The sequence below is a fragment of the Hemitrygon akajei genome, chromosome 9 (assembly GCF_048418815.1).
Source record: "Hemitrygon akajei chromosome 9, sHemAka1.3, whole genome shotgun sequence".
Lineage (NCBI taxonomy): Eukaryota > Metazoa > Chordata > Chondrichthyes > Myliobatiformes > Dasyatidae > Hemitrygon > Hemitrygon akajei.
Window position 1 is genome coordinate 29,874,501 of NC_133132.1, and position 63,152 is coordinate 29,937,652.

Here is a 63,152-nt window from a genome sequence, read left to right on the forward strand (position 1 = left end):
ATAGAAGGGGCCATGAGGAGGTCTTGGCGGGCAGTATTAAGGAAAACCCCAAGTCATTCTACAAGTATGAGGAAAGAGGATGAGACGTGAAAGAATAGGACCTATCAGATATGACTATGGGGAAGTGTGTATGGAACTAAATGAAATAGCAAAGTACTTAATGACTACTTTACTTCAGTATTCACTATAGAAAAGGATCTCGGTGATTGCAATGATGACTTGCAGCAGACTGAAAAGCTTGAGCATGTAGATATTAAGAAAGAGGATGTACTGGAGCTTTTGGAAAGCATCAAGTTGGATCAGTCGCCTGATCCGGACGAAATGTAACCCATGCTACTGTAGGAGGTGAGGGAGAAGATTGCTTAGCGTCTGGCGATGATCTTTGCATCATCAGTAGGCAAGGGGGAGGTTCTGTAGGAATGGAGGTTTGCGGATGTTGTTCTTTTATTCAAGAAAGAGAGTTCCGATAACCATGGAAATTACAGGCCATTGAGTCTTACCTCAGTGGTTGATAAGCTGATTGTGAAGATCCGGAGAGACAGGATTTAAAAACATTTGGAGAGGTATAATATTATTAGGAGTAGTTAGCATGTCTTTGTCAAGGGCAGGTCGTGCCTTATGATCTTGATTGATTATTTTTTTGAGAATGTGACTAAACGCATTGATGAATGAAGAGCAGCAGATATAGTGAAAATGGATTTCAGCAAGGCATTTGATAAGGTACCCTATGCAAGGGTTATAGAGAAAGTAAGGCGGCATGTGATCGAAGGGGACATCACTTTGTGGATCCAGGACTGGCTTGCCCACAGAAGGCAAAGAGTGGTTGTAGACGGGTAATATTCTGCATGGATGTCGGCTACCAGTGGAGTGCCTCAAGGATCTGTTCTGGGACCCTTACTCTTCGTGATTTTTATAAATGACCTGGATGAGGAATCGGAGGGATGGGATAGGAAGTTTGCTGATGACACAGAAGTTGGAGGTGTTGTGGATAGTGTGGAGAATTGTCAGAGGTTACACCGGGACATTGATAGGATGCAAAACTGGGCTGAGAAGTGACAGATGGAGTTCTATCCAGAAAGGTGTGAAGTGGTTCAGTTTGGTAGGTCAAATGCGATGACAGAATATAATATTAATGGTAAGATTCTTGGCAGTGTGGAGGATTAGAGGGAACCTGGGGTCCGAGTCCAAAGGACGCTCAAAGCAGTTGCTCATGTCGTAGACTTCTATGATTTACAGACTGTAAGCTTCTGAAAACATCTACTAATTCCACCTCTCATCTGTGCACTCTGTCATCTGATCAACTTTCATTGCAGTTCCATTGGCATGGTGATTGGACGCCTATGTATTTTGGCTATTCGTTAAGAAAGTCTTTCTCCTTTGATCATTTATTCTTTATACTTTTCTCTTTGACTTTTCATGGACAGTTATCAGTGAGATTGGAAGTTCTTGTCAACATAAGCGAACGTTGGGAGGGAAGAAAATTCCCAACTGATTCCCAGTGAAGTGTGGAAAATTATTTGCATTGGAAAGGTATGAGGTAAAATTCGATGATAACATGTATTTGTCTTTTTATTCTTGTAGGAAACGATGTCGTTCCCGATCCAAAATATAAACCAAAATATGGTTGTCACAAAGGCAGGAAAAGCTGCTGGATGTTCCCACGTTCAAATAACTCGAAAAGGGTCAGGGAGGGAGGTAATAGAGATGGAGGAGTGGTATTGCTAATCAGGGATAGTATCGCAGATACAGAAAGTGAGGAAGTCGTGGAGAGATCGTTTATTGAGTCGCCGTGGGTGGAATTCAGAAATAGGAGGAGTTGCAGTCTATCTAATGGGAGTATTGTACAGCGCACACCACCAACAGGAACATCGAGGAGTAGGTCGGCAGGTCGATTTTGGAAAGCTGCTAAAACACGCACTTCCCTAATAATGATTCCATTAGCTTACATGCAAAAGATTTAGACAGGGCAGAGTTTGTTAGGTCTGTTAATGAAGGATTCCTGAATATGTGGACAGGCTAACTAGAAGAGAGGCCTTACTGGATCTAGCGCTCGCCAATGGAACAGGGCAGGTGTCAGATTGCTCCTCCCTAATCACATTCACGACTCTCTAATTTACCATACACTTGGAGAGGGACAAGAGCAGTTTGTTTTGAAGGAGAGGAAATTATGATGCTATAATGCATGAGCTTGTGAGTAGAAATTGGGAATTAGTTTTATCAGGGAAATGAACAAGGAAATGTGGAAGTTGTGTAGCGAACACTAATGGGGTTCTGGGTAGGGTTCTCCCAGTTGAACATGGATGGTAGGGAGAAGGAAGCATGGTTGGCAAGAGATGTGAAGCATCCCACCAAGAGGAAAGAAGAAGTTCAATAAAGAGTTTTGAAGGAAATATCAGACAGAACTCTTGAGGGTTACGAAGCAGACAGGAAGGAGCTGACTAATGAACTTGGGAGATCTAGAAGGGGTAATGCGAAGAGCTTGGCGAGTATGATTAAGGAAATCTCCAAGACGTTCTACACTTAGGTGAAGAACAGAAGGATGACTAGAGTGAGTAAAAGAAGAGGAACCATGTGCCTGGTGTCGGAGGAGGTAGGGGAGTTCCTTAATGAATAGTTTTCTTCAGTATTCACCTCTGAGAGAGACCGTGACTTGTGTGTGGCAGCCTTAAACAGCATAAAACGTTAAGAAATAGGATATTGTCGAACTTTTTAAAAAAGACAAAAGGCCCCGAGGCCGAATGGGTTACACCCTGGTTGCTACGGGAAGCGAAGGCAGAGAATGTTCCCTCTTGGTGATAATCTTTGCGCCCTCATTGGACACAGGAGGAGTAGCAGAAGACTGGAGGGACTCAAATGTTATTACTTTGTTGAAGAAAGGGATTACGTACTTACTTATTTTCTTACTTTACTTTATTGTCACCAAACAATTAATACTAGAGCGTACAATCATCACAGTGTTTATTTGACTCTGCACTTCGCGCTCCCTGGAGTACAAATTGAAGTAAATATAATAAAAAAATTACATTATCAATCATAATTATAAAATAGAAAAGGGAAAGTAAAGTAGTGCAAAAAGAAACCGAGAGACAGGGATAATCCTGGGAATTATAGACCAGAGCTGCATGTCAGTGGTGGACAAACTTTGTATGTGATTCTTAAAAGCAGAATTTATGAGCATTTGGAGAAGAACAGTCTGATTACATACAGTACAGCTATCTGGGGGGCAGTTCATTTCTCACAAACCTGATTGACTTTTTCGAGAAAGTGACTAAGGAAATTGATAAAAGTAGAGCGGTGTATACGACGTAACTTGTGATGTAACTTGTGTGGAAAGATTGAAGAGGTTAGCACTTTCTTCCTTGGAGCATAGGAGAATGAGTAGAGATTGGATAGAGATATGCAAAATGATGTGGAGAATAGATAGTGTAAATGTAAGCAGGCTTTTCACACCAGGGTTGGCTGAGACTAGAAGTAAAGGTCATGGGCTGAGGGTGAAAGGTGAAATGTTTAGGGGGAACATGAAGACAAACTTCATCTCAGAGAGTAGCGAGAGTGTGGAACGAGTTGCCAGTGGAAGTAGAGCATGCGGTGTAAGTTCAATATTTAAAATAAGTTTGAAATATTAAGAGAATATGGATGGGAGGGGTACGGTGAGGTATGGTCTATGTACAGGGCAATGGGATAGTTGACACAGGTCTGTTGGTTCTGTGGATAAGATTGTCGTAGTTTACAACGGGATCATTGATGGGATGCGTAGCTGGGGTGTTATGTATCACATGGTTTTCAATGCGGAAGAATGTGAAATAATGGACTTTGGAAGAGCGAAATCAAAGAGAGAATATAAGTTTAAGGAGAAGATTCTTACAGTGTAGAGGACAAAGGGATCCTGGGGTCCACTCGCACAGATCTCTCAAAAATTGCCGCTCGTCAATAAGGTTATTTAGAAGGCATTTAGCCTGCATTAGTCGAGGGATCGAGTTCAAGGGCCGCCGGATAATGTATTTCCATAAAATTCTGTTTGGACTACACTGACATTGTTGTGTTTGATTCTGGTCAGAATAGGGAGGACGTGGAAGCTGTAGAGAGGGTTTAGAGGAGATTTTCCATGATGCCGCTCGGGTTAGAGAACATGTCTTATCAGGATAGGCTGAGCGAGCTAGGGCTTTTCGTTTTGGAATGAAGCCGGTTGAAAGACGACCTGACAGGGATGCATAAGATAAGAAGAGTAGATAGAAAGGATAACCAGTGCCTTTTGCCTAGGGTGGCAGTGGTATATTAGAGAGGGCAGACTTTTAAAGTGATTGGACGAAAATATGGAGGGTGTCAGAGGTATATTTTTTACACAGAGTGGTATGTTCGTGGAATGCCAGTGTGGTGGTAGAGGCAAATATATATCAGGGACATTTAAGAAACTCTTAGACCAATGGATGAAAGAAAAATGGAGGGCTCTGTGGAAGGGATGGTTAGATTGATCTTGGATTAGATTAAAAGTTGGGTACAACATCGTGGTCCAAAATGCCTGTACTATGGTTAACGTTTCTGTATGCGATTTTCAATAATGCTAACCGCGATTATTCACATATTTCTCTGTATACACCACCTCTCCGTTATGCGGGCAGCTCAATCTGTGAGCTGATCCACAGCTTGGAATGTATTGTTAATAAAAACATCCCTGTCATCGAGCCACAACATTTCTTTTGGATCAACTGTTATATTTACATGCAAATGCCAACATTTTTCGATATTGTTACTGGTGGAATTCAATCCATCTGCCCGATCTCCATCTACATTCTTCAACTTCCACTTCCCGACTCTCCAAGTATTCAGCAATGGAGTGGAACTCACTGCACTCTTTCACTTTGCCTTCGGACCGGACGCAGAAATTCCAGAGGTAATTTGCTTCAATGCGGATTGTGAAGATGTTCGAAAAGAAGGAAGCGGCGGATGCATTACATTTTATCCATTCGTGTGTACTTTCGTTACAAATCGTTTAGGTATTTAATTAGTATTTGATTTAATAATCATTAAATGTATTTTAAGATTTTAAACGTATCTCAATGTCAGAAAATGTGAGTGAGCTATGGCCTTTGACAAAATTTCCCATTTTACGGATTATAAACGTGTATGAATGCCAGAAAAGAATCAGAAGTGTTTAATGAATGCTTCCAAACTTTAATAGTTTGAAGTGAGCCACGCCCTTTGCCAAAATATCCCAGTGCAGTTCTGGTCATTTTATGGTCCTATCACAACACTGAATGCTCTGCCACACCAAGTACAACCGTGCACCTGCCGCGCAGGAACTGAATTGACCCCGCGGACACAGACTTTCTGGTGCGATACTGGAATTTACTTTTATATAATGTGATTTTAAAGTACTGCGCAGTTTGCAGCCGGTGTAAACATGTCCCGCTCAAAGCAATGGTTGGTCTGTGCAGCTGTAAAGTTACAGGGAGCTCCTTAGGCCTTCCATACTCAGAGAAGGCATGTCCAACGGCCTCAGTCCAGAGTGACAGATGAAGACCACGTGATATGAATGTCCCAGTTTCAATAACCCATGTATGAATTTCAATGATGAGCTGTAAACTTGCTCTTGCTATTCTTTTCTTATCGAGATAAAACAACTTGTATAACCAATTAGAAAGACGTGAGTACAATCCGTATTCTCATTCGCCAGAAAATGACCTTTTCTTTATCTATTGAACATATTTATCTTATTTTACGGTACAGTTCTCTCGAACTCTATACTATGGCCACGGTGTTTTACATTACACAGAGAAAGCTATCATTATATATATTCTACAAACTAATGTACAAATGTCGGTGCGCTATCCTCCGCGCTTCACTGTTTTGAAGCCCGATATAGCTTTAGATAATCAACCACCGTCAGACTGTATTTACTAGAAATGCTTTGGACTACCATTTGCAATGTTTGTTAGGTATTGTAAGCCGAAATCACCTCGAAGGAAACCTGAAGTTTTGAAGGATACGTGGGCAAATTTGTCATCAGTATGCACTTTAATAAGTGCTACTCTGCTTTGCGCCGCTGCTGACACAAGGTACACAAGCCCTTGTCTGCATGACGTGACCAGCTGTAGAAAAAACCATTTCCATGAATAATACAATGCTAAAATTGGAAATCGAATATACCCACGATGTTCAAATAAAGGCAGTATCAGGATTTCTTTTACTATGTATGTAAATTTCGCTGACAAGTAATTACACCACTTGACCTGATGTAGCCAATGTGATTATGATTTCTTCAGGGAGAAAATATACCCAATAACTAGCACAACGTGTAAGCGACGCTGTCTATTTTATTTTATGGAATGCCAAAGTTTGATCATCTTCACTATCTACGCAATCGTTTGAAAAATGATGCTCTTGTCGGACATATTGATCAAGGCAAAAACGCCATAGTAGATCGGGTAGATTTTAATTACTTCGTGATAAAATTACATGGACGATATCAATTTCAGAACGAATGCTGTTTAACAACGTCCAGCGGGACGCAATGCCTGTTTTCTCCCGGTTGAAAAATGTGTCAGCGACAATCGAAAATTTAACATCTGTGCATGAAATTCATTTGTTTCATTTTAAAGAAACAGTGTCTAAACATATTGTATTACATACAGCTGGATCGCGCGATGTTTGAAATGGGGTTGCTTGAGTCTCGTGTTTAACCACGCAGGAGTAAAGCTCGTGTGAGTTCCAGTCGGAGGCTGGCAGAGTTAGGTAACTGCTCGCACTGAACGTGTTGTCCGCGTCCTGCTGGATCCGGCTGGTTTCAACGCCATTCCTTCTCGTACTGCCGTCCACTGTCCACTCGATATTCACAGCGGCCGGATTAAACCCGTTCACTAAACACACCAGGGAGGCGGTGCCCTGTCCCCGAATTTCTTCCGCAGACGGTCGGAGGACGGATACGGCGGATTTTCGCGGACCTGTAAATAGAAAGAAGTGCAGGGAAATGAATTATTAATTGATGTAAACTGGAATCAAACTTTGCCTTTTTTCAACGATTTTACAGCCATAAAAGTCAGAACGTATGAGAACCCGATCACAACTGTGTTTCATTAGTGCATTTTGATCTTCAACAAACGCAACAAAGCCAATATACATCATGAACATTAGAAATAGCTACAAAGCAAAGGAAAGAGAGGGATTTTCATAACAGCAAAATTCAAAGCAATAAAATAACAAATTTCGATGGAATGGCAAAAGAAAATCCGACTGGAGAGGCTTCTGAACAATCGCTGACTGAACCCCTTTATTCGTGAAATACTCTCCAATATACATAAGATACACTTTATATAATCCCATGATACCCCGATCCAATCTGATGTAGCTATGCAATACTTAATTTCATGACAGATTATTGGCATGTTCCATGGTGTTAAATCGTAAAGACATGAATCACAGAACCAATAACAAACCCCGAAAGAGATATGGCAAAGCGCGTGGCAAAACTCCGAAATGTCGTTGCAGCTATTCACGTAAAAAGCAAGAGATGAGGCAGTGGATTTGAGTGACAGACTGTGCCTTTGTCTCTCCTCGGAGATGCTGCAATTCGCCGCAGTAAAGGAGGGATTATGAATGGCTAAAAATAATGGAAATATTTTAATGGGAATAGATAATACGTTAAAGTTTTATACTTGGATTTTTTAGTTTTTAGTCCCACAATTAATTCCGAAAGGGTTGTTTGGACCGGGGTGATACACACTGAAGGAAAACCCGATAAAAACTCTCAGAGGTCTATGAAATCCAGAAGATGTGGATATCTGGTTTAAGGTTTTTATAACCATTTCTTTTCATTAATTTGAAAAGTTGAACCCATTCACACAATAAGGTATCAAGACTACAAAACAGAATTTACAAAGAAATCGTTTTACAGTAGTATCTCGGAGGAAAACGGGACAAGTCAGAAAAGCTAAAGAGCAAATTTACCGTGTTTCAGACCTGAGAAATGTTATTCAAGGAGAAATCACTTAGTACGGTAATGATCAGGTATCCAAAAGTAGATACTCAGTGGCCTGCGGGCCTAGAGAGTTTGAAATGTAAACAAAACAGGTGGGCCGAGTGATAATTTGATATCAAAGCTGAGACATTCACACTGAGACGTTGCAGAAGGCCAGGCACACCGGTGAGGCCGAGGTGGGCTCTGGGGCGGCGTTTTGCTGAAGACAAATTGGGTAGAAGTTAGAACGGAGCACCAGAATCTTGATGACTTCAGGTTAATAGGTATAGAACAAGAGGAGCTGAAGTAACGCGAAAAGATCTAGTTGAGCAAACAAAGATTGAAATTAGGCATAAATGGAAATTAAATATAAGTGATAGTAGTTGCTATGACGAAGGAGAAGGAGCTTGGGATGCAGAAAGATCTGAAGTTGGATAAGTCGACAAACTAGATGGACTCCACTCCAGGATTCTGTAGGCGATATCTGGATAGATTAGAGAGGTACAGACATCTTCTAAACGGAGACCGAATTAAGAAGTCGGAGGAGCAAGGAGACATGGAAGTCATCCTGCAGGTACATCTGTTCCTTGGGCAACTACTAAGAAACACTCGCTAAAAGCACGAATCATCACGAATCACGAAGCTATTTTAAAAATGTTATGGCAATGAACTTAGGTTGTTTTGAAGATACTTTTCAGCTAAATGAAGCGACCCTACCAAGCAAAAGGGGTGCATATGCGCTAGTTTTCTGCCTGAGGTATTGTAAAGATACAATGAGAGGTGGACTGTAAATCAGATCGAAGCATCAGGATTGATAATATTATTCCAAGGTTCAAACGAAAAAAAAATCAAAAGGTGATTAGACCCCAACACATATTTACTTACTGTCGAAATTCAGTTTGGTTCCTCTCCCTAAGGTGAATATGAACGTGCTACCGTCCGCGACACCACAGTAATAATCGGCGGCGTCCTGCCATTGCACGTTGACGATGGTTAAATGCATTTGGTTGCTCGATGAGTCTGTGGAACCCGTGAATCGATCTGGAATTCCCGATCATCTCGTGGTGCTTCCATACCACACAAAAACTGCGGCGCTGCCGGGTTTCTGCATGTACCAGCTCGTGTAGTAGCTGCCGATGCTGCCCCCTGACATGGTACAAGTGATGTTCACGGTTCTACCCGGAGTCGCCGATACGGACGGAGACTGAGTCAAAGTCATCTCCGAGTTTGCAGCTGGCGAAAATAATAAATAATTATTTAATAGCCGTTAAGTAAAAACACAACATAAAGGACAGTATAAAGGATTAAGTATTCTACCTACTGAACAAACAGGAAACAAACGCGGAAAGAACCAGGACCCATTTAGTCATGGTGAAGCTGATAAGAAGAATCAGAAGTCAAAGGCTTTCGGACACAAGTCCTGTTCAGGGCTTTCGAAGCTGCTCCTTAAGAACTGTGGAAGACTGCGAAGTCACTGAAATATATATTCATGCAGATCTCTACTCACGAATGAATTGGATCCTGATTCAGGAAATGGGCGGGGCAACTACGTAAACGATGCTGAGGTCCAGAGGGTTGTGAAATTCAAGTTCAGTAGAGTGGACGTCACCAATAACCTCGTCCAACCACGTAGATGTCACTGCAAAGAGCGCTCATTGGCGCTCTATTTTTGACTCTCAGCAATTTTTATCGATGAATTGTGTCTGGATGCAGCACGGCTGGGTATGGTGTCTGCTCTGCTGGTAATTGAAATAAACTAAAGAGAGTTGCGCATAGAGCTCAGCACATCACGGAAGCCAACTCCTCTCGATGAATTCTGTGTACACTGTCGCTGCCTCGGCAAAGCAGCCAATATAGGCAAAGACGTCAACCATCGCGGACATTCTCTCTCCTCCCCCATCCCATCGGGCAGAAGATCCAAAAGCCTTAAAGACACTTACCACCATGCTGAAAGACAGTCTCTGTCTCGGTGTTATGTGACCTCTTAATGTTTACCTACTGTGATCAGATAGACACTTGACCTGACAATCTACGTCGTTATGCCCTTGCACCTTACTGCCTACCTGTCCTGCACTTTCTCTGTAACTGTAACACTTTATCCTGCTCGCTTGTGCTATTTCAATGCACTGATGAACTGATCTGCATGAATGACCTGCAAAACAGTTTGTTCTCTGCATCTCGGTACATGGGACAACAATTAAGCAATTTGAAAATTTACCAATTTACTGATTCACAGGTTCACTGTCACTGACATTTGCCACATTTCCACACAGCCCCAAACTCCAACCCCCACATACGATTTCACAGGGGGCATATAAACCATCAATGTATCAAAATGGGACGAAGCGGCTGAAGTACTGTAGGTTTGAGGTTGCCATAGGCGGGAATAGCTCAGGGGAAAGGGGTATATCTGACCAGAAATACGAAGCGATTAGGAGATAACAGGCGAACAGAAAGACGAGTTTACAACGAATTGATAATTGCGACTAAACAGAAATATTATAAGGAAAGCTGAGAAGGAATTTGAGTTGAGTCTCTGAGGCGTATCCACTTGTTATTTACCAAATATAACTCGGAAATTCACCCTCATGTTTCTGCTATTCTGCACATCCCGTCTCGGAAGTGGAAAGTATCATCAATATAATCCACAGAATATTGTGTTAAACTGTTCGGGTAAAAGTTTTCCCGTGTTACATGTTATACACTGATAACGTCAATGTAAAACGCCGTGATGATTAATTGCCACAATGCATTTAAAGTGTTGGCTGCACGGATGAGCTGAAGCGCTTGTGATGGTGGACAGACAATGCAACTGTTTAGCGTTTCACTCAGGGTGCCGGGAACGAAGGGAGTTCTGTAGTGAAACATGATACTTGGAATATCGTTGGAAAATGTTTCAGATTTTCAGCGGAAGTTTCTCCTTTGCAGTGTTTCAGTGAGACTCAATAATACGCCGTTGGTTTCAGGCTGATTTGTTTCTGTTTTTCTATGAAGTTGAGACGGGGAGGTTTGCTAAGGCTACTGGGGAGAGTTTAAACTATTGTTGTTGTGGGGTGGGAACCGAACTGAAGAGGTTGGGGAAGAGGAGGTTAGCTCACAAATAGAGAAAGCTTGTAGACAGTGCCAGAGGGAGGTTAGGCAGGTGATAGAGAAGGGAAGCGCTCAGACCGAAGGCTTGAGATGTGTCTATTTTAACGCAAGGAGTGTTGTGAACAAAGCGGATGAGCTTAGAGCGTGGATCAGTACTTGCAGATATGACGTAGTGGCCATTGCAGAGTCTTGGATGGCTCAGGGACAGGATTGGCTACTTCAAGTGCCGGATGTTTCAGCAAGGACAGGGAGGGAGGTAAAAGAGGTGGTTGCGTGGCACTGTTGATCAGAGATAGTGTCACAGCTGCAGAAAAGGTGGACGCCATGGAGGGATTGTCTACGGAGTCTCTGTGGGTGGACGTTAGGAACAGGAAGGGGTCAATAACTTTACTGGTCATGTTTATAGGCCGCCTAATAGTAATAGGGATATCGAGGAGCAGATAGGGAAACAGATCCTGTGAAGGTGTAATAATAACAGAGTTGTCGTGATGGGAGATTTTAATTTCCCAAATATCGATTGGCATCTCCCTAGAGCGAGGAGTTTAGATGGGGTGGAGTTTGTTCTGTGTGTTCAGGAAGGTTTCTTGACACAGTATGTAGATAGGCCTAGAAGAGGAGAGGCTGTACTTGATTTGGTATTGGGAAATTAACCTGGTCAGGTGTCAGATCTCTCAGTGGGAGAGCATTTTGGAGATAGTGATCATAATTCTACCTCCTTTACAATAGCATTGGAGAGAGATAGGAACAGACACGTTAGAATAGCGTTTAATTGGAGTAAGGGAATTATGAGGCTATAAGGCAGGAAATGGGAGGCTTGAATTGGAAACAGATGTTCTCAGGGAAATGTACGGAAGAAATGTGGCAAACATTCAGGGGATATTTGTGTAGAGCTCTATGTAGGTACGTTTCAATGAGACAGGGAAGTTATGGTAGGGTACAGGAACCGTGGTGTACAAAGCCTTTAATAAATCTAGTCAAGAAAAGAAAAGCTTACAAAATTTTCAGAGAGCTAGGTAAACATCGACATCTAGAAGAATATAAGGCTACTAGAAAAGAGCTTAAGATGGAAATTAGGAGAGCCAGAAGGGGCCATGAGAACGCCTTGGTGGCAGAATTAAGGAAAGCCCCAAGGCATTCTACAAATATGTGAAGAGCAAGAGGATAAGATGTAAAAGAATAGAAACTATCAAATGTGACAATGGGAAAGTGTGTTTGGAACCGAAGGTACTTAATGAATAATTTACTTCAGTATTCACTATAGAAAAGGATCTTAGTGATTGTAGTGATGACTTGCAGCGGACTGAAAAGCTTGAACAGGTAGCTATTAAGAAAGAGGATGTGCTGGAGGTTTTGGAAAGCATCGAGTTGGATAAGACGCCGGGACCGGACGAAATGTACCCCAGACTACTATGGGAGGCGAAGGAGGAGATTGCTGAGCTTCTGGCGATGATCTTTGCATCATCAACGGGGACGGGAGAGGTTTCGGAGGATTGTAGTGTTGCGAATGTTGTTCCTTTATTCACGAAAGGGAGTAAAGATAGCCCAGGATATTATAGACCAGTGAGTCTTACCTCAGTGGTTGGTAAGTTGGTGGAGAAGATCCTGAGAGGCAGGTGTTGTGGATAGTGTGGAGGGCTGTCAGAGGTTACAGCGGGAAATAAATAGGATGAAAACCTAGGCTGAGAAGTGGCAGATGGAGTTCAACCCAGATAAGTGTGAAGTGCTTCATTTTGGTAGGTCAAATATGATGGCAGAATATAGTATTAATGGTAAGACTCTTGGCAGTGTGGAGTATCAGACGGATCCTGGGGTCCTGGGGTCCGAGTCCATAGGACGCTCAAAGCAGCTGCACAGATTGACTCTGTGGTTAAGAAGGCGTATGGTGTATTGGCATTCATCAATCGTTGAAATGAATTGACGAGCCGAGAGGTAATGTTGCAGCTACATAGGACTCTATTCAGACCCCACTTGGAGTACTGTGCTCAGTTCTGGTCGCCTCACTACAGGAAGGATGTGGAAGCCATTGAAAGGGTTCAGAGGAGATTTACAAGGATGTTGCCAGGATTGGGGAGCATGACTTATGAGAATAGGTTGAGTGAACTCGGCCTTTTCTCCTTGGAGCGACGGAGGATGACAGGTGACCTGATAGAGGTGTATAAGATGATGCGAGGCATTGATCATGTGGATAGTCAGAGGCTTTTTCCCAGGACTGAAATGGTTGCCACAGGTGGACAGAGGTTTAAGGTGCTGAGGGGTAGTACAGAGGAGATGTCAGGGGTAAGTCTTTTACTCAGAAAGTGGTGAGTAGGTGGAATGGGCTGCCGGCAACGGTGGTTAAGGCGGATACGACAGGGTCTTCTAATAAACTTTTAGATAGGTACATGGAGCTTAGTAAGATAGAGGGTTATTGGTAAGCCTAGTAATTTCTAAGGTAGAAACGTGTTCGACACAACTTTGTTGGGCGAAGGGACCGTATTGTGCTGTAGGTTTTCTATGTTTCTATGCAAATTTTATTTAAAACATAGACAGCAGGAAAGGATTCCAAGTCCAAAGCCAAATGTCTGTTGCAATAATTATCGCCCATGTTCTCTCGGTAATATTTCCCGATATTTACATGATATCAGTTTGAAAAAGATAACATTCATTCTGGAGTAATGACTCCAATGAACCAAGTTTGGGAAATTGATGCAGAGCACAGTCGCTGTTATTCTATGAGTTTAGGGCCCGGTTCCTTCTTTCTCACAAGCAAGTATAGGTATCAAGTGATGCAACATTTCCACCTACTGGCGTAAATGACACACGAACCAATATAATGTTACATTCACTATGGGCTACACTGTAGACACCTGAATATAGAGACCATTTGCGATTTTGAATGGTCAATTCTCTTGACGCAAGCATAGAATCACCTGGCATTGAGGGTGACTGGGGCCAGGAATCAAATGGACCTTCATGAAAATAAAACCTGCTTGTTCAGTACTATCCTTCTGACATGTCACACTTAGGATACGAAGTAGGCCCCTCGGCCTCCTGCCTGATCTTCCGATAAATAGAATTGCGACTGAATCCAATGGAATCTCCGCCTCTAATTCCTTCTTCGTGTCCTTTGGTTGGCGCAAGAACACGTTATTCTAAAATATTCCAAAATATTTAACGAGCACCTCACACCCCATTCGTTTAGTTTGAAGTATAATTCCCAATAATCATGAACGTGCAATTATGGCAAACAACCTTTGTTTCGTCGGATGCACATTGCCCTAATATCTTGCCTGGATTCATATAACAGAGGAGAATTTTGCTTTATTATTTTTCAGACCACCTCTTCCTCTCCGTGCCCTGAAAATAGGCCATCCACCTTCATTTCTTTGTGTTCAGCATTCACTATGAACGAATCCTTGTGCATTTTCTCATCTTCCCGTCCTTCCTGAATGTGACGTTACCTTTAACATTCTAGTCCCAATCCAAATAGTCCAGCAGGCATACCTCGGTAATATCTGTCGGTCAATGCTTATTCACTTTCAGATAGCTGCTGTTTGTGAAATGTTCTGTACTCTTTCATATACAGTCAGTGGTCATTTTATTCGAGTTTAAGAGAATGATACTAAAGCAAACAAAAAAAAATTAAAGAGCGAGCTCTAAGGAGAATGGCCAAACTGGATGAAGCTGACAGGAAGGCGACAGTAGCTCAATTAACCACGCGTTACACCAGTTCTGTGCAGAAGAGCATCTCTGAACGCACAACACGTCGAACCTCGAAGTGAATAGGCTGTAGGAGGAGAAGACCACGAACATAAACTCATGAGGCACTTTATTGGGTGAAAATCGCAGGGAACCCACAATTTCTAAGATACTCTGGCACAAACACTCATTCCACGTTCAAAATAATTTAGATCACTTTTCATCCACTTTCGGATGTTTGGTCCGAACAATACCTGCTGCTCTTGTCTGCATGTTCATTAAGCTTCTGCTATATTACTGACTGATTAGATATTTGCATTGAGGAACCTGCAGGCGTACCTAATAAAGTGACCACCAATGCTAGCTCTTTGAATTTTTTAAGACAACGCTTGGTAATTGTGTGGCGCGGTCCAATTAGACGTATGAAAGAATGTAGATTGTGCATTACTGGTATGGACAAAGGTTATAAAGTAACAGATCAACGAATTGGAGGCTTGTCACGTAGTAGCCAATTAATACAACCAATAGTGTAAGCATCGGCACAGACTAGAAGGGCCGAGGTGGCCTGTTTCCGTGCTGTAATTGTGGCAGCTGGAGTCCAACCCAGATAAATGTGAAGTGGTTCATTTTGGTAGGTCAAATGTGATGGCAGAATATAGTATTAATGTTAATACTCTTGGCAGTGTGGAGTATCGGAGGGATCTTGGAGTCCGAGTTCAAAGGATGCTCAAAGCAGTTGCTCATGCCGTTGAGTTCTTTGAGACTTCTATGATTTCCAGATTGTAAGCTTTTGAAAACACCTACTAATTCCGCCTCTCATCTATGCACTCTGTCATCTGATCAACTTTCATTGCAGTTCCATTGGCATGGTGATTGGACGCCTCTCTATTTTGGCTATTCGTTAAGAAATATTTTCTCCTTTTATCATTTAATCTGTATTCTTTTCCCCGTGACTTTTCATGGATAGTTAAATGTCAAAATGGAAGCACTTGTCATCATAGCGCAATGCTGGCAGGGAAGAAAAATACTAACTGATTCTGAACGAAGTGTGGGAAATTATTTGCATCGTATGATATTATGTTGCCCGTTTTAATTAAGCAAGAATGAAGATTTTCTTACTTTTCTGAGAGATAACGACTAGAGTGTTTTGGTAAGTACATAAATAAAACAAAAGACAGACATAGCTCTAAACATTCCATTTAAGGTGATATTAGTATGAATTTGCAGCAATGAGACTAATGCCGAAGCGAGAAGAGAAGACGAACGCTCGGTTTAAAACTGTCGAATGATGGTGCATACTTTGAGTAAGGCGATAAAGGATTCCCGCCTCACAACGGATGTTTTGAGTTCTTCGCACCTGTGTAGGAAGTCTTAGAGCATTGGGCACCAAATTTTCTAAATAGCCTTTATTTGTGAATAGTTCTCTTAACGAGACTCGTTAAACCCTTGCGTTTTCTGTTTAAACTTATTAAAGTTTATTTTGATTGACATGGGGTTTCCGGGTACTGTAATTATTTAAGCAGTCTTCCAATTTTTAATTTCGCTGGCCCTAGCTTTGAGAATATTAGTTCTCTCGGTGTCGCTTTGCCGAGCCGCCGATTGTCAGTTGGAACTCTTATGAATAAGGCAAGATCGCTGACTCCATATGGCAGCCTGTCTTTTCTCGGCACTTGCGTTCAGTCTGCACGGTGACAAAAAAAAAAACGCAGCGATATAAGGGTCCAATGGAACTTGTAAAGTGGCGTCCGGAGTTCCTTCGGTTTCCGACTGTCTCGAGCCTTCATTCCGAGTTTATGGAGACCAAATTCCGAGTCCACGTTTAGAGCTTGCCTAGACCACATTAAAGGCTTTTATCGAGAATTTTAGTGTTGTTAAAGGTTCCTGGGTCTGCCATGGCCCTCCAGGCTTCCGAGTACTATTCGATTTTCCCGAGCTTTATTCTATATTCCCCAGATTTATTTCATATTTCCCAAATTTATTCAATGTCTATCTCGAGATGACCAGTCCTGTCTCGGGATCCCCAAGAGTATCTGGAGTTCGTCAGGTCTGTCTCCAGTTTATCAGGTCTATCTCGAGACGACCAACCTTGTTGGGAGATGAATCGCCAGTCTCGTATTCCCCAGATCTGTCTGTCTCGTGTTCAGACGTGTTACTCTCGGGTTCCCCAAGACGTCAGGTGCCGGACTTATTTTCATGAGCCCTTCGAGCCGTAGAGCTTCAGACTACAAGGTTTATGAAGCATACGTATTGTTACTAAGGACTACTAGATTTTAGTCAAGTCCCATAACTCTGATGAACTCCAGTCGATAGAAGTCGAGCCTATGCACAGTTAATCCTAGGATACCGAACCACCAACGAAATCGTTCTTGTAAGCTTCCTCTGAACTTCTAACACATTTAGATAATTTTTAAGTAAGAAGAATTCAGTACACAGTCCACATTTTGTTCTTTATTGCCCTGTCACATGAAGCATAACACCCCCAAATTTTGCACATAATTCCTTTAACATGTTCCCAGCCTTTTTAGTTACTTGCACCTGAATAATAGCATTTTGTGAATTACATACTACCGTGATCTAAATGCCCTTACCCCTCTTCAACTTGGAAGTTCCAATCTCCAAATGTTTGGAAAATATGCTGTTGAAGCATTTTTCATGCCAGCTCAGTCACTCTATTTCCCTCTTTTCCTCTTTTTTCCTCTTTTTCCTCTTTTTGCTTTGCCGGATCTTAGCTCACCCACGAGATTATCAATATCCCTCCCTAGCCTTTTGACTTTCTCTTCACAATGTAATTACCTATTTGTGTTTTTGTCATCAGCGAAGTGGAAGGATCTGAATTGTTTCACAGATTGTGAGATATATCATTCCAGAGACTCGGCCATTAATGTTTGAACTTCATTTTTTGTCAGTCAATCAATTTTCTATCCATGACAACATTTTATCACTTATTATTCTGCCCTCGTTCAAGGCAGATTCAAATATTGATTGAAATTCCTTCGACTTCTAACAAGTGCTTTCAACGAATGAATGAATATACAAGCGATTATATAATGGTCCATCCGATGAAGACAGGTAATGGCTTAGCAACGCAGAAACGATTAATCATCAGCTGTGACCGAACAATTAACCAATGAAATCTAGTAATAAATGGCAACCTAGATCAGGGAAGATATTACACCTCTACCATAAAGGTTTATTTTCCACGTTAGCCATTGATGTGACTCTTATCAATGTTTCAGCGCAGGAGTGCGCGGAAATGACATGTCTGAAGAAGTTACAACAGGAGAATCCTCGTCTGCTAAAACGTAGAGATACTGCGCATTCCAAGACTCTTAACCAAACTACGGCCTGTGTCTCTATGAAACAATTAGCGCGCACCCGTGTTGCTCGAAAATCAAGAAAGATATTGGAAAACCATGAGGTGAAGAACGATGATAACATGTATTTGCCTTTTTATTCTTGGAGGAACCATTCGCATTCCCGAAATAGGAAGGGTTGCAGTCACTCTATTGAGTCCTTACGAAGGGTCTCGGCCCGAAACGTTGACTGCTCATTTCAACGGATGTTGCCCGAGCTGCTGAGTCCATTCAGCCTGTTTGTATGTGTTGATTTGACCACAGCATCTGCAGTATACTTTGTGTGTACTCTATTGGTAGTATTGTACAGCGCACACCTCTCAACAGGAACATCGAAGAGTAGGTCGGCAGGTCGATTTTGGAAAGCTGCAAATACACGTATTTCCCTAATAATGATCGTCATAGCTTACATGCAAAAGAATTTAGACCGAGCAGAATTTGTTAGGTCTGTTAATGAAGGATTTTTGAATATGTGGACAGGCAAACTAGAAGAGAGGCCTTACTGGATCGAGTGCTAGCCAATGGAAGAGGCCAGGTTTCAGATTGCTCGTGGGTGATCACAACTCTCTAATTTACCAATCCCATGGAGAGGGATAAGAGCAGATGGTTTTGAAGGTGAGGGAATTATGATGTAACAATACATGAGATTGTGAGCAGAAATTGGGAATTAATGTTATCAGGGAAATGAACAAGGAAATGTGAATGTTGTGTAGGGAACACTAGTGGGGTTCTGGGTAGCATCTTCCAGTAGAACATGGATGGTAGGGAGAAGGAAGCATGGTTGACAAGAGATGTGAAGCATCCGACCCAGAGGATAAAAGAAGTTCACTAAAGGTTTTTGAAGGAAAGATTAGATAGAACTCTTGAGTGTTACGAAGCAGCCAGGAAGGAGCTGAATAATGAATTTAAGAGAGCTAGAGGAGGGGAATGAGAAGAGCTTGGCGAGTATGATTAAGGGAAACCTCAAGACGTTCTACACGTAGGTGAAGAACAGAAGGATGACTAGAGTGAGTAAAAGAAAAGGAACTATGTACTTGGAGTCGGAGGAGGTAGGGGAGTTCCTTAATGAATGAATGTCTTCAGTGTTCACCACTGAGAAGGACCTTGACTTGTTTGTGGCCAGCCTAAAACAGGCTGACATGCTAGAACATGTGACGTTAAGAAATAGGATATTGTCGGACTTTTGAAAAACGACATAAAGCTCCGGGGCCGAATGGGGTATACCCTGGTTACTACGGAGTTCCCTCTTGGTGATAATCTTTTCGCTGTTATTATACACAGGAGGAGTAGCAGAAGGTTGGAGGGTCTCAAATATTATTACTTTGTTTTAGAAATGGATTAGGGATAATCCTGGGAATTATAGACCGGAGCCTCTTGTCAGTGGTGGTCAAACTTTGGAACTGATTCTTAAAGGCAGAATGTATGTGCATTTGCAGAAGCATAGCCTGATTACATACAGTACAGCTTTTTGAGGGGCAGTTCCTGTCTCACGAACCTGATTGACTTTTTCGAGAAAGTGACTATAGAAGTTAATAAAAGTAGAGCGGTGTATATGACGTACATATCATGTTTGCTGTTGTGTGCTGGGACAGCAGGCTGAAGGTAGCAGACACCAACAGAATCAACAAACTCATTCGTAAGGCCAGTGAAGTTCGGGGGGGGGGGTGTGGTGGTGTTGGAACTGGACTCTCTGACGGTGGTGTCTGAAAAGAGGATGCTGTCCAAGTTGCATGCCATCTTGGACAATGTCTCCCATCCACTCCATAATGTACTGGTTAGGGACAGGAGTACATTCAGCCAGAGACTCATTCCACCGAGATGCAACACTGAGCGTCATAGGAAGTCATTCCTGCCTGTGGCCATCAAACTTTACAACTCCTCCCTCGGAGTGTCAGACACCCCGAGCCAATAGGCTGGTACTGGACTTATTTCCATTTGGCATAATTTATTTATTATTATTTAATTATTTATGGTTTTATATTGTTATATTTCTACACTATTCTTGGTTGGTGCGACTGTAACGAAACCCAATTTCCCTCGGGATCAATAAAGTATGTCTGTCTGTCTGTCGGACGTCTGTACATGGATGTTAGTAAGGCGTTCCTATATTGTGTGCTGCTCTGGATACCTTCCTACTTTCAGCGAAGATGTCAACAAAATTGAAAGAGGACCGAGGAAATTTATAAGGATGATTTCTTGACCTGAGGACCTAAGTTATGTGGAAAGGTTGAAGAGGTTGGCACTTTCTTACTTGGAGCATAAGAGAATGAGTAGAGATTGGATAGAGATATGCAAAATGATGTGGGGAATAGATAGGATAAATGTCAGCAGGCTTTTCACACTCTGGTTGGGTGAGACTAGAATTAAAGGTCAGGGGCTGAGGGTGAAAGGTGAAATGTTTAGGGGAAACATGAAGAGGAGCTTCTTCACAGAGAGTAGTGAGAGTGTGGAACGAGATGCCAGTGGAAGTAGTGCATGCGATTCGAGTTCAATGTTTAATACAAGTTTTAAATATCAAAAGAATATGGATGGGAGGGGTATGGAGAGCTATGGTCTAAGGATAGGGCGATGGGACAGTTGACACAAGGCTGTTGGTGCTGTGGTTAAGATTGTCGTAGTTTACAATGGGATCATTGATGGGATGCGTAGCTGGGCTGTCAAGTATCAGATGGCTTTCAATGCGGAAGAATGTGAAATAATGGACTTTGGAAGAGCGAAAACAAAGGCGGAGTACAAGGTTAAAGAGAAGATTCTTCGCAGTGTAGAGGACAAAGGGATCCTGGGGTCCACTTACATAGATCCCTCAAAAATGGCCGCGCATGTCAATAGGGTTGTTTAGAAGGCATATAGCCTGCATTAGTCGAGGGATCGAGCTTAAGGGCCGCCGGCTAATGTTGTATTTCCATAAAATTCTGGTTAGATCACACCTACATTGTTGTGTTTGATTCTGGTCAGAACAGGAAGCACGTGGAAGCTGTAGAGAGGGTTTAGAGGAGATTTACCATGATGCTGCTTGGATTAGAGAACATGTCTGATCAGGACAGGTTGAATGAACTAGGGCTTTTCGCTTTGGAATGAAGCCGGTTGAAAGACGACCTGACAGGGATGCATAAGATAAGAAGAGTAGATAGAAAGGATAACCAGTGCCTTTTGCCTAGGGTGGCAGTGGTATATTCGAGAGGGCAGACTTTTAAAGTGATTGGACGAAAATATAGAGGGTGTCAGAGGTATATTCTTTACACAGAGTGGTATGTTCGTGGAATGCCTTGCCAGTGTGGTGGTAGAGGCAAATATATATCAGGGACATTTAAGAAGCTCTTAGGCCAATGGATGAATAAAAAACTGGAGGGCTCTGTGGAAGGAAATGGTTAGATTGATCTTGGATTAAGTTAAAATGTGGGCAAAAGATCGTGGGCCAAAAGGTCTGTGCTATGGTTAACGTTTCGGTATACGCTTTTTAATCATACTAACCGCGATCATTCATTTCTTTCTCTGTATAGTTTAAAGTGAGCCACGCCCTTTGCCAGAATATCCCAGCGCAGTTCTGGTCATTTTATCGTCCTATCACAACACTGAATGGTCTGCCACACCAAGTACAACCGTGCATCTGCCGCGCAGTAACTGGAATGCCCCCGCGCCCACAGACTTTCTGTTGCGATACTGGAATTTACTTTTATATAATGTGGTTTTAAAGTACTGCGCAGTTTACAGGCCGTGTAAAAATGTCCTGCTCAGTGCAATGGTTGGCCTGTGCAGCTGGAAAGCCACAGGGAACTCCTTAGGCCTTCCATATTCAGAGAAGGCAAGTACAACGGCTTCAGTCCAGAGTGACTGATGAAGACCACGTGATATTAATGTCCCCGTTTCAATAACCCATGTATGAATTTCAATGATGAGCTGCAAACTTGCTCTTGCTATTCTTTTCTTATCGAGATAAAACAACTTGTATAACCAATTAGAGTGACGTGACTATAATCCGTATTCTCATTCGCCTGAAAATGAGCTTTTACGTTATTTATTGGAAATATTTATCTTATTTTTACGATACCGTTCTCTCGACTTCTATACTATGGCCACGGTGTTCTACATTACACACAGAAAGCTATCATTATATATATTGTACAAACTAATGTACAAATGTCGTTGCGCTATCCTCGGCGCTTCACTGTTTTGAAGCCCGATATAGCTTTAGATAATCAACCACCGTCTCACTGTATTTACTAGAAATGCTTTGGACTACCATTTGCAATGTTTGTTAGGTATCGTAAGCCCACATCACCTCGAATGAAACCTGTAGTTCTGAAGGACACTTGAGCAAGAATGTCGTTAGTTTGAACTCTAGTAAATGCTATTCTGCTCTGCGCTGCTGCTTACACAGGGTACAGAAGCCCTTGTCTCCCCGAATATGACGAGCTGTAGAAAAACCATATCCAAGAAGAATACAATGCTAAAACTGGAAATCGAATATGCCTACGATGTTCAAATAAAGGCAGTATCAGTATTTCTTTTGCTATGTATGTACATTTCGCTGACAAGTAATTACACCACTTGTCCTGATGTAGTCATAGTGATTATGATTTCTTCGGGAGGAAAACCTACCCAATAGCTAGCACAACGTGCAAGCGAAGTTGTCTATTTTATTTCATCGAATGTCAAAGTTTGATCATCTTCACTATCTATGCAAACTGTTGAAAAATAATGCTCTTGTCGGACATATTGAACAAGGCAAAAACGCCACAGTAGATTGGGTAGATTTTAATTACTTCGGGATAAAATTACATGGATGATATTAATTTCAGAACGAATGCTATTTAAGAACGTCCAGTAGGACGCAATACATTTTTTCTCCCGGTTGCGAAATGTGTCAGCTACAATCAAAAATTTAACATCTGTACATGAAATTCGTTTGTTTTATTTTAAAGAAAGAGCGTCTAAACATTTTGTATTACATACAGCTGGATCGCGCGATGTTTGTTTGAAATGGGGTTGCCTGAGTCTCGTGTTTAACCACGCAGGAGTAAAGCTCGTGTGAGTTCCAGTCTGAGGCTGGCAGAGTCAGGTAACTGCTCGCACTGAACGTGTTGTCCGCGTCCTGCTGGATCCGGCTGGTTTCAACGCCATTCCTTCTCGTACTGCCGTCCACAGTCCACTCGATATTCACAGCGGCCGGATTAAACCCGCTCACTAAACACACCAGGGTGGCGGTGCCTTGTCCATGAACTTCTTCCGCAGACGGTCGGAGGACGGATACGGCGGGTTTTCGCGGACCTGTAAATAGAAAGAATTGCAGGGAAATGAATTATTAATTGATATAAATTGGAATCAAACTTTCGTGACAGATTATTGGCATGTTCCATGATGTTAAACTCGTAAAGACATGAATCACAGAACCAATAAGAAACCCTGAAAGAGATATGGCAAAGCGCGTGGCAAAACTCCGAAATGTCGCCGCAGCTATTCACGTAAAAAACAAGAGATGAGGCAGTGGATTTGAGTGACATACTGTGCCTTTGTCTCTTCTCGGAGATGCCGCAATTCACCGCAGTAAAGGAGGGATTGTGAATGGCTAAAAATCATGGAAGTATTTTAATGGGAGTAAATAATACCAGTTAAGGTTTTATACTTGGATTTTCTAGTTTTTAGTCCCTCAATTAATTCCGAAAGTGTTGTTTGGACCGGGGTGATACACACTGAATAAAAGCCCGATAACAACTCTCAGAGGTCTACGAAATCCAGAAGATGTGGATATCTGGGTCATTGTTTTTATAATCAGTTTTTTCATTAATTTGAAAAGTTGAACCCATTCACACAATAAGATATCAAGACTACAAAACAGAATTTATAAAGAAATCGTTTTACGGTAGTATCTCGTAGGAAAACGCACCGACAAGGCACAAAGCTAAAGAGCGATTTTCCAGAGTTTCTGACCTCAGAGTTGTTATTCATGGAGAGATCACTTAGTACGGTAATGATCAGGTATCCAAAAGATAGATGCTCAGTGGCCTGCGGGTCTGGAGAGTTTGAAATGTAAACAAAACAGGTGGGCTGAGTGATAATTTGATATCAAAGCTGAGACATTTACACTGAAACGGTGCAGAAGGTCAAACACATTGGAGAGGCCGAGGCGGGCTCTGGGGTGGCGTCGTGCTGAAGGCAAATTGGGTAGAAGTTAGAACGGAGCACCAGAATCTTGATGACTTCAGGTTAATAGGTATAGAACAAGAGGAGCAGAAGTAACGTGAAAAGATCAAATTGAGGAAACAAAGATCGAAATTAAGCATTAATGGAAATTAAACATAAGTGATAGTAGTTGCTATGACGAAAGAGAAGGAGCTTGGGATGCTGAAAGATCTGAAGTTAGATAAGACGATAAACCAAATGGACTACACTCCAGGATTCTGAAGGCGGTAGCTGGATAGATTAGGGAGGCATTAGTAACGATCTTTCAAGAATGGGCCAATGGGTCCGCAGGACTGAAAACTCACAAATATTACCCCACATTCTGAGAAGAAATGGACGCAAAATGCAGGATATTATGGGCCAGTTAGCCTGACGTCAGTTAATTTCCTAGTAAACATGCTGATGTTTAATCGAAATTTAAATATATTGAGTTTGCTAGAATCCATTAGTAAGGACGAAATTTCTAGGTACTTGGTGGCATACGATAAAATCAGCCGTGATCAGCATGTTTCCCTTAAGGGGTAATTTAGTTGACAAATCTGTTGAGATTCCTTGAGAAAATACCAGGCAGGATAGACAAATAAGAGTCAGTGGATGTTATTGACTTGGATTTTCTGAAGACCATTGACAAAGTGTCACACATCAGGCTGCTTAACACGATAAGAGCATAAACTATCACAGGCATAGACGGAGCATTGGCTGACTGGCAGGAGAAAAGCGTGAGGATAATCTTTTCTGGTTGGCTACCGGTGACCAGTGGTGTTCTGCAAGGATCGGTGTTGAGTCTGCTACGTTTCATGCTGGAAGGTAATGATCTGAACGACGGGATTTATGGATTAGTGGCCAGGTTTGCGGATGATGCAAAGACAGGTGGAGGAGTAGACAGTGTTGAGGCAGTAGGAGTCTGCAGAATGATCTTGAGGGATCAGGTGAATGGGCAAAGATGTGACAGATGGAGTAAAGTGTAGGAAATTCTATGGTCATGGACAATGGTAGAAGGAATAAAGGTACAGACTTCTTCTAAACGGAGATCGAATTAAGAAGTCGGAGGAGCAAGGAGACATGGAAGTCATCCTGCAGGTACACCTGTTCCTTGGGCAATTCCTAGGAAACACTCGCTAACAGCACGAATACCAAGCACAGTATTTATTTCGAGATGAGTAGAATATAAAAGCAAGGATGTAATGCTGAGGTTTTAAAAGACAATAGCCAGAGCAGATTTAGAGTATTGTGAGCAGTTTTGGGCCACATATCAAAGAAAGGATGTGCTGGCATTGGAGAGGGACCAGAGGAGGTTTTACAGGAAAGATCGGGACAATGAAAGAGTTAAAGTATAAGGAGCATTTGATGGCCCTGGGCCTGTACACGCTGGATTTCAGAAGAATGGTGGGGGTTGGGTTGGGGGGGAGGTGTGGAGGTTGAAGTCTCATTTTAACCTACCGAATACTGAAAGAGCTAGATTGAGTGGAAGTGGGAGGATGCCCCCTTTAGTGCGAGAGGGTAGACCAGAGAGAAAATCCTTTGAATACAAGGATAGCCCTTTAGAACAGACATGAGGAGAATTTGATTTATCCGTAAAGTGGTGAACCTGTAGAATTTATTCCCAAAGGATGTTGTGGAGACCAAGTCTTTGGGTAAAATTAAAACTGAGTTTTATAGTCTCTTGATTAGCAACGACGTCAAAGGTTATGGAGAGAAGTCAGGAGAATGATCTTGAGAGAAAAATATACCAGCGATGATCAAATGACGGAGCAGATTCATGGGGCCGAATTCGCTAATTCTGTTCCTATATTTTACCGTCTTAAGGAAATAAAAGTTCTCTATCGCAGTTCGGTAACACTCACAGCTCGGCTCTGGTCCCCATTAAGCTTCAGGTTCAGGATAAATTGTATCGTCAGTCAACTGTTTACATGTACACGGTCAAACATAACAACGTTTTAGGAGACCAAGGTGCACAACACAATACACACAAAATAAAGTAATATTAGCAGAAATAAATTTTAAGAAACGAACAAAATATATTCCAGCCGATTGGCATTCAGATCATTTATACAATAATTTGTGGGCTCTAAACACTACTTCACCTCGGTTGTCTAATGCAAAACCTCACTGTTGTGAATATATTTTAATGCATCTGTTCCCTGGGACACTTTTAAGATACTCTCGGTAACAGCACGAAGCATCTATTCACGAAGCTATTTTAAAAATGTCATGGCAATGAACTCAGGTTGTTTTGCAGATACTTTTCAGCTAAATTAAGTAACCCGACCAAGCAAACAGGATGCATATGTGTTAGTTTTCTGCCTGCGGTATTGTAAAGATACAATGAGAGGCGACTGTAAATCAGATCGAAGCATCGGGATTGATAATATTATTCCAAGGTTCAAACGAAGTAAAAACCCAAACGAAAACAAAAGGTGATTAGACCCCAACAAATATTCACTTACTGTTGAAATTCAGTTTGGTTCCTCTCCCAAAGGTGAATGTGTACGGGCTACTCTTATACCGGACACCACAGTAATAATCGGCGGCGTCCTCCCTTTGAGCGTTGGTGATGGTTAAATGCATTTGGTTGCTCGATGAGTCTGTGGAACCCGTGAATCGATCTGGAATTCCCGATCCTCTCGTGGAGCTTCCATACCACACAAAAACTGGGGCGCTGCCCGGTTTCTGCATGTACCAGCTCTCGTAGTAGCTGCCGATGCTGCCCCCTGACATGGTACAAGTGATTTTCACGGTTCTACCCGGAGTCGCCGATACGGACGGAGACTGAGGAGTCAAAGTCATCTCCGCGTTTGCAGCTGGGGAAAGTAACAAATAATTATTTAAAACCCTTAAGTAAAAAAAAACGACATAAAGGACAGTATAAAGGAGTAAGTATTCTACTTACTGAACAAACAGGACACAAACGCGGCAAGAACCAGGACCCATTTAGTCATGGTGAAGCTGATAAGAAGAATCAGAAGTCAAAGGCTTTCGGACACAAGTTCTGTTCAGGGCTTTCGAAGCTGCTCCTTAAGAACTGTGGAAGACTGCAAAGCCACTGAAATATATATTCATCAGATCTCTACTCACGAATGCATTGGATCTTGATTTCAGGAAATGGGCGGGGCAACTATGTAAACGATGCTGAGATCGGGAGTGTTGAGAAATTCAAGTTCAGTGGAGTGGACGTCACCAACAACCTATCCTGGTCCAACCACGTAGATGTCACGGCAAAGAGCGCTCACTGGCGCTCTATCTTTGACTCTCAGCAATTTCTATCGATGAATTGTGTCTGGATGCAGGACGGCTGGGCATGGTGTCTGCTCTGCTGGTAATTGAAATAAACTAAAGAGTTGCGCTTAGAGCTCAGCACATCATGGAAGCCAACTCCTCTCCATGGATCCTGTGTACCCTGTTGCTGTCTCGGCAAAACAGCCAATATAGGCAAAGACCTCATCCATCACGGACATTCTCTCTCCTCCCCATCCCATCGGGCAGAAGATCCAAAAGCTTTAAAGGCACTTACCACCAAGCTCAAAGACAGCGTCTGTCTCGGTGTTACGTGACCACTAAATGTTTCCTTACTGCGATCAGATAGACTCTTGACCTCACATTCTATGTCGTTATGCCCTTGCACCTTACTGCCTAACTGTACTGCACTTTCTCTGTAACTGTAACACTTTATTCTGCTCGCTTGTGCTATCTCAATGCACTGATGAACTGATCGGCATGAATGGCCTATGAAACAGTTTGTTCTCTGCACCTCTGTACATGTGACAACATTTAAGCAATTTGAAAATTTACCAATTTATGACCTATTCACTGTCACTGACATTTGCACATTTCCACGCAGACCCAAAGTATAACTCGGAAATTCATCCTCATGTTTCATCAATATAATCCACAGAATATTGTGTTAAACTGCTGGGGTAAAAGCTTTCCCGTGTTACATGTTATACGCTTTTGACGTCGATGTAAAACGCCTTTACGATTAATTGCCACAATGCATTTAAAGTGTTGGCTGCACAGATGAGCTGAAGCGCTTGTGATGGTGGACAGACGATGCAACTGTTTAGCGTTTCACTCAGGGTGGCGGGAACGAAGGGAGTTCTGTAGTGAAACATGATACTTGGAATATCGATGGAAAATGTTTCAGATTTTCAGCGGAAGTTTCTCCTTTGCAGTGCTTCCGTGAGACTCAATAATACGCCCCTTATCTTAGGTCGATTTATTTGTGTTCTTTTTGTAATTCAAATTTTTATTATTATTTATTCTTAGTTTACAAAGCAGCACAGCATATCATAGAGCAGATACAGTACAGCATATTTATACAGACATCCCATGACAGGAAAACATATAAAATTACGAAACAGAAAAAAATCTTTTAATTTAAGTTTAAATTAACATACAACCAAAATTGATCCTACGCATCTTGCACTTTTCCCTCACTGTTAATTCTTCCCAACATGTGTTCATATGATCAAATCTTAACCATTCCCTAAGTTCATTCCCTCACAGTGGGACATCTGGTTTTTTTCCAGTTTTGCAATATAATTCTTGCAGCTGTGATGAGACCCGCCTTTAAAATAGTAAATTTGTCACGGTTTACATTATGTATCATTGTCCTATCACCCAAGAGACAAAGCCGTGGGCACAAGGGCAGTGTAGGACCCGACCAATTCCGCAACAAATCAAGAACTTTACACCAACATGGACGAACCATGGAACACCCCCAAATCATGTGAAAACATGTGCTCACCTCATTTTTACATTTCCAGCATAAACGATTATCAACAATCCCCATTTTGTAGAGTTTAGTTGGTGTCCAATAATATATGTGTACTATCGTATACTGAATCAATTTCCCTCTCGCTTCCCTAATATGTCTACCCACATTTGATAAAATATTTGACCACTCATTATTTTCAATATCACTTCCAAGATCCTTCTGCCATACTGCTTTAAGATTGTTACACGGTTCACCCACAGAGTGCCTGAACATTTTATATAACACTGATGCTTTATGAACTTCCTGTGGTAGTGTAAAGTATTCAGTTAAAGGGTTACTTTGTGGGCCACCATTGTTGAATATGCTGCTAACGCAATGTCTTATTTGTAAATACTTCCAGAAATTCCCTTTAGCTACAAAGTTATATTTCCTCTGCAAATCCACATACGACATAAAAATCCCAATCTCACAGAGATCACCTACTGTATTTTCACCTTTAATCTTCCATTCTTTCTAGTACACCATTCTTTTCCCAATGCGATTCACAGGGTCATTCCAGAGCGAGGAGTATAACTGATTTAAATGTGACATTTTTACAAGATTTATGAATTGTACTCCACACACCCCTTGCGTGAAATAGTATAGCATTTAGATTAGTGTTATTTTCCACATGTTGTGAGAGAATGTTAAGGGGAGAATGTGGTGCAGCCAAGCTCCGTTCTATAACTACACAATCTAAATCAACATCTGCCTGTCCCAAAGTTTAGCTAACTTGGTCATTTCAAAGGATAATTTATATGCCCTAACGTCTGGTAGACTGAGCCCACCCATGTCACTGGACAAACACATCTTACTCATTTTAATTCTGGGCTTCTTCTTATCCCATAGAAAGTCAATAATAATTTTGTTGTATTGCTTGTCGATCAAATCTGAAATATTTAAAGGAAGCATCATGGAAAGATAGTTAAACTGAGGTGCTCTGACCATTTTATCTACATTGACTTTATCCCAGAGTGACAGTCGCAGTACACCCCACTTAGCCAGATTATTTCTTATCCTACTCAATAATGGATTAGAATTTAAAGTAATTGCTTCATCCAAATTCTGACTGAGTTTGACCCCGAGATGCATCATTCCAACTGGCACCCATCTAAAATTAAAGTGAGATACTGAATTTGAATAACACAATTTTGACATTGGCATAGCCTCAAATTTACTACAGTTGATTTTATAACCAGACACTTCAGAATATAATTGAATTGTTTTCATTAGTGGGGGTAAGGAATAAGGAGAGTCACTAATCAGTAATAAAATATCGTCAGCATATAGCATCAACTTATGCTCCTTTCCGCCTCCCTTCACCCCTCTAATATCTGGATCTGCTCTAATCACGACCTACAACGGTTCCAAAAAATAAATCGTAAATAACAGTGGGGAGAGGGGGCAGCCTTGGAGTGTACCCCGTGAAATGTTGAAAAATGGGGATATGATGCCATTTGTAATAACTGCAGCCTTTGTGTTTTTATACAAAATTCTAATCCATGATTAAAGACAGAGTCAAACCCAAAGAATGACAAGACAGTGGTTCAAAATCTCCACTCAACCCTGTCAAAGGCCTTTTCAGCGTCCAGGGAGATGGCAGTAACTGGGATACTACTTGGGGAGTTCAGCCATGTTAAGTGCGGTAATCTCCTTAAATTGTCAGTTGGGGATCTGCCTTTAATGAAGCCAACCTGGTCAGAGTTAATTATAGATGGTAATACTTTCTCTAATCGCGAAGCCAGTATTTTAGTCAGTATCTTACAGTCCACATTAATTAAGCTTATAGGCCTATAATTGGAAGGGTCTATTGCATCCCTGTCTTTTTTTGGGATCAACGATATTAATGCTTCATTAAATGTATTAGGTGAAGATTTCAAATTAAATGCTTCTGAATAGATTTTTGTTAGAATAGGAGTCAATGCGTCCAGAAATTTCTTATAATATTCAACTGGGAAGCCATCCATACCTGGAGATTTCCCCACTTTCATAGCTGCAATAGCCCGTCCGACCTCATCCTCAGTAATTGGGGCATCCAAGGACTCAGCTTGTTGTGGGGATAATGTAGGCAATTTTATGTTAGCAAAGAACTGATTCAGCTCCTCCTGGTCATGATTAAACGGTGATGCATATATATGTTCATAGAACTGTTGAAAGACTTCGTTTATTTCTTTTGATGATGACACTAATGTGTCCCCTTTCTTAATCACAGGTATAACACTATTCGTCTTCTGCTGCTTTAAATATCGTGCCAGCAGCTTACCAGCTTTGTCACCACCTTCATAGAAACTTGTTTTTAATCTAAATAATGCATATTCTGCTTCTTTGTTATGTATGTTATTTAGCTGGAATTTCAAATTGCACAGATCTTTGTATAAGTCATCGGTATATTGTCTTGATAAGACCGTTTCCAATGTGGTTATTTCTGCCTCCAGATTTTTTATCCACTGCAAATGCTGCGCTTTCGAACAACTAAACAACCAACAGAACCTAAAAACATAGCGATAATATATTCCTGCCAGATTAACTAACAAATAAAAGCAAATAGGCAGGATAAACTCTACAAGAATCGGAAAAGAAAAAGACACATGATATGGTCCGCGAAGTACCGTGCCAGCTAGTAAGCCTAGCACTAATCAGACCGCTTTATCCATGTCCCCACCCACCCTGTTGTACCTAAAAAGTTATCTCCACCTATTACTGTCTCTCAGTCAGTGGCAGCGCCGTACCTTCCCTGAATGAATTTCACTGCTTCTGCAGCAGTAGTAAAGAACGTGTTCTTTCCTTTCCACGTGAATCGTAGAACTGCTGGATAAGCGAGTGTATACCTCACGTTGACTCTTTGCAGCATTTTCCGAGCAGTAGTAAATGCGCTCCGTTTCTCAGCCAATTCGCTGGACATATCCGGAAAGAAGGAGACTTTGTATCCCTCCCACTCAACTCCTCTTTTTGCTATGGCCGCTTGCAGCACTTTCTCTCTGGCCGAAGAGCGCAAGAATCGTATTAAGACCAACCTGGGGGGAGGGGGCGATCCTCGCCCGAACTCGGAGCCGGGACCCGGTGCGCCCTCTCAATCTCAAACTCTGCTTTCAGTTCGATGCCAAATCCCTCCGACATGATTCTTTGCACACACTTAATCAGACCGCCCGTTTCCGCACCCTCCTTTAGACCGACCAGCCTGACGTTGTTCCGTCCGCTCCTGTTCTCAAGCTCCTCGACACGGTTCCACAGCAGGTCCAAGCGTTTATTATTCTGCTCGCTAGCACCCACCAGCTGCACAGTGGTGTCCTCCACGCTGGAGAGGCGACCTCGGCTTCCGTCAGCCTCTCTTGAATGTCATTGACGAAGTTCTTCAACTCCGTTGTCGTTTCTTTAATAATTGTAGATAAATCAGTAGCCACCCCGAGCAGAATGGAACTTATACGACTAACCTAAACCAGTAAATTCTCCATGTTGGAGCCTTAGTCCGTCTGTGTCGTTAGCCTGCCTTGATCTTCGGATTGCGGGCCCTGTCTTGTAGCCACGTGGCTCGCTGTAGCGCTCTTCGAAGGTCTTGGCATCGTCCCGAATTATCTCGCAAAGTTGCTATTTTTCAGTACAAAAGCAGTTTGAACTCTAGAAAAGCTGTATCCGAAGAAGGCGGGATAAATATGCTCTAATTGATAGAATTTTATGTTGGGTCGTCGGAGCTCCACTAACATGCAGCTATTTTGCCCCGCACCCACGTGACGTCCATGTTATTTGTGTCTTTCTATGAAGTTGAGACGTATCCTGGAGGGGAGGTTTGCTAAGGCTACTGGGGAGATTTTAAACTAGGATTGTTGGGGGTGGGGTGGGAACCGAACTGAAGAGACTGGGGAAGAGGATGTTGGATCACAAATAGAGAAAGCTTGTACACAGTGCGAGAGGGAGGATAGGCAGGTGACACAGAAGGGACGCGCTCAGACCGGAGGCTTGAGTTGTGTCTACTTTAATGCAAGGAGAGTTGTGAACAAAGCAGATGAGTTTAGAGCGTGGATTGGTACTTGGAGATATGATGTGTTGGCAATTACAGAGACTTGGATGTCTCAGGGACAGGATTGGTTATTTCAAGTGCCGGGTTTTAGATGTTTCAGAAAGGACAGGGAGGGAGGCAGAAGAGGTGGGGGCGTGGCACTGTTGATCAGAGACAGTGTCACAGCTGCAGAATAGGCGGGCACCATGGAGGGATTTTCTACGCAGTCTCTGTGGGTGGAGGTTAGGAACAGGAAGGGCTTAATAACTTAACTGGGTGTTTTTATTGGCCGCCCAATAGTAACAGGAATATCGAGGAGCAGATAAGGAAACAGATTCTGGAAAGGTGTAATAATAACAGAGATGTCGTGATGGGAGATTTTAATTTTACAAATATGGATTGGCATCTCCCTAGAGCGAGGGGCTTAGATGGGTTGAAGTTTGTTAGGTTTGTTCAGAAAGGTTTCTTCATTCAGTATGTAGATAAGCCTACAAGAGGAGAGGCTGTACTTGGTTTGGTATGGGAAATGAACCTGGTCAGGTGTCAAATCTCTCAGCGGGAGGGCATTTTGGAGATAGTGATCATAGTTCCTATCTTTTTTACAATAGCATTGGAGAGAGATAGGACCAGACAAGTTAGAAAACATTTAATTGGAGTAAGGGGAATTATGAGGCTATCAGGGAAGAAATTGGAGACTTAAATTGGAAACAGATGTTCTCAGGGACAAGTACGGAAGAAATGTAGCAAATCTTCAGGGGATATATGTGTTGAGCTCTGTACAGGTACGTTACAATGAGACAGGGAATTTATGGTAGAGTACAGGAACCGTGGTGTACAGAGGCTGAAATAAATCTATTCAAGAAGAAAAGAAAACTTACAAAAGGTTCAGTGAGCTAGGTAATGTTAGAGATCTGGAAGATTGTAAGGCTACTAGGAAGGAGCTTAAGAAGGGAATTAGGAGAAATAGAAGGGGCCATGAGGAGGTCTTGGCGGACAGTATTAAGGAAAACCCCAAGGCATTCTACAAGTATGAGGAAAGAGGATGAGACGTGAAAGAATAGGACCTATCAGATATGACTATGGGGAAGTGTGTATGGAACTAAATGAAATAGCAAAGGTACTTAATGACTACTTTACTTCAGTATTCAGTATAGAAAAGGATCTCGGTGATTGCAGTGATGACTTGCAGCAGACTGAAAAGCTTGAGCATGTAGATATTAAGAAAGAGGATGTACTGGAGCTTTTGGAAAGCATCAAGTTGGATCAGTCGCCCGATCCGGACGAAATGTACCCCATGCTACTGTAGGAGGTGAGGGAGAAGATTGCTTAGCGTCTGGCGATGATCTTTGCATCATCAGTAGGCAAGGGGGAGGTTCTGTAGGAATGGAGGTTTGCGGATGTTGTTCCTTTATTCAAGAAAGAGAGTTCCGATAACCATGGAAATTACAGGCCATTGAGTCTTACCTCAGTGGTTGATAAGCTGATTGTGAAGATCCGGAGAGACAGGATTTAAAAACATTTGGAGAGGTATAATATTATTAGGAGTAGTTAGCATGTCTTTGTCAAGGGCAGGTCGTGCCTTATGATCCTGATTGATTATTTTTTTGAGAATGTGACTAAACGCATTGATGAATGAAGAGCAGCAGATATAGTGAAAATGGATTTCAGCAAGGCATTTGATAAGGTACCCTATGCAAGGGTTATAGAGAAAGTAAGGCGGCATGTGATCGAAGGGGACATCACTTTGTGGATCCAGGACTGGCTTGCCCACAGAAGGCAAAGAGTGGTTGTAGACGGGTAATATTCTGCATGGATGTCGGTTACCAGTGGAGTGCCTCAAGGATCTGTTCTGGGACCCTTACTCTTCGTTATTTTTATAAATGACCTGGATGAGGAATCGGAGGGATGGGATAGGAAGTTTGCTGATGACACAGAAGTTGGAGGTGTTGTGGATAGTGTGGAGAATTGTCAGAGGTTACACCGGGACATTGATAGGATGCAAAACTGGGCTGAGAAGTGACAGATGGAGTTCTATCCAGAAAGGTGTGAAGTGGTTCAGTTTGGTAGGTCAAATGTGATGACAGAATATAATATTAATGGTAAGATTCTTGGCAGTGTGGAGGATTAGAGGGAACCTGGGGTCCGAGTCCAAAGGACGCTCAACGCAGTTGCTCATGTCGTAGAGTTCTATGATTTACAGACTGTAAGCTTCTGAAAACATCTACTAATTCCACCTCTCATCTGTGCACTCTGTCATCTGATCAACTTTCATTGCAGTTCCATTGGCATGGTGATTGGACGCCTATGTATTTTGGCTATTCGTTAAGAAAGTCTTTCTCCTTTGATCATTTATTCTTTATACTTTTCTCTTTGACTTTTCATGGACAGTTATCAGTGAGATTGGAAGTTCTTGTCACCATAAGCGAACGTTGGGAGGGAAGAAAATTCCCAACTGATTCCCAGTGAAGTGTGGAAAATTATTTGCATTGGAAAGGTATGAGGTAAAATACGATGATAACATGTATTTGTCTTTTTATTCTTGTAGGAAACGATGTCGTTCCCGATCCAAAATATAAACCAAAATATGGTTGTCACAAAGGCAGGAAAAGCTGCTGGATGTTCCCACGTTCAAATAACTCGAAAAGGGTCAGGGAGGGAGGTAATAGAGATGGAGGAGTGGTATTCCTAATCAGGGATAGTATCGCAGATACAGAAAGTGAGGAAGTCGTGGAGAGATCGTTTATTGAGTCGCCGTGGGTGGAATTCAGAAATAGGAGGAGTTGCAGTCTATCTAATGGGAGTATTGTACAGCGCACACCACCAACAGGAACATCGAGGAGTAGGTCGGCAGGTCGATTTTGGAAAGCTGCTAAAACACGCACTTCCCTAATAATGATTCCGTTAGCTTACATGCAAAAGATTTAGACAGGGCGGAGTTTGTTAGGTCTGTTAATGAAGGATTCCTGAATATGTGGACAGGCTAACTAGAAGAGAGGCCTTACTGGATCTAGCGCTCGCCAATGGAACAGGGCAGGTGTCAGATTGCTCCTCCCTAATCAAATTCACGACTCTCTAATTTACCATACACTTGGAGAGGGACAAGAGCAGATTGTTTTGAAGGAGAGGAAATTATGATGCTATAATACATGAGCTTGTGAGTAGAAATTGGGAATTAGTTTTATCAGGGAAATGAACAAGGAAATGTGGAAGTTGTGTAGCGAACACTAATGGGGTTCTGGGTAGGGTTCTCCCAGTTGAACATGGATGGTAGGGAGAAGGAAGCATGGTTGGCAAGAGATGTGAAGCATCCAACCAAGAGGAAAGAAGAAGTTCAATAAAGAGTTTTGAAGGAAATATCAGACAGAACTCTTGAGGGTTACGAAGCAGACAGGAAGGAGCTGACTAATGAACTTGGGAGATCTAGAAGGGGTAATGCGAAGAGCTTGGCGAGTATGATTAAGGAAATCTCCAAGACGTTCTACACTTAGGTGAAGAACAGAAGGATGACTAGAGTGAGTAAAAGAAGAGGAACCATGTGCCTGGTGTCGGAGGAGGTAGGGGAGTTCCTTAATGAATAGTTTTCTTCAGTATTCACCTCTGAGAGAGACCGTGACTTGTGTGTGGACAGCCTTAAACAGCATAAAACGTTAAGAAATAGGATATTGTCGAACTTTTTAAAAAAGACAAAAGGCCGCGAGGCCGAATGGGTTACACCCTGGTTGCTACGGGAAGCGAAGGCAGAGAATGTTCCCTCTTGGTGATAATCTTTGCGCCCTCATTGGACACAGGAGGAGTAGCAGAAGACTGGAGGGACTCAAATGTTATTACTTTGTTGAAGAAAGGGATTACGTACTTACTTATTTTCTTACTTTACTTTATTGTCACCAAACAATTAATACTAGAGCGTACAATCATAACAGTGATATTTGACTCTGCACTTCGCGCTCCCTGGAGTACAAATTGAAGTAAATATAATAAAAAAAATTACATTATCAATCATAATTATAAAATAGAAAAGGGAAAGTAAAGTAGTGCAAAAAGAAACCGAGAGACAGGGATAATCCTGGGAATTATAGACCAGAGCTGCCTGTCAGTGGTGGACAAACTTTGTATGTGATTCTTAAAAGCAGAATTTATGAGCATTTGGAGAAGAACAGTCTGATTACATACAGTACAGCTATCTGGGGGGCAGTTCATTTCTTACAAACCTGATTGACTTTTTCGAGAAAGTGACTAAGGAAATTGATAAAAGTAGAGCGGTGTATACGACGTAACTTGTGATGTAACTTGTGTGGGAAGGTTGAAGAGGTTAGCACTTTCTTCCTTGGAGCATAGGAGAATGAGTAGAGATTGGATAGAGATATGCAAAATGATGTGGAGAATAAATAGTGTAAATGTAAGCAGGCTTTTCACACCAGGGTTGGCTGAGACTAGAAGTAAAGGTCATGGGCTGAGGGTGAAAGGTGAAATGTTTAGGGGGAACATGAAGACAAACTTCATCTCAGAGAGTAGCGAGAGTGTGGAACGAGTTGCCAGTGGAAGTAGAGCATGCGGTGTAAGTTCAATATTTAAAATAAGTTTGAAATATTAAGAGAATATGGATGGGAGGGGTACGGAGAGCTATGGTCTATGTACAGGGCAATGGGATAGTTGACACAGGTCTGTTGGTTCTGTGGATAAGATTGTCGTAGTTTACAACGGGATCATTGATGGGATGCGTAGCTGGGGTGTTATGTATCACATGGTTTTCAATGTGGAAGAATGTGAAATAATGGACTTTGGAAGAGCGAAATCAAAGAGAGAATATAAGGTTAAGGAGAAGATTCTTACAGTGTAGAGGACAAAGGGATCCTGGGGTCCACTCGCACAGATCTCTCAAAAATTGCCGCTCGTCAATAAGGTTATTTAGAAGGCATTTAGCCTGCATTAGTCGAGGGATCGAGTTCAAGAGCCGCCGGCTAATGTATTTCCATAAAATTCTGTTTGGACTACACTGACATTGTTGTGTTTGATTCTGGTCAGAATAGGGAGGACGTGGAAGCTGTAGAGAGGGTTTAGAGGAGATTTACCATGATGCCGCTCGGGTTAGAGAACATGTCTTACCAGGATAGGCTGAGCGAGCTAGGGCTTTTCGCTTTGGAATGAAGCCGGTTGAAAGACGACCTGACAGGGATGCATAAGATAAGAAGAGTAGATAGAAAGGATAACCAGTGCCTTTTGCCTAGGGTGGCAGTGGTATATTCGAGAGGGCAGACTTTTAAAGTGATTGGACGAAAATATGGAGGGTGTCAGAGGTATATTTTTTACACAGAGTGGTATGTTCGTGGAATGCCTTGCCAGTGTGGTGGTAGAGGAAAATATATATCAGGGACATTTAAGAAACTCTTAGACCAATGGATGAAAGAAAAATGGAGGGCTCTGTGGAAGGGAATGGTTAGATTGATCTTGGATTAGATTAAAAGTTGGGTACAACATCGTGGTCCAAAATGCCTGTACTATGGTTAACGCTTCTGTATGCGATTTTCAATAATGCTAACCGCGATCATTCACATATTTCTCTGTATACACCACCTCTCCGTTATGCGGGCAGCTCAATCTGTGAGCTGATCCACAGCTTGGAATGTATTGTTAATAAAAACATCCCTGTCATCGAGCCACAACATTTCTTTTGGATCAACTGTTATATTTACATGCAAATGCCAACATTTTTCGATATTGTTACTGGTGGAATTCAATCCATCTGCCCGATCTCCATCTACATTCTTCCACTTCCACTTCCCGACTCTCCAAGTATTCAGCAATGGAGTGGAACTCACTGCACTCTTTCACTTTGCCTTCGGACCGGACGCAGAAATTCCAGAGGTAATTTGCTTCAATGCGGATTGTGAAGATGTTCGAAAAGAAGGAAGCGGCGGATGCATTACATTTTATCCATTCGTGTGTACTTTCGTTACAAATCGTTTAGGTATTTAATTAGTATTTGATTTAATAATCATTAAATGTATTTTAAGATTTTAAACGTATCTCAATGTCAGAAAATGTGAGTGAGCTATGGCCTTTGACAAAATTTCCCATTTTACGGATTATAAACGTGTATGAATGCCAGAAAAGAATCAGAAATGTTTAATGAATGCTTCCAAACTTTAATAGTTTGAAGTGAGCCACGCCCTTTGCCAAAATATCCCAGTGCAGTTCTGGTCATTTTATCGTCCTATCACAACACTGAATGCTCTGCCACACCAAGTACAACCGTGCACCTGCCGCGCAGTAACTGGAATGCCCCCGCGCACACAGACTTTCTGGTGCGATACTGGAATTTACTTTTATATAATGTGATTTTAAAGTACTGCGCAGTTTGCAGCCGGTGTAAACATGTCCCGCTCAAAGCAATGGTTGGTCTGTGCAGCTGTAAAGTTACAGGGAACTCCTTAGGCCTTCCATATTCAGAGAAGGATAGTCCAACGTCCTCCGTCCAGAGTGACTGATGAAGACCACGTGATATTAATGTCCCAGTTTCAATAACCCATGTATGAATTTCAATGATGAGCTGCAAACTTGCTCTTGTGTCAGGAATGGACAGGAGGAGGAGTATAGGAAACTGATACAGGACTTTGTGATATGGTGCAACTCAAACTACCTGCGTCTCAATGTCACCAAGACCAAGGAGATGGTGGTGGACTTTAGGAGATCTAGGCCTCATATGGAGCCAGTGATCATTAATGGAGAATGTGTGGAGCAGGTTAAGACCTACAAGTATCTGGGAGTACAGTTGGACGAGAAGCTAGACTGGACTGCCAACACAGATGCCTTGTGCAGGAAGGCACAGAGTCGACTGTACTTCCTTAGAAGGTTGGCGTCATTCAATGTCTGCAGTGAGATGCTGATGATGTTCTATAGGTCAGTTGTTGAGAGCGCCCTCTTCTTTGTGGTGGCGTGTTGGGGAGGAAGCATTAAGAAGAAGGACGCCTCACGTCTTAATAAGCTGATAAGGAAGGCGGGCTCTGTCGTGGGCAAAGTACTGGAGAGTTTAACATCGGTAGCTGAGCGAAGGGCGCTGAGTAGGCTACGGTCAATTATGGAAAACCCTGAACATCCTCTACATAGCACCATCCAGAGACAGAGAAGACAGAGAAGCAGTTTCAGCGACAGGTTACTGTCGATGCAATGCTCCTCAGACAGGATGAAGAGGTCAATACTCCCCAATGCCATTAGGCTTTACAATTCAACTGCCAGGACTTAAGAACTTTTTTTTTTTTTTAAAGCTATTATTAATGCTTTTGAATTAGTGATTTAGATGCATATCATATTATTACTGAGTTAAGTATTGTATGTAATGAGTTTTTGCTACAACAAGTGTATGGGACATTGGAAAAAATGTTGAATTTCCCCATGGGGATGAATAAAGTATCTATCTATCTATCTATCTATCTATCTATTCTTTTCTTATCGAGATAAAACAACTTGTATAACCAATTAGAAAGACGTGAGTACAATCCGTATTCTCATTCGCCAGAAAATGATCTTTTCTTTATCTATTGAACATATTTATCTTATTTTACGGTACAGTTCTCTCGAACTCTATACTATGGCCACGGTGTTCTACATTACATAGAGAAGGCTATCATTATATATATATTCTACAAACTAATGTACAAATGTCGATGCGCTATCCTCGGCGCTTCACTGTTTTGAAGCCCGATATAGCTTTAGATAATCAACCACCGTCAGACTGTATTTACTAGAAATGCTTTGGACTACCATTTGCAATGTTTGTTAGGTATCGTAAGCCGAAATCACCTCGAAGGAAACCTGAAGTTTTGAAGGATACGTGGGCAAATTTGTCATCAGTATGCACTTTAATAAGTGCTACTCTGCTTTGCGCCGCTGTTGACACAAGGTACACAAGCCCTTGTCTGCATGACATGACCAGCTGTAGAAAAAACCATTTCCATGAATAATACAATGCTAAAATTGGAAATCGAATATACCCACGATGTTCAAATAAAGACAGTATCAGGATTTCTTTTACTATGTATGTAAATTTCGCTGACAAGTAATTACACCACTTGACCTGATGTAGCCAATGTGATTATGATTTCTTCAGGAAGAAAATATACCTAATAACTAGCACAACGTTTAAGCGACGCTGTCTATTTTATTTTATGGAATGCCAAAGTTTGATCATCTTCACTATCTACGCAAACGTTTGAAAAATGATGCTCTTGTCGGACATATTGATCAAGGCAAAAACGCCACAGTAGATCGGGTAGATTTTAATTACTTCGTGATAAAATTACATGGACGATATCAATTTCAGAACGAATGCTGTTTAACAACGTCCAGCGGGACGCAATACCTTTTTTCTCCCGGTTGAAAAATGTGTCAGCGACAATCGAAAATTTAACATCTGTGCATGAAATTCATTTGTTTCATTTTAAAGAAACAGTGTCTAAACATATTGTATTACATACAGCTGGATCGCGCGATGTTTGAAATGGGGTTGCTTGAGTCTCGTGTTTAACCACGCAGGAGTAAAGCTCGTGTGAGTTCCAGTCTGAGGCTGGCAGAGTCAGGTAACTGCTCGCACTGAACGTGTTGTCCGCATCCTGCTGGATCCGGCTGGTTTCAACGCCATTCCTTCTCGTACTGCCGCCCACTGTCCACTCGATATTCACAGCGGCCGGATTAAACCCGCTCACTAAACACACCAGGGAGGCGGTGCCCTGTCCCCGAATTTCTTCCGCAGACGGTCGGAGGACGGATTTTCGCGGACCTGTAAATAGAAAGAAGTGCAGGGAAATGAATTATTAATTAATGTAAACTGTAATCAAACCTTGCCTTTTTTTCAACGATTTTACAGCCATAAAAGTCAGAACGCATGAGAACCCGATCACCTGTATTTCATTAGTGCATTTTGATCTTCAACAAACGCAACAAAGCCAATATACATCATGAACATTAGAAATAGCTACAAAGCAAAGGAAAGAGAGGGATTTTCATAACAGCAAAATTCAAAGCAATAAAATAACAAATTTCGATGGAATGGCAAAAGAAAATCCGACTGGAGAGGCTTCTGAACAATCGCTGACTGAACCCCTTTATTCGTGAAATACTCTCCAATATACATAAGATACACTTTATATAATCCCATGATACCCCGATCCAATCTGATGTAGCTATGCAATACTTAATTTCATGACAGATTATTGGCATGTTCCATGGTGTTAAATCGTAAAGACATGAATGACAGAACCAATAACAAACCCCGAAAGAGATATGGCAAAGCGCGTGGCAAAACTCCGAAATGTCGTTGCAGCTATTCACGTAAAAAGCAAGAGATGAGGCAGTGGATTTGAGTGACAGACTGTGCCTTTGTCTCTCCTCGGAGATGCTGCAATTCGCCGCAGTAAAGGAGGGATTATGAATGGCTAAAAATAATAGAAATATTTTAATGGGAATAGATAATACGTTAAAGTTTTATACTTGGATTTTTTAGTTTTTAGTCCCACAATTAATTCCGAAAGGGTTGTTTGGACCGGGATGATACACACTGAAGGAAAACCTGATAAAAACTCTCAGAGGTCTATGAAATCCAGAAGATGTGGATATCTGGTTCAAGGTTTTTATAACCATTTCTTTTCATTAATTTGAAAAGTTGAACCCATTCACACAATAAGATATCAAGACTACAAAACAGAATTTACAAAGAAATCGTTTTACAGTAGTATCTCGGAGGAAAACGCGACAAGTCAGAAAAGCTAAAGAGCAAATTTACCGTGTTTCAGACCTGAGAAATGTTATTCAAGGAGAAATCACTTAGTACGGTAATGATCAGGTATCCAAAAGTAGATACTCAGTGGCCTGCGGGCCTAGAGAGTTTGAAATGTAAACAAAACAGGTGGGCCGAGTGATAATTTGATATCAAAGCTGAGACATTCACACTGAGACGTTGCAGAAGGCCAGGCACACCGGTGAGGCCGAGGTGGGCTCTGGGGCGGCGTTTTGCTGAAGACAAATTGGGTAGAAGTTAGAACGGAGCACCAGAATCTTGATGACTTCAGGTTAATAGGTATAGAACAAGAGGAGCTGAAGTAACGCGAAAAGATCTAGTTGAGCAAACGAAGATTGAAATTATGCATAAATGGAAATTAAATATAAGTGATAGTAGTTGCTATGACGAAGGAGAAGGAGCTTGGGATGCTGAAAGATCTGAAGTTGGATAAGTCGACAAAGTAGATGGACTCCACTCCAGGATTCTGTAGGCGGTATCTGGATAGATTAGAGAGGTACAGACATCTTCTAAACGGAGACCGAATTAAGAAGTCGGAGGAGCAAGGAGACATGGAAGTCATCCTGCAGGTACATCTGTTCCTTGGGCAACTCCTAAGAAACACTCGCTAAAAGCACGAATCATCACGAATCACGAAGCTATTTTAAAAATGTTATGGCAATGAACTTAGGTTGTTTTGAAGATACTTTTCAGCTAAATGAAGCGACCCTACCAAGCAAAAGGGGTGCATATGCGCTAGTTTTCTGCCTGAGGTATTGTAAAGATACAATGAGAGGTGGACTGTAAATCAGATCGAAGCATCAGGATTGATAATATTATTCCAAGGTTCAAACGAAAAAAAAATCAAAAGCTGATTAGACCCCAACACATATTTACTTACTGTCGAAATTCAGTTTGGTTCCTCTCCCTAAGGTGAATATGAACGTGCTACCATCCGCGACACCACAGTAATAATCGGCGGCGTCCTGCCATTGCACGTTGGCGATGGTTAAATGCATTTGGTTGCTCGATGAGTCTGTGGAACCCGTGAATCGATCTGGAATTCCCGATCATCTCGTGGTGCTTCCATACCACACAAAAACTGGGGCGCTGCCGGGTTTCTGCATGTACCAGCTCGTGTAGTAGCTGCCGATGCTGCCCCCTGACATGGTACAAGTGATGTTCACGGTTCTACCCGGAGTCGCCGATACGGACAGAGACTGTCAAAGTCATCTCCGAGTTTGCAGCTGGCGAAAATAATAAATAATTATTTAATAACCGTTAAGTAAAAACACAACATAAAGGACAGTATAAAGGATTAAGTATTCTACCTACTGAACAAACAGGACACAAACGCGGAAAGAACCAGGACCCATTTAGTCATGGTGAAGCTGATAAGAAGAATCAGAAGTCAAAGGCTTTCGGACACAAGTCCTGTTCAGGGCTTTCGAAGCTGCTCCTTAAGAACTGTGGAAGACTGCAAAGTCACTGAAATATATATTCATGCAGATCTCTACTCACGAATGAATTGGATCCTGATTCAGGAAATGGGTGGGGCAACTACGTAAACGATGCTGAGGTCCAGAGGGTTGTGAAATTCAAGTTCAGTAGAGTGGACGTCACCAATAACCTGGTCCAACCACGTAGATGTCACGGCAAAGAGCGCTCATTGGCGCTCTATCTTTGACTCTCAGCAATTTTTATCGATGAATTGCGTCTGGATGCAGCACGGCTGGGTATGGTGTCTGCTCTGCTGGTAATTGAAATAAACTAAAGAGAGTTGCGCATAGAGCTCAGCACATCACGGAAGCCAACTCCTCTCGATGAATTCTGTGTACACTGTCGCTGCCTCGGCAAAGCAGCCAATATAGGCAAAGACGTCAACCATCGCGGACATTCTCTCTCCTCCCCCATCCCATCGGGCAGAAGATCCAAAAGCCTTAAAGACACTTACCACCATGCTGAAAGACAGTCTCTGCCTCGGTGTTATGTGACCTCTTAATGTTTCCCTACTGTGATCAGATAGACTCTTGACCTGACAATCTACGTCGTTATGCCCTTGCACCTTACTGCCTACCTGTCCTGCACTTTCTCTGTAACTGTAACACTTTATCCTGCTCGCTTGTGCTATTTCAATGAACTGATGAACTGATCTGCATGAATGACCTGCAAAACAGTTTGTTCTCTGCACCTCGGTACATGGGACAACAATTAAGCAATTTGAAAATTTACCAATTTACTGATTCACAGGTTCACTGTCACTGACATTTGCCACATTTCCACACAGCCCCAAACTCCAACCCCCACATACGATTTCACAGGGGCATATAAACCATCAATGTATCAAAATGGGACGAAGCGGCTGAAGTACTGTAGGTTTGAGGTTGCCATAGGCGGGAATAGCTCAGGGGAAAGGGCTGCATCTGACCAGAAATACGAAGCGATTAGGAGATAACAGGCGAACAGAAAGACGAGTTTACAACGAATTGATAATTGCGAGTAAACAGAAATATTATAAGGAAAGCTGAGAAGGAATTTGAGTTGAGTCTCTGAGGCGTATCCACTTGTTATTTACCAAATATAACTCGGAAATTCACCCTCATGTTTCTGCTATTCTGCACCCCCGTCTCGGAAGTGGAAAGTATCATCAATATAATCCACAGAATATTGTGTTAAACTGTTCGGGTAAAAGTTTTCCCGTGTTACATGTTATACGCTGATAACGTCAATGTAAAACGCCGTGATGATTAATTGCCACAATGCATTTAAAGTGTTGGCTGCACGGATGAGCTGAAGCGCTTGTGATGGTGGACAGACAATGCAACTGTTTAGCGTTTCACTCAGGGTGCCGGGAACGAAGGGAGTTCTGTAGTGAAACATGATACTTGGAATATCGTTGGAAAATGTTTCAGATTTTCAGCGGAAGTTTCTCCTTTGCAGTGTTTCAGTGAGACTCAATAATACGCCGTTGGTTTCAGGCTGATTTGTTTCTGTTTTTCTATGAAGTTGAGACGGGGAGGTTTGCTAAGGCTACTGGGGAGAGTTTAAACTATTGTTGTTGTGGGGTGGGAACCGAACTGAAGAGGTTGGGGAAGAGGAGGTTAGCTCACAAATAGAGAAAGCTTGTAGACAGTGCCAGAGGGAGGTTAGGCAGGTGATAGAGAAGGGAAGCGCTCAGACCGAAGGCTTGAGATGTGTCTATTTTAACGCAAGGAGTGTTGTGAACAAAGCGGATGAGCTTAGAGCGTGGATCAGTACTAGCAGATATGACGTAGTGGCCATTGCAGAGTCTTGGATGGCTCAGGGACAGGATTGGCTACTTCAAGTGCCGGATGTTTCAGCAAGGACAGGGAGGGAGGTAAAAGAGGTGGTTGCGTGGCACTGTTGATCAGAGATAGTGTCACAGCTGCAGAAAAGGTGGACGCCATGGAGGGATTGTCTACGGAGTCTCTGTGGGTGGACGTTAGGAACAGGAAGGGGTCAATAACTTTACTGGTCATGTTTATAGGCCGCCTAATAGTAATAGGGATATCGAGGAGCAGATAGGGAAACAGATCCTGTGAAGGTGTAATAATAACAGAGTTGTCGTGATGGGAGATTTTAATTTCCCAAATATCGATTGGCATCTCCCTAGAGCGAGGAGTTTAGATGGGGTGGAGTTTGTTCTGTGTGTTCAGGAAGGTTTCCTGACACAGTATGTAGATAGGCCTAGAAGAGGAGAGGCTGTACTTGATTTGGTATTGGGAAATTAACCTGGTCAGGTGTCAGATCTCTCAGTGGGAGAGCATTTTGGAGATAGTGATCATAATTCTACCTCCAGAGAGAGGTAGGAGAGAGATAGGAACAGACACGTTAGAATAGCGTTTAATTGGAGTAAGGGAATTATGAGGCTATAAGGCAGGAAATGGGAGGCTTGAATTGGAAACAGATGTTCTCAGGGAAATGTACGGAAGAAATGTGGCAAACATTCAGGGGATATTTGTGTAGAGCTCTATGTAGGTACGTTTCAATGAGACAGGGAAGTTATGGTAGGGTACAGGAACCGTGGTGTACAAAGCCTTTAATAAATCTAGTCAAGAAAAGAAAAGCTTACAAAATTTTCAGAGAGCTAGGTAAACATCGACATCTAGAAGAATATAAGGCTACTAGAAAAGAGCTTAAGATGGAAATTAGGAGAGCCAGAAGGGGCCATGAGAACGCCTTGGTGGCAGAATTAAGGAAAGCCCCAAGGCATTCTACAAATATGTGAAGAGCAAGAGGATAAGATGTAAAAGAATAGAAACTATCAAATGTGACAATGGGAAAGTGTGTTTGGAACCGAAGGTACTTAATGAATAATTTACTTCAGTATTCACTATAGAAAAGGATCTTAGTGATTGTAGTGATGACTTGCAGCGGACTGAAAAGCTTGAACAGGTAGCTATTAAGAAAGAGGATGTGCTGGAGGTTTTGGAAAGCATCGAGTTGGATAAGACGCCGGGACCGGACGAAATGTACCCCAGACTACTATGGGAGGCGAAGGAGGAGATTGCTGAGCTTCTGGCGATGATCTTTGCATCATCAACGGGGACGGGAGAGGTTTCGGAGGATTGTAGTGTTGCGAATGTTGTTCCTTTATTCACGAAAGGGAGTAAAGATAGCCCAGGATATTATAGACCAGTGAGTCTTACCTCAGTGGTTGGTAAGTTGGTGGAGAAGATCCTGAGAGGCAGGTGTTGTGGATAGTGTGGAGGGCTGTCAGAGGTTACAGCGGGAAATAAATAGGATGAAAACCTAGGCTGAGAAGTGGCAGATGGAGTTCAACCCAGATAAGTGTGAAGTGCTTCATTTTGGTAGGTCAAATATGATGGCAGAATATAGTATTAATGGTAAGACTCTTGGCAGTGTGGAGTATCAGACGGATCCTGGGGTCCTGGGGTCCGAGTCCATAGGACGCTCAAAGCAGCTGCACAGATTGACTCAGTGGTTAAGAAGGCGTATGGTGTATTGGCATTCATCAATCGTTGAAATGAATTGACGAGCCGAGAGGTAATGTTGCAGCTACATAGGACTCTATTCAGACCCCACTTGGAGTACTGTGCTCAGTTCTGGTCGCCTCACTACAGGAAGGATGTGGAAGCCATTGAAAGGGTTCAGAGGAGATTTACAAGGATGTTGCCAGGATTGGGGAGCATGACTTATGAGAATAGGTTGAGTGAACTCGGCCTTTTCTCCTTGGAGCGACGGAGGATGACAGGTGACCTGATAGAGGTGTATAAGATGATGCGAGGCATTGATCATGTGGATAGTCAGAGGCTTTTTCCCAGGACTGAAATGGTTGCCACAGGTGGACAGAGGTTTAAGGTGCTGAGGGGTAGTACAGAGGAGATGTCAGGGGTAAGTCTTTTACTCAGAAAGTGGTGAGTAGGTGGAATGGGCTGCCGGCAACGGTGGTTAAGGCGGATACGACAGGGTCTTCTAATAAACTTTTAGATAGGTACATGGAGCTTAGTAAGATAGAGGGTTATTGGTAAGCCTAGTAATTTCTAAGGTAGAAACGTGTTCGACACAACTTTGTTGGGCGAAGGGACCGTATTGTGCTGTAGGTTTTCTATGTTTCTATGCAAATTTTATTTAAAACATAGACAGCAGGAAAGGATTCCAAGTCCAAAGCCAAATGTCTGTTGCAATAATTATCGCCCATGTTCTCTCGGTAATATTTCCCGATATTTACATGATATCAGTTTGAAAAAGATAACATTCATTCTGGAGTAATGACTCCAATGAACCAAGTTTGGGAAATTGATGCAGAGCACAGTCGCTGTTATTCTATGAGTTTAGGGCCCGGTTCCTTCTTTCTCACAAGCAAGTATAGGTATCAAGTGATGCAACATTTCCACCTACTGGCGTAAATGACACACGAACCAATATAATGTTACATTCACTATGGGCTACACTGTAGACACCTGAATATAGAGACCATTTGCGATTTTGAATGGTCAATTCTCTTGACGCAAGCATAGAATCACCTGGCATTGAGGGTGACTGGGGCCAGGAATCAAATGGACCTTCATGAAAATAAAACCTGCTTGTTCAGTACTATCCTTCTGACATGTCACACTTAGGATACGAAGTAGGCCCCTCGGCCTCCTGCCTGATCTTCCGATAAATAGAATTGCGACTGAATCCAATGGAATCTCCGCCTCTAATTCCTTCTTCGTGTCCTTTGGTTGGCGCAAGAACACGTTATTCTAAAATATTCCAAAATATTTAACGAGCACCTCACACCCCATTCGTTTAGTTTGAAGTATAATTCCCAATAATCATGAACGTGCAATTATGGCAAACAACCTTTGTTTCGTCGGATGCACATTGCCCTAATATCTTGCCTGGATTCATATACCAGAGGAGAATTTTGCTTTATTATTTTTCAGACCACCTCTTCCTCTCCGTGCCCTGAAAATAGGCCATCCACCTTCATTTCTTTGTGTTCAGCATTCACTATGAACGAATCCTTGTGCATTTTCTCATCTTCCCGTCCTTCCTGAATGTGACGTTACCTTTAACATTCTAGTCCCAATCCAAATAGTCCAGCAGGCATACCTCGGTAATATCTGTCGGTCAATGCTTATTCACTTTCAGATAGCTGCTGTTTGTGAAATGTTCTGTACTCTTTCATATACAGTCAGTGGTCATTTTATTCGAGTTTAAGAGAATGATACTAAAGCAAACAAAAAAAAAAAATTAAAGAGCGAGCTCTAAGGAGAATGGCCAAACTGGATGAAGCTGACAGGAAGGCGACAGTAGCTCAATTAACCACGCGTTACACCAGTTCTGTGCAGAAGAGCATCTCTGAACGCACAACACGTCGAACCTCGAAGTGAATAGGCTGTAGGAGGAGAAGACCACGAACATAAACTCATGAGGCACTTTATTGGGTGAAAATCGCAGGGAACCCACAATTTCTAAGATACTCTGGCACAAACACTCATTCCACGTTCAAAATAATTTAGATCACTTTTCATCCACTTTCGGATGTTTGGTCCGAACAACACCTGCTGCTCTTGTCTGCATGTTCATTAAGCTTCTGCTATATTACTGACTGATTAGATATTTGCATTGAGGAACCTGCAGGCGTACCTAATAAAGTGACCACTAATGCTAGCTCTTTGAATTTTTTAAGACAACGCTTGGTAATTGTGTGGCGCGGTCCAATTAGACGTATGAAAGAATGTAGATTGTGCATTACTGGTATGGACAAAGGTTATAAGGTAACAGATCAACGAATTGGAGGCTTGTCACGTAGTAGCCAATTAATACAACCAATAGTGTAAGCATCGGCACAGACTAGAAGGGCCGAGGTGGCCTGTTTCCGTGCTATAATTGTGGCAGCTGGAGTCCAACCCAGATAAATGTGAAGTGGTTCATTTTGGTAGGTGAAATGTGATGGCAGAATATAGTATTAATGTTAATACTCTTGGCAGTGTGGAGTATCGGAGGGATCTTGGAGTCCGTGTTCAAAGGATGCTCAAAGCAGTTGCTCATGCCGTTGAATTCTTTGAGACTTCTATGATTTCCAGATTGTAAGCTTTTGAAAACACCTACTAATTCCGCCTCTCATCTATGCACTCTGTCATCTGATCAACTTTCATTGCAGTTCCATTGGCATGGTGATTGGACGCCTCTCTATTTTGGCTATTCGTTAAGAAAGATTTTCTCCTTTTATCATTTAATCTTTATTCTTTTCCCCGTGACTTTTCATGCATAGTTAAATGTCAAAATGGAAGCACTTGTCATCATAGCGCAATGCTGGCAGGGAAGAAAAATACTAACTGATTCTGAACGAAGTGTGGGAAATTATTTGCATCGTATGATATTATGTTGCCCGTTTTAATTAAGCAAGAATGAAGATTTTCTTACTTTTCTGAGAGATAACGACTAGAGTGTTTTGGTAAGTACATAAACAAAACAAAAGACAGACATAGCTCTAAACATTCCATTTAAGGTGATATTAGTATGAATTTGCAGCAATGAGACTAATGCCGAAGCGAGAAGAGAAGACGAACGCTCGGTTTAAAACTGTCGAATGATGGTGCATACTTTGAGTAAGGCGATAAAGGATTCCCGCCTAACAACGGATGTTTTGAGTTCTTCGCACCTGTGTAGGAAGTCTTAGAGCATTGGGCACCAAATTTTCTAAATAGTCTTTATTTGTGAATAGTTCTCTTAACGAGACTCGTTAAACCCTTGCGTTTTCTGTTTAAACTTATTAAAGTTTATTTTGATTGACATGGGGTTTCCGGGTACTGTAATTATTTAAGCAGTCTTCCAATTTTTAATTTCGCTGTCCCTAGCTTTGAGAATGTTAGTTCTCTCGGTGTCACTTTGCCGAGCCGCCGATTGTCAGTTGGAACTCTTATGAATAAGGCAAGATCGCTGACTCCATATGGCAGCCTGTCTTTTCTCCGGACTTGCGTTCAGTCTGCACGGTGACAAAAAAAAAACGCAGCGATATAAGGGTCCAATGGAACTTGTAAAGTGGCGTCCGCAGTTCCTTCGGTTTCCGAGTGTCTCGAGCCTTCATTCCGAATTTATGGAGACCAAATTCCGAGTCCACGTTTAGAGCTTGCCTAGACCACATTAAAGGCTTTTATCAAGAATTTTAGTGTTGTTAAAGGTTCCTGGGTCGGCCATGGCCCTCCAGGCTTCCGAGGACTATTCGATTTTCCCGAGTTTTATTCTATATTCCCCAGATTTATTTCATATTTCCCAAATTTATTCAATGTCTATCTCGAGATGACCAGTCCTGTCTCGGGATCTCCAAGAGTATCTGGAGTTCGTCAGGTCTGTCTCCAGTTTATCAGGTCTATCTCGAGACGACCAACCTTGTTGGGAGATGAATCGCCTGTCTCGGATTCCCCAGATCTGTCTGTCTCGTGTTCAGACGTGTTACTCTCGGGTTCCCCAAGACGTCAGGTGCCGGACTTATTGTCATGAGCCCTTCGAGCCGTAGAGCTTCAGACTACAAGGTTTATGAAGCATACGTATTGTTACTAAGGACTACTAGATTTTAGTCAAGTCCCATAACTCTGATGAACTCCAGTCGATAGAAGTCGAGCCTATGCACAGTTAATCCTAGGATACCGAACCACCAACGAAATCGTTCTTGTAAGCTTCCTCTGAACTTCTAACACATTTAGATAATTTTTAAGTAAGAAGAATTCAGTACACAGTCCACATTTTGTTCTTTATTGCCCTGTCACATGAAGCATAACACCCCCAAATTTTGCACATAATTCCTTTAACATGTTCCCAGCCTTTTTAGTTACTTGCACCTGAATAATAGCATTTTGTGAATTACATACTACCGTGATCTAAATGCCTTTACCCCTCTTCAACTTGGGAGTTACAATCTCCAAATGTTTGGAAAATATGCTGTTGAAGCATTTTTCATGCCAGCTCAGTCACTCTATTTCCCTCTTTTCCTCTTTTTTCCTCTTTTTCCTCTTTTTGCTTTGCCGGATCTTAGCTCACCCACGAGATTATCAATATCCCTCCCTAGCCTTTTGACTTTCACTTCACAATGTAATTACCTATTTGTGTTTTTGTCATCAGCGAAGTGGAAGGATCTGAATTGTTTCACAGATTGTGAGATATATCATTCCAGAGACTCGGCCATTAATGTTTGAACTTCATTTTTTGTCAGTCAATCAATTTTCTATCCATGACAACATTTTATCACTTATTATTCTGCCCTCGTTGAAGGCAGATTCAAATATTGATTGAAATTCCTTCGACTTCTAACAAGTGCTTTCAACGAATGAATGAATATACAAGCGATTATATAATGGTCCATCCGATGAAGACAGGTAATGGCTTAGCAACGCAGAAACGATTAATCATCAGCTGTGACCGAACAATTAACCAATGAAATCTAGTAATAAATAGCAACCTAGATCAGGGAAGATATTACACCTCTACCATAAAGGTTTATTTTGCACGTTAGCCATTGATGTGACTCTTATCAATGTTTCAGCGCAGGAGTGCGCGGAAATGACATGTCTGAAGAAGTTACAACAGGAGAATCCTCGTCTGCTAAAACGTAGAGATACTGCGCATTCCAAGACTCTTAACCAAACTACGGCCTGTGTCTCTATGAAACAATTAGCGCGCACCCGTGTTGCTCGAAAATCAAGAAAGATATTGGAAAACCATGAGGTGAAGAACGATGATAACATGTATTTGCCTTTTTATTCTTGGAGGAACCATTCGCATTCCCGAAATAGGAAGGGTTGCAGTCACTCTATTGAGTCCTTACGAAGGGTCTCGGCCCGAAACGTTGACTGCTCATTTCAACGGATGTTGCCCGACCTGCTGAGTCCATTCAGCCTGTTTGTATGTGTTGATTTGTCCACAGCATCTGCAGTATACTTTGTGTGTACTCTATTGGGAGAATTGTACAGCGCACACCTCTCAACAGGAACATCGAAGAGTAGGTCGGCAGGTCGATTTTGGAAAGCTGCAAAAACACGTATTTCCCTAATAATGATCGGCATAGCTTACATGCAAAAGAATTTAGACAGAGCAGAATTTGTTAGGTCTGTTAATGAAGGGTTTTTGAATATGTGGACAGGCAAACTAGAAGAGAGGCCTTACTGGATCGAGTGCTAGCCAATGGAAGAGGCCAGGTTTCAGATTGCTCGTGGGTGATCACAACTCTCTAATTTACCAATCCCTTGGAGAGGGATAAGAGCAGATGGTTTTGAAGGTGAGGGAATTATGATGCTATAATACATGAGCTTGTGAGCAGAAATTGGGAATTAATGTTATCAGGGAAATGAACAAGGAAATGTGAATGTTGTGTAGGGAACACTAGTGGGGTTCTGGGTAGCATCTTCCAGTAGAACATGGATGGTAGGGAGAAGGAAGCATGGTTGACAAGAGATGTGAAGCATCCCACCCAGAGGATAAAAGAAGTTGACTAACGGTTTTTGAAGGAAAGATTAGATAGAACTCTTGAGTGTTACGAAGCAGCCAGGAAGGAGCTGAATAATGAATTTAAGAGAGCTAGAGGAGGGGAATGAGAAGAGCTTGGCGAGTAAGATTAAGGGAAACCTCAAGACGTTCTACACGTAGGTGAAGAACAGAAGGATGACTAGAGTGAGTAAAAGAAAAGGAACTATGTGCTTGGAGTCGGAGGAGGTAGGGGAGTTCCTTAATGAATTAATGTCTTCAGTGTTCACCACTGAGAAGGACCTTGACTTGTGTGTGGCCAGCCTAAAACAGGCTGACATGCTAGAACATGTGACGTTAAGAAATAGGATATTGTCGGACTTTTGAAAAACGACATAAAGCTCCGGGGCCGAATGGGGTATACCCTGGTTACTACGGGAAGCGAGGGAAGAGAATGTTCCCTCTTGGTGATAATCTTTTCGCTGTTATTATACACAGGAGGAGTAGCAGAAGGTTGGAGGGTCTCAAATATTATTACTTTGTTTTAGAAATGGATTAGGGATAATCCTGGGAATTATAGACCGGAGCTTCATGTCAGTGGTGGTGAAACTTTGGAACTGATTCTTAAAGGCAGAATTTATGTGCATTTGCAGAAGCATAGCCTGATTACATACAGTACAGCTTTTTGAGGGGCAGTTCCTGTCTCACGAACCTGATTGACTTTTTCGAGAAAGTGACTATAGAAGTTAATAAAAGTAGAGCGTACATATATGTACATATACATAATATGACGTACATATCACGTTTGCTGTTGTGTGCTGGGACAGCAGGCTGAAGGTAGCAGACACCAACAGAATCAACAAACTCATTCGTAAGGCCAGTGAAGTTCGGGGGGGGGGGGTGATGGTGTTGGAACTGGACTCTCTGACGGTGGTGTCTGAAAAGAGGATGCTGTCCAAGTTGCATGGCATCTTGGACAATGTCTCCCATCCACTCCATAATGTACTGGTTAGGGACAGGAGTACATTCAGCCAGAGACTCATTCCACCGAGATGCAACACTGAGCGTCATAGGAAGTCATTCCTGCCTGTGGCCATCAAACTTTACAACTCCTCCCTTGGAGTATCAGACACCACGAGCCAATAGGCTGGTCCTGGACTTATTTCCACTTTGCATAATTTATTTATTATTATTTAATTATTTATGGTTTTATATTGCTATATTTCTACACTATTCTTGGTTGGTGCGACTGTAACGAAACCCAATTTCCCACGGGATCAATAAAGTATGTCTGTCTGTCTGTCAGACGTCTGTACATGGATGTTAGTAAGGCGTTCCTATATTGTGTGCTGCTCTGGATACCTTCCTACTTTCAGCGAAGATGTCAACAAAATTGAAAGAGTACCGAGGAAATTTATAAGGATGATTTCTTGACCTGAGGACCTAAGTTATGTGGAAAGGTTGAAGAGGTTGGCACTTTCTTACTTGGAGCATAAGAGAATGAGTGGAGATTGGATAGAGATATGCAAAATGATGTGGGGAATAGATAGGGTAAATGTAAGCAGGCTTTTCACACTCGGGTTGGGCGAGACTAGAATTAAAGGTCAGGGGCTGAGGGTGAAAGGTGAAATGTTTAGGGGAAACATGAGGAGGAGCTTCTTCACAGAGAGTAGTGAGAGTGTGGAACGAGATGCCAGTGGAAGTAGTGCATGCGATTCGAGTTCAATGTTTAATACAAGTTTTAAATATCAAAAGAATATGGGTGGGAGGGGTATGGAGAGCTATGGTCTAAGGATAGGGCGATGGGACAGTTGACACAAGGCTGTTGGTGCTGTGGTTAAGATTGTCGTAGTTTACAATGGGATCATTGATGGGAAGCGTAGCTGGGCTGTCAAGTATCAGATGGCTTTCAATGCGGAAGAATGTGAAATAATGGACTTTGGAATAGCGAAAACAAAGGCGGAGTACAAGGTTAAAGAGAAGATTCTTAGCAGTGTAGAGGACAAAGGGATCCTGGGGTCCACTCACATAGATCCCTCAAAAATAGCCGCGCATGTCAATAGGGTTGTTTAGAAGGCATATAGCCTGCATTAGTCGAGGGATCGAGTTCAAGGGCCGCCGGCTAATGTTGTATTTCCATAAAATTCTGGTTAGACCACACCTACATTGTGGTGTTTGATTCTGGTCAGAATAGGAAGGACGTGGAAGCTGTAGAGAGGGTTTAGAGGAGATTTACCATGATGCTGCTTGGATTAGAGAACATGTCTGATCAGGATAGGTTGAATGAACTAGAGCTTTTCGCTTTGGAATGAAGCCGGTTGAAAGACGACCTGATAGGGATGCATAAGATAAGAGGAGTAGATAGAATGGATAACCAGTGCCTTTTGCCTAGGGTGGCAGCGGTATATTCGAGAGGGCAGACTTTTAAACTGATTGGACGAAAATATAGAGGGTGTCAGAGGTATATTCTTTACACAGAGTGGTATGTTCGTGGAATGCCTTGCCAGTGTGGTGGTAGAGGCAAATATATATCAGGGACATTTAAGAAATCTTAGGCCAATGGATGAATAAAAAACTGGAGGGCTCTGTGGAAGGGAATGGTTAGATTGATCTTGGATTAAGTTAAAATGTGGGCAAAAGATCCTGGGCCAAAAGGTCTGTGCTATGGTTAACGTTTCTGTATACGCTTTTAAATCATACTAACCGCGATCATTCATATCTTTCTCTGTATAGTTTGAAGTGAGCCACGCCCTTTGCCAAAATATCCCAGCGCAGTTCTGGTCATTTTATCGTCCTATCACAACACTGAATGGTCTGCCACACCAAGTACAACCGTGCACCTGCCGCGCAGTAACTGGAATGCCCCCGCGCACACAGACTTTCTGGTGCGATACTGGAATTTACTTTTATATAATGTGGTTTTAAAGTACTGCGCAGTTTACAGGCCGTGTAAAAATGTCCTGCTCAGAGCAATGGTTGGTCTGTGCAGCTGTAAAGCCACAGGGAACTCCTTAGGCCTTCCATATTCAGAGAAGGGAAGTCCAACGGCTTCAGTCCAGAGTGACTGATGAAGACCACGTGATATTAATGTCCCCGTTTCAATAACCCAGGTATAAATTTCAATGATTAGTTGCAAACTTGCTCTTGCTATTCTTTTCTTATCGAGATAATGCAACTTGTATAACCAATTAGAGTGACGTGAGTCCAATCCGTATTCTCATTCGCCTGAAAATGAGCTTTTACGCTATTTATTGGACATATTTATCTTATTTTTACGATACCGTTCTCTCGACCTCTATACTATGGCCACGGTGTTCCACATTACACACAGAAAGCTATCATTATATATATTGTACAAACTAATGTACAAATGTCGGTGCGATATCTTCAGTGCTTCACTGTTTTGAATCCCGAAATAGCTTCAGATAATCAACCACCGTCTCACTGTATTTACTAGAAATGCTTTGGACTACCATTTTCAATGTTTGTTAGGTATCGTAAGCCCAAATCACCTCGAATGAAACCTGTAGTTCTGAAGGACACTTGAGCAAGAATTTCGTTAGTTTGAACTCTAGTAAGTGCTATTCTGCTCTGCGCTGCTGCTTACACAGGGTACAGAAGCCCTTGTCTCCCCGAATATGACGAGCTGTAGAAAAACCATATCCAAGAAGAATACAATGCTAAAACTGGAAATCGAATATGCCTACGATGTTCAAATAAAGGCAGTATCAGTATTTCTTTTACTATGTATGTAAATTTCGCTGACAAGTAATTACACCACTTGTCCTGATGTAGTCATAGTGATTATGGTTTCTTCGGGAGAAAAACCTACCCAATAGCTAGCACAACGTGCAAGCGACGTTGTCAATTTTATTTCATCGAATGTCAAAGTTTGATCATCTTCACTATCTATGCAAACTGTTGAAAAATAATGCTCTTGTCGGACATATTGAACAAGGCAAAAACGCCACAGTAGATTGGGTAGATTTTAATTACTTCGGGATAAAATTACATGGATGATATTAATTTCAGAACGAATGCTATTTAAGAACGTCCAGTAGGACACAATACATGTTTTCTCCCGGTTGCGAAATGTGTCAGCTACAATCAAAAATTTAACATCTGTACATGAAATTCGTTTGTTTTATTTTAAAGAAACAGCGTCTAAACATTTTGTATTACATACAGCTGGATCGCGCGATGTTTGTTTGAAATGGGGTTGCCTGAGTCTCGTGTTTAACCACGCAGGAGTAAAGCTCGTGTGAGTTCCAGTCTGAGGCTGGCAGAGTCAGGTAACTGCTCGCACTGAACGTGTTGTCCGCGTCCTGCTGGATCCGGCTGGTTTCAACACCATTCCTTCTCGTACTGCCGTCCACAGTCCACTCGATATTCACAGCGGCCGGATTAAACCCGCTCACTAAACACACCAGAGTGGCGGTGCCTTGTCCCTGAACTTCTTCCGCAGACGGTCGGAGGACGGATACGGCGGGTTTTCGCGGACCTGTAAATAGAAAGAAGTGCAGGGAAATGAATTATTAATTGATATAAATTGGAATCAAACTTTCGTGACAGATTATTGGCATGTTCCATGATGTTAAACTCCGTAAAGACATGAATCACAGAACCAATACGAAACCCTGAAAGGGATATGACAAAGCGCGTGGCAAAACTCCGAAATGTCGCAGCTATTCACGTAAAAAGCAAGAGATGAGGCAGTGGATTTGAGTGACATACTGTTCCTTTGTCTCTTCTCGGAGATGCCGCAATTCGCCGCAGTAAAGGAGGGATTGTGAATGGCTAAAAATCATGGAAGTATTTTAATGGGAGTAAATAATACCAGTTAAGGTTTTATACTTGGATTTTCTAGTTTTTAGTCCCTCAATTAATTCCGAAAGTGTTGTTTGGACCGGGGTGATACACACTGAAGAAAAGCCCGATAACAACACTCAGAGGTCTTTGAAATCCAGAAGATGTGGATATCTGGGTCATTGTTTTTATAATCAGTTTTTTCATTAATTTGAAAAGTTGAACCCATTCACACAATAAGATATCAAGACTACAAAACAGAATTTATAAAGAAATCGTTTTACGGTAGTATCCCGTAGGAAAACGCAGCGACAAGGCACAAAGCTAAAGAGAGATTTTCCAGAGTTTCTGACCTCAGAGTTGTTATTCATGGAGAGATCACTTAGTACGGTAATGATCAGGTATCCAAAAGATAGATGCTCAGTGGCCTGCGGGGCTGGAGAGTTTGAAATGTAAACAAAACAGGTGGGTTGAGTGATAATTTGATATCAAAGCTGAGACATTTACACTGAAACGGTGCAGAAGGTCAAACACATTGGAGAGGCCGAGGTGGGCTCTGGGGTGGCGTCGTGCTGAAGGCAAATTGGATAGAAGTTAGAACGGAGCACCAGAATCTTGATGACTTCAGGTTAATAGGTATAGAACAAGAGGAGCTGAAGTAACGTGAAAAGATCTAGTTGAGGAAACAAAGATCGAAATTAAGCATTAATGGAAATTAAACATAAGTGATAGTAGTTGCTATGACGAAGAAGAAGGAGCTTGGGAGGCTGAAAGATCTGAAGTTAGATAAGTCGATAAACCAGATGGACTACACTCCAGGATTCTGAAGGCGGTAGCTGGATAGATTAGAGAGGCATTAGTAACAATCTTTCAAGAATGGGCCAATGGGTCCGCAGGACTGGAAACTGACAAATATTACTCCACATTCTGAGAAGAAATGGACGCAAAATGCATGATATTATGGGCCAGTTAGCCTGACGTCAGTTAATTTCCTAGTAAACATGCTGATGTTTAATCGAAATTTAAATATATTGAGTTTGCTAGAATCCATTAGTAAGGACGAAATTTCTAGGTACTTGGTGGCATACGATAAAATCAGCCGTGATCAGCATGGTTCCCTTAAGGGGTAATTTAGTTGACAAATCTGTTGAGATTCCTTGAGAAAATACCAGGCAGGATAGACAAATAAGAGTCAGTGGATGTTATTGACTTGGATTTTCTGAAGACCATTGACAAAGTGTCACACATCAGGCTGCTGAACACGATAAGAGTACGTGGTATCACAGGCATAGATGGAGCATTGGCTGACTGGCAGGAGAAAAGCGTGAGGATAATCTTTTCTGGTTGGCTACCGGTGACTAGTGGTGTTCTGCAAGGATCGGTGTTGAGTCTGCTACGTTTCATGCTGGAAGGTAATGATCTGAACGACGGGATTTATGGATTAGTGGCCAGGTTTGCGGATGATGCAATGACAGGTGGAGGAGTAGACAGTGTTGAGGCAGTAGGAGTCTGCAGAATGATTTTGACGGATCAGGTGAATGGGCAAAGATGTGACAGATGGAGTACAGTGTAGGAAATTGTATGGTCGTGGACAATGGTAGAAGGAATAAAGGTACAGACTTCTTCTAAACGGAGATCGAATTAAGAAGTCGGAGGAGCAAGGAGACTTGGAAGTCATCCTGCAGGTACACCTGTTCCTTGGGCAATTCCTAGGAAGCACTCGCTAACAGCACGAATACCAAGCAGTATTTATTTCGAGATGAATAGAATATAAAAGCAAGGATGTAATGCTAAGGTTTTAAAAGACAATAGCCAGAGCAGATTTAGAGTATTGTGAGTAGTTTTGGGGCCACATATCAAAGAAAGGATGTGCTGGCATTGGAGAGGGACCAGAGGAGGTTTTACAGTAAAGATCGCGACAATGAATGAGTTAAAGTATAAGGAGCATTTGATGGCCCTGGGCCTGTACACGCTGGATTTCAGAGGAATGGTGGGGTTTGGGTTGGGGGGGGTGTGGAGGATGAAGTCTCATTTTAACCTACCGAATACTGAAAGAGCTAGATTGAGTGGAAGTGGGAGGATGCCCCCTTTAGTGCGATAGAGTAGACCTGAGAGAAAATCCTTTGAATACAAGGATAGCCCTTTAGAACTGACATGAGGAGAATTTGATTTGTCTGTAAAGTGGTGAATCTGTAGAATTTATTCCCAAAGGATGCTGTGGAGACCAAGTCTTTGGGTAAATTTAAAACTGAGTTTTATAGTCTCTTGATTAGTAACGACGTCAAAGGTTATGGATAGAAGTCAGGAGAATGATCTTGAGAGAAAAATATACCAGCGATGATCTAATGACGGAGCAGATTCATGGGGTCGAATTCGCTAATTCTGTTCCTATATTTTACCGTCTTAAGGAAATAAAAATTCTCTATCGCAATTCGGTAACATTCACAGCTCGGCTCTGGTCCCCATTAAGCTTCAGGTTCTGGATAAATTGTATCGTCAGTCAACTGTTTACATGTACACGGTCAAACATAACAACGTTTTAGGAGACCAAGGTGCACAACACAATACACACAAAATAAAGTAATATTAGCAGAAATAAATTTTAAGAAACTAACAAAATATATTCCAGCCGATTGGCATTCAGATCATTTATACAATAATTTGTGGGCTCTAAACACGACTTCACCTCGGTTGTCTAATGCAAAACCTCACTGTTGTGAATATATTTTAATACATCTGTTCCCTGGGACACTTTTAAGATACACTCGGTAACAGCACGAAGCATCTATTCACGAAGCTATTTTAAAAAAGTCATGGCAATGAACTTAGGTTGTTTTGCAGATACTTTTCTGCTAAATTAAGTAACCCTACCAAGCAAACAGGATGCATATGCGCTAGTTTTCTGCCTGCGGTATTGTAAAGATACAATGAGAGGCGGACTGTAAATCAGATCGAAGCATCAGGATTGATAATATTATTCCAAGGGTCAAACGAAAAAAGAAACCAAACAAAATCAAAAGGTGATTAGATCCCAACAAATATTTACTTACTGTTGAAATTCAGTTTGGTTCCTCTCCCAAAGGTGAATGTGTACGGGCTACTACTATACCAGACACCACAGTAATAATCGGCGGCGTCCTCCCTTTGAGCGTTGGTGATGGTTAAATGCATTTGGTTGCTCGATGAGTCTGTGGAACCGGTGAATCGATCTGGAATTCCCGATCCTCTCGTGGAGCTTCCATACAACACAAAAACTGGGGCGCTGCCGGGTTTCTGCATGTACCAGCTCGCGTAGTAGCTGCTGATGCTGCCCCCTGACATGGTACAGGTGATTTTCACGGTTCTACCCGGAGTCGCCGATACGGACGGAGACTGAGGAGTCAAAGTCATCTCCGCGTTTGCAGCTGGGGAAAGTAACAAATAATTATTAAAAACCCTTAAGTAAAAAACACGACATAAAGGACAGTATAAAGGAGTAAGTATTCTACTTACTGAACAAACAGGACACAAACGCCGCAAGAACCAGGACCCATTCAGCCATGGTGAAGCTGATAAGAATCAGAAGTCAAAGGCTTTCGGACACAAGTCCTGTTCAGGGCTTTCGAAGCTGCTCCTTAAGAACTGTGGAAGACTGCAAAGCCACTGAAATATATATTCATCAGATCTCTACTCACGAATGCACTGGATCTTGATTTCAGGAAATGGGCGGGTCAACTATGTAAACGATGCTGAGATCGGGAGGGTTAAGAAATTCAAGTTCACCAACAACCTATCCTGGTCCAACCACGTAGATGTCACGGCAAAGTGCGCTAACCGGGGCTCTAACTTTGACTCTCATCAATTTTTAACGATGAATTGTGTCTGGATGCAGCACGGCTGGGTATGGTGTCTGCTCTGCTGGTAATTGAAATAAACTAAAGAGTTGCGCATAGAGCTCAGCACATCACGGAAGCCAACTCCTCTCGATGGATTCTGTGTACACTGTTGCTGTCTCGGCAAAACAGCCAATATAGGCAAAGACCTCATCCATCACGGACATTCTCTCTCCTCCCCATCCCATCTACGTCTTTATGCCCTTGCACCTTACTGCCTACCTGTACTGCACTTTCTCTGTAACTGTAACACTTTATTCTGCGCGCTTGTGCTATCTCAATGCACTGATGAACTGATCGGCATGAATGGCCTATGAAACAGTTTGTTCTCTGCACCTCTGTACATGTGACAACATTTAAGCAATTTGAAAATTTACCAATTTATGACCTATTCACTGTCACTGACATTTGCACATTTCCACGCAGCCCCAAAGTATAACTCGGAAATTCATCCTCATGTTTCATCAATATAATCCACAGAATATTGTGTTAAACTGTTCCGGTAAAAGCTTTCCCGTGTTGCATGTTATACACTTTTGACGTCGATGTAAAACGCCTTTACGATTAATTGCCACAATGCATTTAAAGTGTTGGCTGCACGGATGAGCTGAAGCGCTTGTGATGGTGGACAGACGATGCAACTGTTTAGCGTTTCACTGAGGGTGGCGGGTACGAAGGGAGTTCTGTAGTGAAACATACTTGGAATATCGATGGAAAATGTTACAGATTTTCAGTGGAAGTTTCTCCTTTGCAGTGTTTCAGTGAGACTCA

The 63,152-nt window shown here is 42.1% G+C and overlaps 1 protein-coding gene, 2 pseudogenes and 1 gene segment (V, D, J or C); all 4 read right to left on the reverse strand.

Annotated features, from left to right (window-relative positions):
* Positions 1-6,622: 6,622 nt before the first annotated feature.
* On the reverse strand, positions 6,623-9,324 carry LOC140732739 (immunoglobulin lambda-1 light chain-like; annotated as a pseudogene).
* Positions 9,325-22,829: 13,505 nt separating this feature from the next.
* LOC140732740 (immunoglobulin lambda-1 light chain-like) lies at positions 22,830-27,276 on the reverse strand. Its single transcript, XM_073055408.1, has 3 exons — positions 27,146-27,276; positions 26,703-27,056; positions 22,830-23,343 (listed from the first exon to the last, which is right to left on the reverse strand). The coding sequence occupies exons 1-3, from the start codon at positions 27,192-27,194 to the stop codon at positions 23,021-23,023; spliced, it is 726 nt and encodes a 241-aa protein (XP_072911509.1). The 5' UTR covers positions 27,195-27,276; the 3' UTR covers positions 22,830-23,020.
* Positions 27,277-41,465: 14,189 nt separating this feature from the next.
* LOC140732741 (immunoglobulin lambda-1 light chain-like) lies at positions 41,466-44,218 on the reverse strand (annotated as a pseudogene).
* Positions 44,219-57,676: 13,458 nt separating this feature from the next.
* LOC140732742 (immunoglobulin lambda-1 light chain-like) lies at positions 57,677-62,123 on the reverse strand. The segment is given in 3 exon segments: positions 57,677-58,204; positions 61,560-61,913; positions 62,002-62,123. Coding segments are annotated over 3 exon segments (726 nt in total).
* Between the last annotated feature and the right edge of the window lie 1,029 nt (positions 62,124-63,152).

Coding starts and splice junctions, on each gene's coding strand:
- LOC140732740 (XM_073055408.1), bottom strand. CDS start 27,194: ATGACTAAATGGGTCCTGGTTCTTGCCGCGTTTGTGTCCTGTTTGTTC. Junction 27,057..27,145: donor GTTTGTGTCCTGTTTGTTCA/GTAAGTAGAATA, acceptor TACTTTCCCCAG/CTGCAAACGCGGAGATGACT. Junction 23,344..26,702: donor AACCAAACTGAATTTCAACA/GTAAGTGAATAT, acceptor TTCTATTTACAG/GTCCGCGAAAACCCGCCGTA.